Below are 72089 nucleotides of genomic sequence, written 5' to 3'. Positions count from 1 at the left end.
CTTAGCAGCCACACTTTATTGCAAAGGGTTTGCCTCGGGCCTACAGAAACCTTTTCATGGAAACAAAGTGGGCTTTTCTTTTGAAATGTCTGCTGGTATTTTGCATGCAAAACATAATATACCTTACTTTTTGTCAACACGCACTGAACTGGATAACCCGGCCCTTTAAGATGAGTAGCAATTACCCTGGAGATGGACGGGGATGCAGATTTTTATTCATACATCAATAATCAAGGCGACTCAGGTAGTTGGCAAAAGGAAAACAGTTTTAATATCAATTATCTAAAACAGGGAGCACAACGAACATCAACAAATTTGCCCGATCCTCTTACTCAAAGCATTATAGAAAAAACTGAGATTGTATACACAAAACTCGTCATCAGTGACGTTAACCTGGGGGCGTGGCCTGGAGCTCATGGCGAGTGGAAGCTGAGTCGCCGTGCTCCGGCCGAGGCGCCGTATCCTGATCCTTTTGCCTGCCTAAAATTGCATCTGAGACGGAAAGAACCAGTTCCGGGGGAAGGGGAACCGACCCCGGACACGTTACTGTGGTCTTCCCCTGGACTCGGACCTCCAAATCCACGGATTCTTCCCGATAAAGGTCCCCCCCCTGGCGGGACCCAAGATGGCGGCCATCTTTCGAAGCTGATGTCGCAGGAGAACGCCAGCCGCCTTTGCAGCGAAACCGACTTATAAACTGCTGCTGTGACTGAATCGGGGGAGAAGAGCCTCCACCTCCACCCGGGTCCGAACCTCTGCTGCGGGGAGTCAACCGGGAGCTCCCGACCGGGGAGACCGGGCCCGTGCCCTGGACTACGGCACCGAGAGAGGCCGCGCCGACCCCCCGGTGCTAGGAGCACTGCCATCGACAGCAGAAGAAGGTGAAGGTGAGGAGAGCGCTGGGCGAGGGCATAAACCAACTGAACATGTGCCATTGTATATTCCTCCGAGAACTTGATCACTGACTCTGCGCAAACCGGACCACCCTGCTTCCGGAACCATAAGCTCCCCAATCTCGCCCGCCGTCATTCACCTCCACACGACCGAGTGGCGCCTCTCACCATGGCGGCCAGGTACAAGACGAAGGCAAGCACCATGGACACGTATGTGTCCGCTAAAGTAAAAACTCCTCCGCAGCCATGCGCTTCCACTCCCGAACCTCCCCGAGCAAAACCGGCAGACTCTCCCGAAAATCAAGCTCAAGTGCTGGAGGCAATTGCATCACTGCACGCATTTATAGATTCCAGAATCGGGGAGTTCAAATCCGAGCTACAACTCATGCGCCAGGATGCCCGCAACCTGACAGAAAGAGTAACCTCTGCCGAATCAACCATAAGGGAGACGTCGGGAGATACAACGGAGCTGAAAGCTAAGGTGCTGGACTTAGAACGGAAGGTGCTCACACTCGAGGCCAGGGCTGAGGAGGCCGAGGGCCGAGCCAGACGTGCCAACATAAGAATACTGGGGGTACCGGAGGGAAGTGAGGGCCCGAACCCGACGGCGTATATAGAATCCCTGATACAACAGGAGGTGGGCGCTGGAAAGCTGACGCAAGGATTTTCGATTGAAAGGGTGCACAGATCACTACAGAAGAGACCCCCGCCGGGCTCATACCCTCGCCCTATAATTGCTAAAGTTCTCAACTTCCAGGATAGAGAGATCATCCTCCGGCACTCCAGAGAGGAGGGCCCCATTGAACGCGGGAGCTCGAAGATCACGATCTACCCCGATTACACCCCGAAAGTCCAACGGGAGAGGAACTCATTTGTGCCGATTAAAGCCCGACTCAGGCAACTGAACCTGAAGTATATGTTGCTATATCCCTCCAGACTGAAAGTGATCCACAAGGGCAGGGCGTTCTTCTTGGAATCCCCGGCAGCCGCAAACATGTGGCTAGAAGACAACAATCTAGCTGCAGATAAAGACCCTCAACCCACTGAAAATTGAAGAACCCCCCGCGCCTGAGACATCGAAGATGCCGTGACTCATAAACCCAACTCGGACGTAAGGCAAATGACTTAAGAGAAGGTAAAATCACCCAACAGTTAGCAATGATGATGCGGCCCTCGCTCGGCCCACGCCAGGCACAGGGCCCCACCCCCCACGAACAGTACAGGACAGGCCAGTTGCCTGACCGACCTCCCTCGTGCCCGATACCCGGATGGGTCCTGACGGTACGAGAGCGCCTGAGCACCAGCAAGACCTTGTCGTTGCTGGGCGCACCAGTTACAGTTTTGTTAATTGTTTTTGTTCACACCGCAGTCCTCAGAATATCAGCGGAGCGAAAACATGGGACCGGAGGCCCTTGGGGGCGGCGGAAGAGAAAACACCAGAACCCAGAGGGAAAGCCGCACCACCTGGAGACAGGGGCGACAGGGGAGATGAAACCAAGACCCAAGCCCAATGGCACTACAACTTAAGGTGATGACGTGGAATGTGAGGGGCATGGGCACGTACCTGAGAAGGAACCGGATCCACTCCTACCTGCGTAGGAAAAAGGTGTCAATAGCGATGCTTCAAGAAACCCACCTCACGGAAGAATCCACGGCCAAATTATCCGATAGATGGGGAGGTATAGGGAAAGGGGCGCCATACTCCAAATTCGCCAGAGGAGTGTTTACGTGGGTGAGCCCGACTGTGCCCTTCCACCTACTGGGCTATAAAACCGATAAAGAGGGCAGATACCTAATATTATGGGGTACCATTGAAACCACGCCAATCTGCCTGGTGAACTCATACTTTCCGCAACACGGAATACCCTCACACCTCGCAACGCTTAGTGCCAAAATGATTCCTCGGAGAGTGAGTGCTTTCATATGGGGTGGCGACTTCAACTCCATCAGGAACGGTGCTGTGGACAGATCAGACCCCCCCGTCTCTCAAATAGCCCTGCATCCAATGCACTAAACACTGCAATAGAACAGCTCGACCTGGTGGACATCTGGAGGGAACAACACCGCACCGAGAGGTGCTACTCCTATTATTCTGCCCCGCACAAGGTCCACACGAGAATAGACTATCTGGTCATAGATCGTGAGCTGGCTCAACAAGTGGACGACACACTCTACCTAGGCAGAACCATATCCGATCACTCACCGCTGATCATGCAATGGGCCCCTAGAGGACCCAGACCGCCTATCCCGCTATGGAGAATGCCACCCGCAGCACTCACAGACCACGCATTTAGGGAGGAACTTGGCACCAAACTTGAGGAATACCTAGACATTAACACAGGCTCAGTGTCAAGCTGGAGCACACTATGGGAGGCCATGAAGGTTGTAACAAGGGGTGAAGTTATATCAGGTGCCGGTGGTATCCGTAAACACCTGAGACTGGAACTGGAGGAACTGGAGAACAAGATCACCCACCTGGAATCCGAAATCAATATCATGCCGGACGCCGAAATAGAACTGAAGGGCACCCGGGAGGAGTGCCTTTTGGCCTGGAACAGACTGTCCAAATTTGACTACACGACCTACATAGCCAGAGCTCACAAAGAAGCGGATAAGCCCGGTAGAATGTTGGCCTGGCTATGTAAGCGCGAGTTCCGAAGACACCTCCCAACTGAAATAACCGATGAAAGGGGGATAACTCACCGGACGCAGCGAGACATTAACTCAGCTTTTGCAGCCTTCTACTCCAGATTGTACGCCCACGACACCAAAATACCAGTGGACGACATAAAGGCCACACTGGCCGAGATTGAGCTCCCAAGACTGACGGAGGCCCAAAGAGAGTTACTGGACGCGGAAATCACTACAGAGGACGTGACGGACGCGATTAAATCGCTGACCACCTGCAAAACCCCCGGGAGCGGTGGGCTCCCGCCTGAATTTTACAAAGCTTACGAAGCGACCGTTGCTCCGACACTCCACAAGGTGTATATGGAAGCATACGAAAACGGAAACTTACCCAACTCCATGAAAGAGACAATTATCATCCCTATACTCAAACCCAACAAACCCGCCAACAACTGTGAATCATACCGCCCAATTGCCATGCTAAACTACGACTGCAAGATCCTGACCACAATCCTGGCTAAGAGGCTGGCGAGGGTGATTGGAACCCTGATTCATGAGGACCAGAACGGTTTTGTGCCAGGACGCAACATCACCGCGAACCTGAGGAGGCTCCAACACATCATGGCAGAGACCTATGATCGGGACGAGGACCTAGCAGTACTCTCCTTGGATGCCATAAAAGCCTTCGATTCCATCTACTGGGAATGGCTGATCGAAGTGCTAAAAGAATTCGGCTTTGGCGAGAGCTTTGTAAAGTGGGTCGAGGTATTGTATAACACACCGACAGCGAGAGTATAGACTGGTAAGATGTTGTCCGAAGCCTGGCCGATACAGCGGGCACGCGGCAAGGATGCCCGCTATCCCCAATGTTATACATACTGGGCCTGGAGCCAGTGGCTGCCTATTTCAGGACACAACACTTTGACGCGGGCATTGGACTGGGCAGTGATCACGCCATAATATCCATGTATGCGGACGACGTCCTCCTGTACCTGAATAACCCCCAGCTCAATGCACAAGTCGCGTTGGATATCCTCGACAACTATGCCCGATACTCTGGAATAACATTTAGCAAACTAAAGTCGTATGCGTTCCCACTGGCCAGACTCAGGGGTCTGGATAAGCCCGACCTCCCAGATGTCGGGATACAATGGCAACCAGAGCAGTTTAAATACCAGGGAATCGAGGTGTGTCATACCCCAGCGCTCACGCACGAACACAACACGGAAAAAGCAGTAAGAGCCCTCCGCAAATCTATGAACTTCTGGTCGAAGTTACCACTGGCAGTAAGGGGTAGAGCGGCAATAGTCAAGATGATATTTCTCCCCTGTTTCTTATACCACTTCACAAATGTATGCTTCTACATCAGACCCCCCTTCTTCAAAAAACTAGACTCTCTAATCAAGGACTTCATATGGGGGTCGTCCAGACACAAGATCTCCCTGCCCACACTCACGCTCCCGTACAAAGAAGGTGGGATACAACTACCCGATCTGCAAAGGTACTACCTAGCCGCGCAGCTCAGCCACACAACGAAATGGCTCTCTGACGACCTGTCAGCAGAAGTAGGGCTCATGCCACATCCGACTCCCAAGCTGTTCCCTAAAGAAATGCTTTGGAACCCGACGAAACAAACTTCTGGAGTCCCCATGATTGTTACCCTGGGCAGGCAGGTATGGGCCAGAATTGGCTTCCTTCGACAACTGAAACACCCTTACAATCCCAATACTCCCATCCTGGCGGATGTGTGCAAAACTCAGGCAGACTTAGCGACAGCTAGGAAATGGGAGAGAGCCGGAATCTATACATGGGGAGATCTGTTTGAAGACGGCACGTTCAGAGAACTCGAATCGCTACAAGCCAATCAAGGCATCCCGAACACCCAGTTCCTGTGGTACCAACGCCTCAAGCGGACAACAAAGGCACAGTGGCCTGTCTGGCCAGAAGAACCCCCACCGGACCTCCTCCTCCAGGAGATGTACGATTTAGCAGACAGTTGGAAACCGGTCTCCCGCTTGTACACCAAACTAAATGACAGACCCAACCCGAAAAGCGTGTCCCTGAGACAAAAATGGGAATCCTAATTAGGGACCACGCTAACTGACAGTGAATGGGAGCAAATACTACTATACCCCAAAGAGGTGTCGAGGAACATTAGATTTAAACAAGTTCAACTGAACGTGCTATACAGGACATACATGACCCCACTAAGAGTTGCTACCTTCAACAAACATGCACCGCCAAACTGCCCCTGGTGCGGAAATGACAAAGCGGACATGATCCATATGTTTTGGACCTGCACCAAAACAGCGAATTTCTGGTCCATGGTGGAACGTACCTGCACCGAAGCGGGACTCACGAGATATGAGTGGAACCCAAAGGAATGCCTACTGGGAGCCCATCCCAGACTTAGCAAATACAAACACCTGGTCAAACTAATGGACCTAGCCTGCATCCTTGCAAAAAGGTCCATAGCAATGGCATGGAAATCGCCAAGGGGCCCAAGGCACGGACGTTGGCTTAAGGACCTGGAAAAGTGGACGGAGGCAGAGACCAGGGCCTGGCAGGATGGAATCCGCTCAAACGATGATGACTCCAACGACACCCTAGACTCATGGAAGGCCCTGGTGCGCGACATCCAATTTGCCTCCGACCACAAACCCCCCTGAGCTTTCACCCCTACTAGAGACTTGCTTGTGATTTACCCCCAAGAATGGTCAACCTGATAACCAAGCCCCCGTGACCTTGGGTGTGCTGCACACCAGCCCCTCTCCCCCTGCCACAATTACGAACAATATATTGAACTACGAAGACTGTGGTAGTTAATTAGTTAATTTGACTTAGTTTGTTTGTTGTGTTACCGTTTGATGGTTGTGTTGTATTTATATAAATGCCAATAAAATACTTTAAAAAAAAATCAGTGACGTTAACCTATGTGTTTACTAACGTCATCCTACGTAGCAAACTACAAAATCCTATGAGTATGGGTGATTGTCTCTAAGCGAAAATCTAAGTATATGATCCATTCTAGTCTGAAAAGGTGTGAATATGTGATTGGTTACTTAACATCAGGTGGGGCAACGAAGCCCTCCCCTAAAAAATGACCACTATGAATGTCACTAAATGCATGACGCCCCATTGGTTTGCACAACTATTGTACCCCTAATTACGCGGTCCTCTACAGTTGGTTGGCACTCTAACCTCCGTCAGTACTTTTCCACCTACGTCTAGCAGCATGCAGGCTGGCCATCCAGGTGCCAGTGAGCTCGCTTTAACCATTGCTTCCCACCAATTAGCATATCAATCCATCATCACCTCAGTGGTCTACTGTCAATTAGGCTTTGAAGCTCGGCCTTGAGAGTGTTCTTAGCTCTGAGAAATTCAGGGAGTGAAAGCACGCTCTGCCTTCGTGCACAGGTGTGACCATCTTGTTCGTCCAACTTCATCCTTTCATGTGACTGGAGACCATGGAATCGAGCTTCTAGTGCTTTTGAATACAATTTTTTAATAGACCTCTGACATCTTCCTTGTTTTGTTCATGCCTTCTGAACAGAAGTTCTGTTCTTTCACACAATTTGTATCCAATGTCAGTTTACTCCAGTTTGATAAGACCTTGGCTTCTTTGGCTCATCCAGCCTTGTCTGCTGAGATTCACTTTGTAATTCAATTTGCTTTTCAACTGCGACACTCTGGAAATGAGGCTTTCTCTGCCTTCTCGTTAAAGTCCAGCATTGCTATAATGCTTAGTGGAAACATCCATCCTTTATTTGTCCATATGTATGTATATATATATATATATATATATATATATATATATATATATATATATATATATATATATATATATATATATTCACTACAAAAAACTTTGTTAAGGGGTCATTATGGTTAAGTTGCGCTACTAAAAACCCATGAAATTCACTAAAAACAACTTTATAAACGTGACATTATGGTTCAAAGTAAATCCAAAAAGCCCCTGAAATTCGCCAGTTATGATAGGCTAAGCAACCATAACTGCCCGTACCACTGTGCACTGCTAACACTAACACCCAGGACATCAAAGATGAAATCACAAATGTCACCCTCAGGGGTGATCTTGTGCCCTAAGAAGTTCACTCGGGTCTTACACCACTGTGCCTTCTGAAAGAACAGTTTTTCTCTGGATTTCTGCAACTAGGTTAGAACATAGCTGATTTCTGCTATATGTTCCTCCACAGTTGAGCTTGTGATCAAAACATCATCCACATAGGGCAGGTTTCCCCTTTCGCCCAAATATGGCATGGGCTTATGTAAGAAGATGTTGAACTCATTGCTGGAGTTTATGTTTCCAAAGGGGGTTCGGGTCCACAGGTGCTGATGCCCCCACGAAGGTAAAGGCAAGCTTGTACTGGTCTTCCCTACTCACGGTTACTGTCCAGTAACCATTGGTCAGGTCAATGGCGGTGTGCACCTTTGACCCTTGGATCTGGGCCAGTCCCTGATTGATGAAGGGAAGGGGCCATCTCGACATGTGGACCCGTTTGTTCAACTCCCTCAGGTCTGCACATAATCTCCATTGGCCATTTGGTTTGAGTATCCCTAGTACCGGGTTGTTGAAGGTACTGTGGATCGGATGAATTATCCCACAGGATTCTAAGTTCTTAATAATTTTGGTAAGTGATTCCATGGACGTGAGAGGTAACCGGTATTGTTTCACAAATACTGGAGCCATCTCGGGGTCCATGGGAATGGTGGTTGAATGAATGGATGTGCGTCCACAGTCGTATGGGTCCACTGAAAAGATATCTTGGAATTCCAGGAAGACCTGTTTTAGCTTTTGTCTTTGCTCCTCTGTCTCACAAGCATCAGAAAGGTGCATCCTTTTCTCGCCCATCTGCTTGAAACCTGTTAAGACCTCGGGCATGGCAATTTCAGCGGTATCCTCCAGTTGGGTGGAAAGATCTCTTTCGATGGTGTTGACCTGGACAATAATGTTGGGCATCAACAGGAATTCCAATAAAGGTGTCTGCACCTTAAGTGATACATCTAGGGTTGCTATTATCCACCAATATTCGAATTGTGTCATGTTCTAGGTCTGCTAGGGGTGTCAGATTTAAATGTAAACCTTGTTGTTGGAGATGGGATTTTAGATTTATATAGGTGTCCTGATGTTTGAGGTTCTGTCCTCGCTTAATTTTAAGGGGAAGAGTAAATTGTTGCACCTGGCCTGGAATGGTAACTTGAACTTCAACAGCATATTGCAGCAATTGAGTTGACCAGAATGTTTTTCAGTGTTGTCAAAGCCCATGGGGCTACCCCTCTGCCCCCAGTCAAGACCAGGTTTACAAAATTGGTACTCATTTTTAATTTTATAGGGCGGATAGTCTGAGCCCAGAGGACCTCGTTTACACAGCCGGTCAGAGGTGATAACCTCCTCAGGAGATCATTCCCCAGTAAACAACATGTGCCCTCTGGAGTCACAACTATCACCGAATGGTTCAGGCGATGCTATCTAATTTTTATTTCCAGATCTGCAGTCCCCTCGATGGAAACATCATTCCCGTCGAAATTTTGGAGTTGACTGGGAAGTGGTGTGAGGGCAATTTGGTGGCCCTACCCCGTCCTGAGTTAAATTGGTCAATGGCCTTTTTGGACATGAGGGTGGCTTGGGATCCAGTATCCACCAGAGCTGATAATTCACACTGACCCTGCACCTTGACCGGTGCTTAAAATCAGCCTTCCTTCTCCTCCAGCGGGCAAAGAAAGAGTGAGTTATTTGACAGCCAGGTGGTCATTTTCTTAATATTGAACTCTGACACTGTGTGATCTTGGACAATTTTCTGTGTCGGAGTTCAGGAATCTGTAAAGAAAACTTTGCAACTCTCAATGGGAGTTGCTGGGGAATCCTCCTTTGGCTCCTTGGCAATCCACCTTTACCTGGTGACAGTTCTCAGAACCAGTTTGAAGAATGGACACCCTTCTGTTTTAATTCTGTCTGGTATGTCTTTTTGGGGTTGAGAGTTTCTTGTGCTGGGTCAGTCTCCATACTTACCCTGTCTCACTCAGGGTCTTTTGGGACCCATTTTTGTTTGGGAGGGATACCCCAATTTTTGAAAGAGACTGTTTTCTTACCTGAATCCTCCAGGGATTCCTCTCTCTCAAAGAGGATGATCCGGAGTTCCTACACAAAGTGGGTTCTTCTTTGGCCTCTCCTACTTATACTTTGTTCTTTGGGTTCTAACATTTTGGGGATAGAAGAGACACTTCCAGGCTCTAGAGGTTTTTAGGGGTTCTGTCGGGGTGAGAAAGGAAGCTTCCTCTAGGGCTTGCCACCCACCCTCTACCCGGGCCCCCTCCTCAGGAACCTGTGGTTTGTCAGAGGTTTCCTCCCATCATTTCCCCCCCCCCCGCCGAGGCATCATCCATGGGTGTTGGTGAATTCTGAGAAGCAGGCTTAGGTTGAGGGTTGTACTGAGCCCTCAGCATGCACCCCAGATTATCAGTCATTTGCTAGACTTGTCGCTCCAGCTGCAAGTCCTTTTCTTGGGTTGTATGGGGGTCTAAAGTCATACCCCGGCTGCTCCTGAAAAGGGTAACTGTCACTTCTCCCGGAGTAGCTCGGGTTCTGGGAATGTACCCCATAATTTTCTATCCTGAATCTCCCTTCTCCTGGGTCAGGGATCTATTGTCCTTGAACCGGGGAGAGAGAGGATTGTTTTGGAAGTTCTGATTCGGGAGATATCTGGGTAAAAAGTTCAGATTGGGAGGTGGAGTGATACTTCTCTCCTTAGGGAAGTTTGAAGGGAAGTTTTCCAGGGCAGTACCTACCTGATTGGTCCCCCCTCCTTGGGCCGGGGGAGTGTATACATACCCCAGGACCGGTTTTGTATCCTTGTGCCTAGGGCTTATATAGATGGCAGGGTCAGAGGAATCATTGTTCTGGGACCCTGCCTGACTACCATTCAATTGGACCAGTTGGGGGGTCCCTCCTGCCTTCCATTTTGCTTGTTGGCATAAGGGTTACTTTTAGGCCCTTTGTCTCCAGATCCAGTGAAGGGGTTGTTTTTACCTTCGCAGAATCAGGGTTTTAGGTGGTTTGGTTTTTTTTAGGGGTTCACTCTCAGCAGGCTTCTGGGCCTAATAGATCCTGGTGGCCTGTTTGATCACACAATCCAGGGTCCTACGCTCGTGAAAATCACTCACCAATTAAGTCAGGATGTATTTGCGGAGTGCATGGAAATATGTAGTTATGAAATCCCTACTATTTGTGTTCACCCGCCAGGAGGTCTGAGCAGATGCCTGCTTTAACTCCTGTGCAAACTCACTAGGCGCCTGATACTCACCACATTGCTGCCTTATAGATGGACCATTTATAATGCTCCTGCTCCTCCAGTCCTGCAAAGATACTGGAGTACTCACGTGAGAAAGTCCATTTGCAAATGCTATACAATTGAGATCATTCCTGATCTGCAATGATGCCATTATCTGCTCATAAAGGTCGAGGTGCTCCCATGCGGAATACTTGCCATTCTTATGGTATGCGGTCAGGAAGCTCTTTATGGCCTTGATTTCTCTTATTGTTTTTTTCACAAAACTCTTGCTCTCTTTTGCTGTCATTTTCTCCTTCTGCACCGGAGTACATTCACCTTCTGACTCAAAACTGCTACTGGTACTCCCTTCCCTGTCGTCTATGTGCTCCCTATCTCTATGAGACTGGGAATATCTCCCAGAACCACACGGTCTGGACTCCTCTCACCTGGGCAAAAGTTAACTCTCAGGGTCACGTTCCCTGTGGTTACTTTTAGGCCCAGGATAGAACCCAGTTTCCTCATCCCTCGCTCCAGGCAGTCTGAGGAATTCCTCCCCTTCGCCTGATTATACAGAGGTTTTTATAGTGCACCTCTGGGGCTCAAGTTTTGAATATTCTTCTCCAGCGAGGCGAGCTAGGTGGTCTCTTTGTATCCTCATCTTCTGCAAGTCTAACTCCCTGATCTTGTCATCATATGAGTTTTGCGAGTCAGAATTACTCACAAGATTCCCTTTGGCCTCCCAGGACACACTGGTCTGGCAACCTTCCCTTCTGTGTGGTAGAGATGAATTCTCATCAATATCAAACAGGGACTGGCCTTCTGGATCAGTTTGGCTAGGCCTGGGTAAGTCTAACTGCCTCATGTCACCCTGTTCTTGATAGGTGGCATGCATGAGGTTCGTTCCCATTTGTACATGCGAGGTTGTAAATGACTGGCATTAGGCCCCTGCTGGGAGAGGCGCCTCACCTCAATCAGTGAGCCTTTCCCCATATCCTGATTGGCCAGAGTTCCTCAAGGTCTATTTATAATGTTCAATTTCCTTGGTGAGGCTCTAACACCTGTATCTCTCTTTCCTTATTTCCTGTTGTTAGTCAGAGAGCTAGCTTTTAATTCTAACTCTAAGGCATGATTAGTGTCAAGCACCCTGCTCTGAGCTATCAAATGATCTTCTGTTTACTCCTCCTCATGCTGAAGTGATTAATTCTCCCTCTGTGAGTCGTGTATGCTGCTGGTATATTCAAGGCACTTTTTCCCTCAGGAGAGTAATCTCTTTCTCTTGCTCATCCCTACAATTCACTGCCTCTAATACTTCCATTTCTATTTGTCTCAATCGCTCCACTAGCTCATTCCTTTCTTCTCTAATTCTGGTCAGTTCCTGAGGGCCTGGCTGTTCCTTCTCTGCATCCACTTTCAGCCTGAATGCATATTGGTCTCTGACCAGTTGTAAATTACGTTGTTTCAGAATTTTTACATTCTGCCGCATTTCATCAAACTCTTTTTGTGAATCCATCTCTTTAATGATGGACTGGCTATGTTCCCTTTCCAATTCCCTAATTTCTTGTTTGAGGGCCACAATGTCATCTAACAACCATCTATTATAAATATTCTGATAATGTACCTTATGTTGCAGTGTGCTCACATTTTTCACATACTCTTTATCTGCATATTGCAGAGCAGAAAACAGTGTTTTACTCTCTGCAATCTCTTGCTGCTGGATTTGTAACTCATTTTTTAGTTTTTCCATGAGTCTTTCTTGTTTTAGCTCAAAAACATGGTTCTGCTGTACTTGATCATCCAACTGTTTAATTTCTTTCTGAGCCTGTTTCCTGGCATCAGTCTGCTTCATCAAATCAGCCTCAGTCTTTTGCACTCGCTCTTGCACTAACTGCAAGTGGAAGTATAAATGAGCTGTGAGCTGAGCCATTTGACTCAGTTCTTCACGAGCGTTTTGGGTCATATAAAATGCCACTAATGCTTTGTGCAATATTCTACCTTCACACCCATGTCAGTGCTCATCCAGGAGACATGTTGCACATTAGAGTTTGCCAGCTCCCGGCTTCGCCCCCACTCCATTCTCCTTGAATGAAAAGCTTAGCCAGAAGGTGTTACCTGGCATCACACATTCCTATGATAGTCGTTTTAAAATGGCTTTTTGCAACTTTTTCTCTACGCCAGGGCAGAAATACCCCTGATTCAGCTTGATTTCCCCACACAAATCAATTCTTACACAATCTTATTTTTTCACCTATACACCTCCCTGGTACTCAGGGGCCAAGTCGTCATGGTACTTTGACACACCAAAGATGACTTTCCCTCCACCTTAATTCAATTGCATCAAAATGAATAGTCTGTCATAGTGCACTTGTCATGAGTGAGAAATAGCCTGCCAAATCCCAGACCGGAGTCTCCAATTGGTAGCGGTTTATTGAGAGGCGACCCTCGACACAGGGAGTTCCCCCATCCCGAAAGCTAAGTGTCACACAATAAACAGTTAATGTTGGTTATTTTTATTCAGCCCTATCACCAATTCATCTATTACCCCTTTGATCCCTCCCCCTGAGCTACCAATTAGCCAAGAACCAGGCCCGTGTACAGGAAAAATATATTTATATTTATCTGAATTAGGTGTTTGAAAAGAACACAAATCACAATTCTTTACTTTTTATAAATTTCACTTCAAGAAATAATTACTGCCGGTCAGTAAACACAATTTTACAATGTAGTGCTGTGCTATTTCAATTTTCCCTGCACGCTTAAAAGGCTAGCATTTTGGTTTTCAGATTTGGACAAATGCCTATGGCAATTATGATTTCACCCACACCTTTGGTTTAAAATAAACACAGGGTGATTTAGCGGTTTGTTTCTAAGATCCCCCTATTTTGGTCTGGGTTGGGGAAGTCTGACAGACAAATTAGGATGATTGAAGAATTTTAGATTTCAGACCCCTGTCTACTAAAAGGCCTATGTTGGCAAAGGTTAGACAAAAAGATTGGACTGATTAAAGAACAAAGACACCACTCTTCCTTAAAGAAATCAGGGTCAACAGGACAAAAAGGATTACCCAATTAAATGAAAGGCTATAGTGTTTCAGTAATCACTGGGAAGTGAGCTTTGTTAAAGGAATGGTTCGGTCAAAAATGTTTATTGTCCCTACGGGTCGGCCATGTGTTTTTAAGCTTAAGTCGCACGATTTTAGAAAAATTTCCTATGGACCTTACCCGAGTTTTCATCCATTAAACACACGCGAAAACAGGCACCAGGGCGCTGCCATTTTGTGATAATCCTATCACTTGCCCCATCGCCCTGGCTGACCTGTTTTTGCGGCACTAAATCATATCCCCCACCCCTGAGCCTGTCATCAGCAGACGCGTACTGCCCATTTCACAACGCCAAAGCACGTCTCGTGTCAACAATCGCTGCGCTTGAGCTAATGACGTGTCGCCATGGAAATGGCAGGAAGCCTCTTTACTCAATAAGTATAAACAGACCGTTTCACAACACACAGCAGCAGATTTTCGATTCCATTCCTCTCTCTTTGTTACTTTGAGTATTCTGTGATTCGTTTCTGTGCTCTGGTCAGCTACCTTTGCCGCTTGTAGCCCGTGTGAACACCTGTACCATCGCTATAAATTATTTTAGTTTGTTTACCACACAATGGCTACAATAATGCCCTACATGTACGAGCCAGAGTATACCGAGGAGGAACTACTGGAAAGGGAAACACGCGAAAACAATGGGGCTTCGGACGGCAGTTGGCAGGACAAATCAATGGATGAAGACACTGGACCTAGTCGCATGGACGGTGTTTCCACCTGGTGCACATGCAATCAGTGCGAGCTAATGCCAACCGAGGAGGAGAACTGCTGCTGCTGTGAAAACTCAGGATGCGTGGCCCTCATCTCGGAAGGCGAGCCACGACATCAATGCATCACCGAGCTGCCAGACTTCAGGGCAGCCTGCCTCACACAGTCCGTGTTGAGGATAATGATGGTGCTTATGCACGAACTTCGCGCAACTGTTCGTCCTCGTAATCCGTAACGAGTAAGTATACTCTGCTTGTCATGCCACTCCTATTTCATGGTCTTCTACTATATCCAAAATTACATATACATATCATGTTAACGCATGAAAGTCGTTCAATAGTGTGCAGTCTCTAGATAGCATTTGTCCAAGCAGAATGCCATTAGTTATAAGAATTGTCATTGACAACAAACATTTAATAAACTTATCTTGTTCATTTAAAAACAGTTTGTATCATTCGTTTTCACAGGTGGTACCGGCTGGTGGCCTATCGTTCCTTTACATGGTGGCTTCACGGGAGGCTTGGACACCGCGTTCGAAGAGTAATACCCGCTTGTGCCGTTCATGCCATAAGAGAAACTTTCCCGAGTGACAGCGGTCTGTACAGGGGATTTTCCCTCGCTGTGCTGCAACCTGACCTGTACAATGTGTAAAGTCTTGTATTTTTGTGCCATTAAAATAAGATACAAAATAAAACACCACATATATTTCAACAATGGTTGTTTCGATTTTTTAAATTAATTAAGTGTGTCTCCATTCAAGGATGGACGTCAGACATCTGTGCTCCGAATGGGCGAAGGTCAGGTCGCTATGAAGCGGGGTGGTCACTATCTAAGATAACATAATATATTCTCAATAATGCATGCACTAAATAACACTTGTCAAAAGTCTTTCAGTAGGTTATGTCTCTATAAAAGTCACACATATATCTATACTATCAATTAACACATTGGTTGAAGTGTGGGTCTGTGCTCACAAGAATCTCCGGTATGTGTCATTTGTTATTGATAGGCAACGATATACTGTAGTAGGGGTCTAATGTTAGTTGGGGATCTGTTAGGTGGGCATCATGGCGTGGTCAGTGGTCTGGCACATGAAGAGAATACCTTGCAGGGACACAGGGTCAGAATGGCAGTAAGTTTCCACTGGCGAGGGTGCGTGGGCAAGGACACGTTTGTGGAGATGAACGAGCTATGTGCTTAGTTCAGGCTGGTTCACATGCAGGACAGTGATCTCAGAGGAAGATTGATGTGTTACATTTATTAGCTGTTGTAAATACCTCCGGAGTTTTCCAGTCCGAGTGGGAACGAGGGTGGGGGCCATGTGCTCTGCGCGCTGTACTATCGCAGTGAGGCCTGGTCATCAAGATGGAGTCGAAAGGGGGTACAAAAATGGATGCCCCGTGTCCTGCTCAGTGGTCCCATCTACGCGAATGTCAACCAAAGTTAACATCACATAAGGTCAAGGGGCGAACCCACTACTGGAGGCACTTGGTCCGAGTTTCTACTGAGAAGTAAAGGATGAGAGGGGCCTGATGGCCCCTCGCTCCCACACACTTGCCTGCACGCCCACCGGCCCATCCATCCACCCCCCTCCCCTATCAAAGGCATTTTGCACCCGTGGATGAGCGCTGCCATGGTGTGCTGTCAGGGGCGATAACGGCCCCGGTGCCAAACACCATGTACACTTCAAAAGGTATCCCACACCAAAGGGACAATCGCTCACATGGCCTCCTCAGACCCTGTGTCTCCAGGCAGGCCTCCCCTGAGGCAGGCCGCCCCCTTGCAATCCACATAAGTGTGTCTCCATTCAGCAGTCTTCCTGCGCCTTGTCTGCACGCCCACCGGCCCATCCATCCACCTCCCCTCCCCTATCAAAGGCATTTCGCACCCGTGGATGAGCGCTGCCATGGTGTGCTGTCAGGGGCGATAACGGCCAAGGTGCCAAACACCATGTACACTTCAAATGTATCCCACGCCAAAGGGGCAATCACTCACATGGCCTCCTCAGACCCCGTGTCTCCAGGCAGGCCTCCCATGAGGCAGGCCGCCCCCCTGCAATCCACATAAGTGTGTCTCCATTCAGCAGTCTTCCTGTGCCTTGTCTGCACGCCCACCGGCCCATCCATCCACCCCCCCTCCCCTATCAAAGGCATTTTGCACCCGTGGATGAGCGCTGCCATGGTGTGCTATCAGAGGGGATAACGGCCAAGGTGCCAAACACCATGTACACTTCAAAAGGTATCCCACGCCAAAGGGGCAATCGCTCACATGGCCTCCTCAGACCCCATGTCTCCAGGCAGGCCTCCCCTGACGCTGGCCGCCCCCCTGCAAACCACATAATACCACGACATACACACGTCATTCATTCACAAACACACCCCTGTTTCTAATACTTTATAAACCACTTGATATGTCTCATGAGAACATATTAGTGCTTTGCAAGTCAACTCCTGAACGTTCTACCTGAGAAGCACTGAGATCTATGCTAATCTGCTCGTCGTCGCGCCATCTGTGACCGCTTCGAGCAAACTCGTCAGTGTGCTACCTGTGGCCATCTACCTGTTCTCCTGCAACATACTGCTCGGCCTGCTGAATCCAACTGTTTGTTGGTCAAGGTAAGGCCATGTATCCTAGTCATATTTTGGTCATTTTTAAATTTCTATCTATTTGCGATTAGGGTACCCAATAGTGGTATGTTCATTTGGCTCATTGCTATTGACTTGAGTTTCAATTTTTATGCTATCGATAAATCTATTTATTTTCATCTGTGTCAATTGTCATCGAATTGCATCCTTCGGGGGTCCAGTCTATAATGTAAGCATGTTTCCTTCTCGTGCAAGACAGAACATCCAAGGGACGGGTCACATGTTCAGAGTTTAGTCACATCATTTACAAATTTCTGCAACTTATGCAAACACTAAGCCGCACATGATGAACTGGTGTAGTTCCGGCGAGTAAAACAAACTTTGCATTGAACATTGTATGGTTCATTTACTTTTGTATCACATTTTTATTCATCAAGATTGTTTAATAATGTCGATATTTACTTTTCAGAATTTTCAACAATGCCTGCCTGTTCGATTAGCGGTTGCCCTTCGAAGACCCAAGCTAAATCTGAAGGCACTACAATGCATGTATTACCAAAAACTGTTGATCAAATAAGAGAATGGGTCAGACATTGCGGATATCCACTGCATGAGCTTGAAAGTAGAGTCCAACAAGTCTTTGAGGACAAGAGGGGTGATCGATACTGCATCTGCAGCCGGCACTTTCCCTCGAACATGTACCCCACATCTTGGGTAACAAAGAAGAGTAAACGGCGAACGACACGAAAATTGCTCACAAACCCTATTCCCACTCTATTTGTCCACATTCCGCCACTGGTGAGTCAAGTGTCCGTTTTTAGCTTTAGGCCTTGGGGTAGTGTGTAGGTAGCCGAATGGATTCATTGATATTTTAGGGGTTGTTTCCAATTTGTACTACTTTCGACACTGATATGAGTGTATAGCTTTTTGAATAATGACATTTATCAATATATTATTTTTAGATTTCATAACCCACAAACGAAATCTATATATGGGCACAGGGAACTGTGGTATATTGCGCATTTTCAAATGCATTACTCAAGTATTCTGTCTCCTTACATGGCAATTTTAAATATTGGCATTTCATTATCAAACAATAATTTATCTTTACAACTGCTTGACTATCCCTTGAATCTGAAGCAAGAACATTCTACTTCCGTGACGTGCTCGCAGTTATCAACCACTTCTAGCACGTATCAGGTAATCTTACTTGGCTATTCCGCTACAGACTTGTTTTATGCATGTCAAGTAATAGTTTTTATGTATCGTGTGATTAGTTTACCAATTGTTTGGTTAGTGCTTTCCAATTGATATACACCTTGGTTGTCGTCCCCTGGTGTTTGTTTTCAGTTATAATTAGTGTTATCCATACTAATGCAAGTACTGTCTTTCAGGGAGATGCTGAAGCGTCCACCACATTGGCAACAGCCCTAGATGTTCTTCAGAAGCACGAGGTATGGATACTGACAACTCCATCGACCGTGATCATCAGGACTGGAACACTTGTCGTTTGTTCTACACCATGTTTCATTTGTGGTTAGCCATTGATATGTACCTGTGCAGTCGACCCCAAGTGTGTGTTATGTTTTCAATATTGTAATCCTTACTAATGCAAATACTATGTTTCAGGCAGTTGTTGAAGCGTCAACCCCCGCACTTGATGCGGAGCCTGACATTCAAGTAGTTCCAGGGGAAGTGGAAGTGGGACCATGCGGATACGAATCGGCGCAACAGCTTTTGGAAGTGCGCACTACATTTACAACATCCCTGGGAGATGCTGAAGCGTCCACCACATTGACAACAGCCCTAGATATTCTTCAGCAGCACGAGGTATGGATACTGACGGCTCCATCGAGCGTGATTATATAACGTGATTCCATTTGCTATACTTTCTTCCCTATTAACGCAAGTACTGTGTTTCAGGGACACGATGGAGCTTCCACTACAATCACAACATCCCATTTAGATGATGCAGATGTAAAGAAATCGGAGAAATAAGTCGATTAAATTGGATCATATTTAAATATTCCTTGATTCTTTTAGACAAAGCATCATTTGTGGTTATCTCTTTATATGTACCTGTGCCGTCGACCCCAAGTGTGTGTATGTTTACAATATTGAAAACCATACTAACGCAAGTACTGTGTTTCAGGGAGTTGCTGATGCATCCTCTCCAATACAATCATTCATGGCAGTCCATGCAGAGCCAGAGGTATGGATACTGACAGTTCCATCGAACTAGGTCATCAGAGCTCGAATACTTGTCATTTGATTGTTCTACACAATGTTTAAATCGTGTTTAGCTATTGAGATGTACCTGTGTGTTCGTCCTCACGTGTGTTTTATGCTAACAATATTGTGATACATAGTAATGAAAGTACTGTGTTTCAGGGAGTCGATGGAGTATCAATCTGTGCTGTCTATGCGGATACAGAAAATATACAGGCCGATTCATGGAATAATTAGCGCGGCGCAAGTGGCCAAAAACGTGCAATTCGCAGTGGAATAGCGAAAATCGCAGTGCAAGTGCGAAAATCGCACGAAAAGCAGCGCACATCGATTCATGGAAGGCCGTGCGCGAGAAAACCATCGGATGTGCGCTAAAAAAGTAAGCGGCGCACGTTGGCGCACAGGCCATCTAACGGCGTGCGCCAGGTCACAGCGAAAATCGCACAGGCCACAGCGAAAATCGCACATAGCACGGTGCACACAACAAAAGTAGGCGGAACACGGGGCGTAACACTCGGAATGGGGAACAACTTGCCAAAATGTGGGCGTCACGGGGGAAGTACAGGGTGCAAGTGCGCGGAACGCCCACACGCTCGCCTACAACACGTATTCATGGAATCGAATAGGGCAAAAAAGCGCACGGTCAAACCAGCGCACAGGCACAAACACGACCGCCACAAGAAAGCAGGCGGTAGCGTCTCAGCGCCTGTAATAAATGTGCGCCAAAAGGTGCGCCAACAAATAGCACCTATATACAGCCATGATGAATGTCCTATACTTTGGCCCTCCAGGACAAATGACGTGCAAAGGGGTACCCACAAACACGGACACCCGCTGACTGAAAAATAACGTGTGCGTGTATTCCGGGGTGCGCGGGAACTTTCACACGCGATTTGGCTGGGTATGTGGATCAAAGGGGTGCGCGGGAAGTCCCACACGGGATTTGGCTGGGTATGTGGATCTCAGGGGTGCGCGGGAAGTCCCACACGTGATTTGGCAGGGTACGTGGATTACAGGGTTGCGCGGGAAGTTCCACACGTGATTTGGCCGGGTACGTGCGCAGGAATTTACACACGCGACTTGGCTGGGTACGTGGATCTCAGGGGTGCGCGGGAAGTCTCACACGCGATTTGGCAGGGTACGTGGAATTCAGGGGTGCGCGGGAAGTTCCACACGCAATTTGGCCGGGTACATGCGCGGGAATTTACACACACGACTTGGCTGGGTACGTGGATCTCAGGGGTGCGCGGGAAGTCCCACACGCGATTTGGCAGGGCACATGGATTTCAGGGGTGCGCGGGAAGTTCCACACGCGATTTGACCGGGTACGTGCGCGGGAATTTACACACGCGATTTGGCTGGGTACGTGTATTTCAGGGGTACGCGGGAAATTCTACACGTGATTTGGCTGTGTGCTCCCAGGTATTCCCTGTACACCCTCCACGGCCCCTGCAGGCAGCCGACACCACAGGGGACTACCCTGCACACCTGCTCATGTCACCCAGCACCCCCACCCCCCAGCCACCATGGGCATCCCCCACCAGGCCCCCACTCATGTCTCCCACCACCCCCACCCCCCAGCAGTGCAGGGGCAGCCTCCACCAGGCCCCCACTTATGCCCCTATCACCCCCACCCCCCAGCCACCATGGGCATCCCCCACCAGGCCCCCACTCATGTCTCCCACCACCCCCACACCCAGCAGTGCAGGGGCAGCACCACCAGGCCCCCACTCATGTCCAACTCATGTCTCCCACCACCCCCAACCCCCACCAGTGCAGGGGCAGCACCACCAGGCCCCCACTCATGTCCAACTCATGCCTCCCACCACCCCCACCCCCCCAGCCACCATGGGCATCCCCCACCAGGCCCCCACTCATGTCTCCCACCACCCCCACCCCTCAGCAGTGCAGGGGCAGCACCACCAGGCCCCCACCCATGTCTCCCACCACCCCCACCCACCAGCCACCATGGGCAGCCCCCACCAGGCCCCCACTCATGTCTCCCACCACCCCCACCCCCCAGCAGTGCAGGGGCAGCACCACCAGGCCCCCACTCATGTCCAACTCATGTCTCCCACCACCCCCACCCCCCCAGCCACGATGGGCATCCCCCACCAGGCCCCCACTCATGTCTCCCACCACCCCCACCCCCCAGCATCCAGGGGCACCCTCCACCAGGCCCCCACTCATGTCTCCCACCACCCCCACCCCCCAGCCACCATGGGCATCCCCCACCAGGCCACCACCCATGTCTCCCACCACCCCCACCCCCCCAGCCACCATGGGCAGCCCCCACCAGGCCCCCACTCATGTCTCCCACCACCCCCACCCCCCAGCAGTGCAGGGGCAGCACCATCAGGCCCCCACTCATGTCCAACTCATGTCTCCCACCACCCCCACCCCCCCAGCCACCATGGGCGTCCCCCACCAGGCCCCCACTCATGTCTACCACCCACCCCCACCCATCAGCCACCATGGGCAGCCCCCACCAGGCCCCCATCCTTGTCTCCCACCACCCCCACCCCCCCATCAGTGTGGGGCACCCTCCACCAGGCCACCACCCATGTCTCCCACCACCCCCACCCCCCAGCCACCAGGGGCAGCCTCCACCAGGCCCCCACTCATGTCTCCCACCATCCCCACCCCCCAGCAGTGCAGGGGCAGCACCACCAGGCCCCCACTCATGTCCAACTCATGTCTCCCACCACCCCCACCCCCCCAGCCACCATGGGCATCCCCCACCAGGCCCCCACTCATGTCTCCCACCACCCCCACCCCCCACCAGTGCAGGGGCAGCACCACCAGGCCCCCACCCATGTCTCCCACCACCCCCACCCCCCAGCCACCATGGGGAGCCCCCACCAGGCCCCCACTCATGTCTCCCACCACCCCACCTCCACCCCCCAGCAGTGCAGGGGCAGCACCACCAGGCCCCCACTCATGTCCAACTCATATCTCCCACCACCCCCACCCCCCAGCCACCATGGGCATCCCCCACCAGGCCCCCACTCATGTCTCCCACCACCCCCACCCCCCAGCAGTGCAGGGGCACCCTCCACCAGGCCCCCAATCATGTCCAACTCATGTCTCCCACCACCCCCACCTCCCCAGCCACCATGGGCAGCCCCCACCAGGCCCCCACTCATGTCTCCCACCACCCCCACCCCCCAGCATCCAGGGGCACCCTCCACCAGGCCCCCACTCATGTCTCCCACCACCCCCACCCCCCAGCCACCAGGGGCATCCCCCACCAGGCCACCACCCATGTCTCCCACCACCCCCACCCCCCAGCCACCATGGGCAGCCCCCACCAGGTCCCCACTCATGTCTCCCACCACCCCCACCCCCCAGCCACCATGGGCAGCCCCCACCAGGCCCCCACTCATGTCTCCCACCACCCCCACCCCCCAGCAGTGCAGGGGCAGCACCACCAGGCCCCCACTCATGTCCAACTCATGTCTCCCACCACCCCCACCCCCCCGCCACCATGGCCATCCCCCACCAGGCCCCCACTCATGTCTCCCACCACCCCCACCCCCCGGCAGTGCAGGGGCAGCACCACCAGGCCCCCACTCATGTCCAACTTATGTCTCCCACCACCCCCACCTCCCCAGCCACCATGGGCATCCCCCACCAGGCCCCCACTCATGTCTCCCACCACCCCCACCCCCCAGCAGTGCAGGGGCAGCACCACCAGGCCCCCACTCATGTCCAACTCATGTCTCCCACCACCCCCACCTCCCCAGCCACCATGGGCAGCCCCCACCAGGCCCCCACTCATGTCTCCCACCACCCCCACCCCCCAGCATCCAGGGGCACCCTCCACCAGGCCCCCATTCATGTCTCCCACCACCCCCACCCCCCAGCCACCAGGGGCATCCCCCACCAGGCCACCACCCATGTCTCCCACCACCCCCACCCCCCCAGCCACCATGGGCAGCCCCCACCAGGCCCCCACTCATGTCTCCCACCACCCCCACCCCCCAGCCACCATGGGCAGCCCCCACCAGGCCCCCACTCATGTCTCCCACCACCCCACCCCCCAGCAGTGCAGGGGCAGCACCACCAGGCCCCCACTCATGTCCAACTCATGTCTCCCACCACCCCCACCTCCCCAGCCACCATGGGCATCCCCCACCAGGCCCCACTCATGTCTCCCACCCACCCCAGCCCCCAGCCACCATGGGCAGCCCCCACCAGGCCCCCACTCATGTCTCCCACCCACCCCCCAGCCACCATGGGCAGCCCCCACCAGGCCACCACCCATGTCTCCCACCACCCCCACCCCCCCAGCCACCATGGGCAGCCCCCACCAGGCCCCCACTCATGTCTCCCACCACCCCCACCCCCCAGCAGTGCAGGGGCAGCACCATCAGGCCCCCACTCATGTCCAACTCATGTCTCCCACCACCCCCACTCCCCCCCAGCCACCATGGGCAGGCATCCCCCACCAGGCCCCCACTCATGTCTACCACCCACCCCCACCCACCAGCCACCATGGGCAGCCCCCACCAGGCCCCCACTCATGTCTCCCACCACCCCCACCCCCCATCAGTGTGGGGCACCCTCCACCAGGCCACCACCCATGTCTCCCACCACCCCCACCCCCCAGCCACCAGGGGCAGCCTCCACCAGGCCCCCACTCATGTCTCCCACCATCCCCACCCCCCAGCAGTGCAGGGGCAGCACCACCAGGCCCCCACTCATGTCCAACTCATGTCTCCCACCACCCCCACCCCCCCAGCCACCATGGGCATCCCCCACCAGGCCCCCACTCATGTCTCCCACCACCCCCACCCCCCACCAGTGCAGGGGCAGCACCACCAGGCCCCCACCCATGTCTCCCACCACCCCCACCCCCCAGCCACCATGGACAGCCCCCACCAGGCCCCCACTCACCCACTCATGTCTACCACCACCCCACCCCCACCCCCCAGCAGTGCAGGGGCAGCACCACCAGGCCCCCACTCATGTCCAACTCATGTCTCCCACCACCCCCACCCCCCAGCCACCATGGGCATCTGTAACGCTCACCTGATTCCCGTAGAGGCGCCGGTCTTGACTGGGCGTATACCGTATCTGCAAAGGTAATGTGTAAAACACGGCTGGCTCTTTGGTCTGGACCTCTGTGCACTGTATGTCTGACTTGAAGGGTAAGATGTCTGCAGATAGAAAATATGGGATTAAGGAACTGGGTTATTGAATGTCTCTCTCTTCTTCCCTTTCTCTTCTCCTGTAGAACCCCAAAGGTTAACGCTCTCACCTTAGGTAAGTGAACGCCGTGCTCTCCATCTGCCTCGGGGCAGGGTGCTGTAACCAGTTTCTTCACTGGATAAGGGGAGCAGGCCTCTTGACTTCAGAGGACTGCTGTCCGTCGTTTACTGCACGAACTGTAAGTTTCGAGTAATTCTAATGTCTTTAAAGTCTTTAGTAATGATGTTTCTTGTTTTGCAGGGTTCCGGCGATGGCGGATGACGGGCTGAAGTGAGTTGAAGATGGAGCCCGTGTGATGAATAGAAGCACCTGGAAGCACGTAAGTAAGCGCTTGTTGCCTGCTTCACGATGCGCTCTAACTGTCTTTTTATTTTGCAGGTACAAGTTCGGAGCGGCTGCAGGGTGCCGGAATACCCACTGGGTTAGATGTGGAAAGGAGTAATGGCACGTGAGTATTAAAGTTCCCCAATGTCTTTAAACGCACCTTGTTTTGTCTTTCAGATGCGGGATGCAGCGCCGAAGGCCTCCGGAGCGTGCGAAGAGTTGGTAAGCTTTTGTCTTTCAGATGCCGGAATGCAGCGCGAGGCGTTGGTGACAGCCGATGGACCAGGTAAGTGAAGAGCTGTCACTGAAGACCGTAATGCTAACCTGTTCTTTCTTGTCTTTATAGGTGTTGCTGAAGACTGGATTCAGGATGGTAAGCCTTTTTCCTTAGGCCCAGGATCAGATGCAGAAGACACGATGAGTGTTCTGCTGCAGAGGATGCAGAATAACGCAAAGCAAGATTCATCCATCGGGTGTGGTTTAAATAGCCTTCTGTAGTGCTTAGGTGTCTCCTTCCACAGCCACGCCTAGGTAAGAAAAGATTCCTGCTTTCCAGAAGAGTTCCAGTGTTCTGAATCTAGGGAGTGGCTCCTGCCCCACCCAACAGGAAAAGTAGTTCCAAACTGAAGAGGATCAGAGGCTCAACTGGCAGGCAAGTAAGCAGCATGGTCTGCTGCAGGTAAGTCCACCCAAGCATTATGAGCCCGGCGCTTCCAGCGCTGGGACTGGGCATATTTATGAGCCTGGTGCCACTGGCGCCAGGACTGGGTCCAAAAGGTCCCAATTGGGACTGGTTGGCACTCGGAACCTGGGTTATGGATCTGCTTCCAAGGGAGTTGGGAAAACCCTGACCTTTTGGAAGCAGAGATCATGACAGCATCCCCCACCAGGCCCCCACTCATGTCTCCCACCACCCCCACCCCCCAGCAGTGCAGGGGCAGCACCACCAGGCCCCCACTCATGTCCAACTCATGTCTCCCACCACCCCCACCTCCCCAGCCACCATGGGCATCCCCACCAGGCCCCCACTCATGTCTCCCACCACCCCCACCCCCCAGCCACCAGGGGCATCCCCCACCAGGCCACCACCCATGTCTCCCACCACCCCCACCCCCCCAGCCACCATGGGCAGCCCCCACCAGGTCCCCGCTCATGTCTCCCACCACCCCCACCCCCCAGCCACCATGGGCAGCCCCCACCAGGCCCCCACTCATGTCTCCCACCACCCCCACCCCCCAGCAGTGCAGGGGCAGCACCACCAGGCCCCCACTCATGTCCAACTCATGTCTCCCACCACCCCCACCCCCCAGCCACCATGGCCATCCCCCACCAGGCCCCCACTCATGTCTCCCACCACCTCCACCCCCCAGCAGTGCAGGGGCAGCACCACCAGGCCCCCACTCATGTCCAACTTATGTCTCCCACCACCCCCACCTCCCCAGCCACCATGGGCATCCCCCACCAGGCCCCCACTCATGTCTCCCACCACCCCCAACCCCCAGCAGTGCAGGGGCAGCACCACCAGGCCCCCACTCATGTCCAACTCATGTCTCCCACCACCCCCACCTCCCCAGCCACCATGGGCAGCCCCCACCAGGCCCCCACTCATGTCTCCCACCACCCCCACCCCCCAGCATCCAGGGGCACCCTCCACCAGGCCCCCATTCATGTCTCCCACCACCCCACCCCCCAGCCACCAGGGGCATCCACCACCAGGCCACCACCCATGTCTCCCACCACCCCCACCCCCCCAGCCACCATGGGCAGCCCCCACCAGGCCCCCACTCATGTCTCCCACCACCCCCACCCCCCAGCCACCATGGGCAGCCCCCACCAGGCCCCCACTCATGTCTCCCACCACCCCCACCCCCCAGCAGTGCAGGGGCAGCACCACCAGGCCCCCACTCATGTCCAACTCATGTCTCCCACCACCCCCACCTCCCCAGCCACCATGGGCATCCCCCACCAGGCCCCCACTCATGTCTCCCACCCACCCCCAGCCCCCAGCCACCATGGGCAGCCCCCACCAGGCCCCCACTCATGTCTCCCACCCACCCCCCAGCCACCATGGGCAGCCCCCACCAGGCCCCCACTCATGTCTCCCACCACCCCCACCCCCCAGCCACCATGGGCATCCCCCACCAGGCCCCCATTCATGTCTCCCACCACCCCCACCCCCCCCAGTCACCATGGGCAGCCCCCACCAGGCCCCCACTCATGTCTCCCACCACCCCCACCCCCCAGCATCCAGGGGCACCCTCCACCAGGCCCCCACTCATGTCTCCCACCACCCCCACCCCCCCAGCCTCCATGGGCATCCCCCACCAGGCCACCACCCATGTTTCCCACCACCCCCACCCCCCCCAGCCACCATGGGCAGCCCCCACCAGGCCCCCACTCATGTCTCCCACCAACCCCACCCCCCAGCAGTGCAGGGGCAGCACCATCAGGCCCCCACTCATGTCCAACTCATGTCTCCCACTACCCCCACCCCCCTAGCCACCATGGGCATCCCCCACCAGGCCCCCACTCATGTCTCCCACCACCCCCACCCCCCAGCAGTGCAGGGGCAGCACCACCAGGCCCCCACCCATGTCTACCACCACCCCCACCCCCCAGCCACCATGGGCATCCCCCACCAGGCCCCCACTTATGTCTCCCACCCACCCCCACCCCCCAGCATCCAGGGGCACCCTCCACCAGGCCCCCACTCATGTCCCCCTGCACCCAGGTCCTCACAATCCCCAATCATGTGCGTTATGGTCAGCCTCCACAGCCAAAAGGCCCTACCAAGTAACCCATTCACCCACATGGAAATGGAAATTACATGTTACACCCCCAATGTTCATAAAGCAAATGAACCCATGTCCGTCACACACAATGGTTGCAAATGAATGGGAAAACACCCAACATGACATGCATGAAACCAATGAGATGATACCACACAGTGAAGTATGAAAACAAAATTGTATTAAAAAAAATTGAATGCAAATGAAATGAAACAAACTACAATGGCAATGAAAAAAAGATAAGCTGCATGTCCGTCCAAAAAAATCAAAACTACAAATCCAAATCCAAAAAAATGTTGTTCAAAGTCACATTAAAAATAAAATCAATCCGAGAGAGAAAAATAAATGCAAAGACCATTGCTCCATGGAGAATAAATAAAAAATAAAAAAATAAAACAATCCAATGAAGAACTATGTACAAAACATCCAAGGGTCCATGAGCACAACTGAACAAAGGAAACCTACAAAATACCCTAACTAAAATCCAACTATATACAAAAAGTGGAGCAGTGTCCGTCGACTCCAAATCATAAGAAGAAACAAAGGAAACCTAAAACTAAAGAACTATATACAAAGGCGGCGGGCAAGTCCAGCGGCTCACTCCGTGGTGTTCCGGGCCAGGGCATCATCAAACTCCTCGTCTATGTCCCGGAGGCGGTCCTGTTCCATGGCCCCGAGGGTCCGCAGGGACGACGCCATCTGCTCCTCCAACCCCCTGCGGATTGCCTCGAGGCACTCGGCCCGCCTCAGGGCCCTCCGCATGGAGTTCTCCGCCCTGACCATCGTGAGCGGTGCCTCTTCTGCCCGCCGCCGCTCCGCACCTATCTGCTGGCCCAACCGCAGCCACAAGGAAGACACTTCCTGTCCTGGGTCCTCCTGCCCTCCGGCCGATGCCTGCCCCTCCGATGTTGATGGCCCCGAGCCATGATGCCTCCCACGTTGACTCTGCTGCTGCCTCCGACGCAACTGCCTCTGCCAGCACGACAGCATCCAGGCTGATGGAATCCACCGACGCGTCGTGCACGTGCCCTGCCTGATGATGCCGGCACATCCTCCATCTGCTGGGGTACAGTTGCTGTGGTGTCCACCCCTGCTGGACCTCCGACTCCCGACTGTGGCAGGGATGGGATCCCCACCGAGCTGGCTGCATTGGTCAGGGCAGGTCCACAGGGGGCCCTGGTGGCATCTGGGCCGGAAGACGGCAAGGAGAACGACCGGCGTATAGCATTCACAGAGGAGGAGAGGGCCGCCAGATTGGCCGACACATGCAGTAAACCCCCGAACATGGAAGATCCCAATTGGGCCACGTCGGCACGGTGCTCTTCGTGATGATGTGCGTGCTCCTCCCGGGAAGCACGCACGTCATCACGAATTGCACCCGCGCGCATTGCGACCCCAATCAGGACCTTCTCCATACGGACACAGGTCCCCTCGTCCGCAGGTGGAGGGGAGTCAGGTGACATGGACATCCCCTCTACCTGAGGACGGGCCTGGGACGGGGCATCCCTGCTGGTGCATGGTGGTGTACTCACAGGGTCAGGGACAGCGACATGCACAGGCCCCTCCACGGTGACCTGTGCTGCCTCCTGCCCCTGCCCCTGGACTGCACCACTTGCACCAGCAGGGATGCCCCCACCAGGCCCCATGTGTGCCTCAGTGGCGGCCTCCTCCTCCTCTGTGGAAACCACCAACCTGGATGGCTCCTCACCGTCTTCCGCCGTAGCAGGCCCCTGTGGGGGCTCACCCACCCCTTCCGCTGCAGCCGTGGGGGCATCCCCGCTGCCTTGCTCCACAGCGCCGTCTCCGCCCTCTTCTTCACTAGCCGCTGCGTAGAGGGAGACATAGAACACAAGCATCAGGGTACTGTTCAATGGTCCCCTAGACAGGAAGCAATAGCAGATGAGTACCGCTGTCAAAGTACACTTCCATCATGTCCCTCCACAACACATGGGTCAGTCCAGGCAAAACACACACAGTAACAGGCATGGTGCATGCCATGGACATTTCCATACATGTCCAATGGACTCTTGAAACATACAATGATATGGAACTCACATGCATCATGGGTCATGCCTATCACATGCACACACTTCACCTCAGTCACATCCATCTGGCCCCATACACCCCAAACACAGCGGATACAAGGGTAACTAGGCTGCATCAGTGAATCTGTGCATTGTCACACACATGTGTCATGCATCCATGGTATTCACAAGTCACAGACACGCAGGTCAGGCACACAGACATGGCTACCATATATGTACCTGGCATCAGCACCCATCCCTCACCCCCACCCATGTCCAGGAACAGAGACTGGCATGCTCTCATGTGTAAAATCTGCATAGGGCTCCCCATTTCGCATTTAAACACATGCATTAACCATGTGGTTCACACATCACTGGTCGCACATGCATTACCATGATGTCCCTGCACACATACATGCATACATGGCCTATGTCACACATACAGGCAAGTATCAGACAACCAGCACACCGCAACATGCCCTGTCTCACACAGCAATGCTTGGACACTTACCGCTCAACTCCAGACGGGTCTCCCTCTCAAGGATCTGGGCGTGGAGCGCTGGGTGTACGCGTTCCAGGACCCTCATCTGGATGGAACTCATGCGGCCCCGGCCCCCCTCCACGAGGCGTCGGGCCTTCACGAGGGTCCTGGACCTCAAGTCCTCCCAGCGCTTCTTGATCTTCTGGACGTCGCGGGTTGCCACCCCCTCCGCATTGATGGCAACCACACAGTCGGCCCAGATCCTCTCCCGTCCTTCCTTGCTGGCGCGGGACGATCCAAAGAGGGCATCATACTGCCCCAGGACATGCTCCACCAGGACACCAACTTCGGTGGCAGTGAAGCTGGTGCCCCTCTGCCCCTCTGGCCTGGGGTTGCCACTGGTGCCAGATGTGGAAGTGCCCGACATGGCAACCCCAGAGGCAGGAGTGGGTGGGCAACTGGGTCCTGGGGCTGGGCTGTGGAGCGATGTTATCCGAGTCGGGAGTCTTCTGTTCCAGCAGGGGTGGACACAGCAACTGGACCCCTGCTGATGGCTGATGTGCAGGCACCAAATGGCAGGGCACGGTGGCAGCAGGCAGGCAGGCAGGCAGGCAGCAGCAGCAGATGGCACGTGGGAGGCTGCTCGGGGCACTGGGGGGCAGTAATTCGGCCTTCTGGGCAGGAGCGTGGTCTTTCGTGTGTTTTCGCGTGGCCAGCTTGATACGGAGTGATTTGGCACGTGAAAATGCTGCACGTCAGCGTGAAATTCGAGGAAAGGCCCTTAGCGCGTAAGCGCGTCAGCACGCATACGCGATTCTATTGGACCAAAGGCCCTCAGCGCATAAGCGCGTCTGTGACGTGACCCGCACGGGTGTTTCCCTCATAGCACGTGATGACGGAGCACACGTGGAAAGACTGCACGTCAGAGTGTCATTGCGTGTAATTGGACAAAAGTGCGCATACACGCGATTGGCCTATGTACGTGTATTTCAGGGGTGCGCGGGCACTTACACACGTGAGTATATCAGCGCACGTGTATACCGGGGTGCGTGGGAATTTCCACACGCTATTGGCCTGGGTACTGGATTTCAGGGGTGCGCGGGAAGTTTCACACGCGAGTACATCAGCGCACGTGTATACCGGGGTGCGCAGGAATTTCCACACGCTATTGGCCTGGGTACTGGATTTCAGGGGTGCGCGGGAAGTTTCACACGCGAGTACATCAGCGCACGTGTATACCGGGGTGCGCGGGAATTTCCACACGCTATTGGCCTGGGTACTGGATTTCAGGGGTGCGCGGGAAGTTTCACACGCTCGCCTACAACACGCGCAAAGAAACACGTACGCCAGTAGGAGGCAGGCATACGTCGACCCGCGACGCATAAATTTGCGCGCAAAAAAAAATAACAAGCTCAGACGCCAGGATGAATATACCGTTCCTAGCAGCAGTGGCCGTGGGCTACCAAAGGAGGAGGAGGAGGATAGTCAGGGCCAGAATATTCACACCCAGAACCAGCCTTTTCGGGATGCCTGATGACCAGGTGTATGGGAGGTACAGGTTTCCACCACACATAATACTGGACCTGGTGAGTGAGTGGGAGGATGACCTCACATCACCCACCCTGTGCTCCCAAGCACTCAGCCCCCTGGAGAAGGTCCTCAATGTACTGCACTTCTTAGCCACTGGATCATTTCAGCGGACAAGTGCCGTAGTGGGTGGGGCGTCACAGGCCACGCAGTCACGCTGCCTACACCAGGTCTTGAACATCATCACTGCACGCCCATCAGTCCGCAGGCACATATACCTGCCCAGAACACCTGCAGAAAGGCATGCTGCCGCCCTGGATTTTTACGGTGTGGCACGATTCCCCAAAGTGCTAGGTGCCATCGACTGCACCCATGTGGCTCTACGTCCCCCCAGGGCATCTGAGCACATCTATAGGAACCGCAAGCACTGGCATTCCATCAACGTGCAGGTAGTATGTAATGCCAAGGGAATCATCATCTCAGTATATGACAACTATCCCGGGTCCACCCACGACAGCTTCATTTACCGAATGTCCACCCTAAGTCGGGACCTAGAAGCTGGGCGGCATGGCGATACATGGCTGCTTGGTGAGTATGAATGCCACTGCACATGCATGCATGTCAGATACTGAGCAAGGTCACAACCCCACCAATGATACCAATCACTACCTCCACAGGGGACAGTGCCTACCCTCTCAGCCCCCACATGATGACGCCAATTCGGAACCCCACCACGCCACCCGAGGTAAGATATAACACAGCCCACATTGCAACCCGGGGCATAGTGGAGCGCACATTCGGAGTGCTTAAGTCACTCTTTCGCTCCCTTGACCGTTCTGGCGGGCAGCTGTTATACGCTCCCCCAGTAGTGTGCAGGATCATAGTGGCAGCATGTGTCCTGCACAACGTTGCAACACGCCGGGGCCTGGCCGTGGACATGGTGGTGGCCCCACATCCCCAACCACATGCACGGCCGCTGCGCGTGGGAGGGGAAAGGGCACGGGGGGAGGCAGCCCGTACACAGCTAGTGGCTAATTACTTCACATAGAAATCACACCCCTGTGGAGTGCACACTGCCCTGGCACATACCATCTGACAATCAATGATGACTCAACCTGACACTGATCCTGAATGTCTGGAGAATCAACCGTCAAAACCATATCAGCCTGAGATTGTTCACCTGGAAGTGTTACAATGTGTGCATCCCTACCTACACAGACACCACCAATGCAGTTTCGTGAAAAAACACATTCATGCAGCTAAAATGAATACCCACTTGCAAAATGCAACATGAGGACAGTGCCATGTCACCCAACCCATCCCCAGCACCGCCACACCACACACCGTGCCATGTCATGCTATGTGCAGGTAAACAAAGTAATCCCCACAACATGACACAAGTGTCACAATGTACAGTGTCCCTAATTGAAACTCGCGACACCTGAAATGCTCACAGTAATGCAGGACCAACAACACACTTGAGCAGGTATTTAGCAATAACACTTATCAGCTACTGACCCTCAAAACTACCATTAACATGACATTACGAATGTAAGGAATTAGTAGTCTCACCACCTGGAAATGCCTGCACTCCCACCACTTCCAACTGTACAGTGTTGCCACGATGTAGAGTTGTAGGTGCACTTCTGCCAACATGGACCCCATCTCCAAAGTAGAGGGCCTTGTGTAGACATGAGAAAAGGACCTGCAAATTAGGAGGTAGACACGGATGATGAGTTACACATCAATGCAACATGCAGTGTACAACACAACAGCAATATGCACTAGGAATGTATACACAGTATTGACTAGACTATCCACACATGTAGTGGGAATCCAATGTCCCCATGTACGTCAATGTCACTTGGGCACACCCTTTGCAAGCCCATGGAAACGGGAAGCACAAGGGGTGTGTGTGACAAAAACCCAAGCATCTGAACCAAATACATGACAAGCCTGCATGTGCCCAGCCACAATGCAGCGTATGCCCACAGGAGCCACAGAAGGCAACACATTGTCCCAAAAAAAATAAAAATAAAGATTAAAAAAAAAAAATCAAAAATGGCCATTAATGGGCCCGGGGGGGTTGGGGAGGCCACCCAGGAGGTCCGAGGACATGGTGCACACCAAAACCCACCTGTGTGGATCTTGCGAAAAAAAAACACCTCCATGGGCTCATGGCCCACACGGCTACCCTATTGTGGGAGTATCACTGCTGTCGCTATTATCACCCTGTGCAGCTGCATCCGGAGGTGGCTGCACTATGGGAGGCAGCCCACGCAAAGCCCTAGTCTGTTCCTCCATGGCTGCAAGCATGCGGGTGTGGTAGGTCTTGTTCTGGAGGATGAGTGTGCGGAGGTCCCCATGCAACAACTCACGGGATGCCCGGACCTCCGCCCTAGTTGCCTGCATCTCAGCTGAGAGCGTACGGGTGAGACGCTCCAGCTGCTGTTCTGTCCTTCGGTTTGTTGAAGCCTCAAGCTCAACAAGAGTCGTCCTGAGGTGAAGGAGCTCCAGCCTCAGGGCTTCCCTGTGGCCTTGGGACTCTATGGAGATGGCTTCCTGCAGAGTCGCCAGTGCCGCCCGCCTGTCCCTGTTGGACGCCAACATGTCTTCCCTGTGTGACTGGCAGATGGAGTCGGTTGCCTGCTGTAGTCGCTCCATCAGCCTTTCGGGGGGGACAATAGAAGTGGCCACCCTATCCATGGCCTGAGCCATCATCTCTGATGATGCTGCCTGTTGGGTTGCCATACCGTAAATGGATTGCTCCCATGCGGTATTGCCAGGTGGCGTACAGCCACCACGTCGGCGGGCACCACACCTGTCTGGGGCAAGGCGAACTGCGCCTTGCTGTGCCGGCACTGCCAGAGGCTGCAGGACTGCATTCCCCCTCTGATCTGCTGGCCCAGGAACAGGATCAGATGTCGCGGAGTGTGACCCTGCATCCGTAACCACCAAAGGCGTAGCTGCCAACACTGACATCCCCATTGAGGGTTCTGACCCTGGTGCAGGTGGGTGGGACAGAACAGAATCCCTCCCAGGAACACTCACCTGCGACGGCACGTAGGTCTCATCATCCGAATCAACACCTGAGTACAGCTCGGGGGAGGTGCAGCCAGAGACACCCCTTGAGAGCACGACCTGCAGCAGTTGTGGGTTCTCACCCACCACCACACCACGTCCCTCACTGGTGGTCGGTCGGCCCTCGGACCCCTCCTGGGTCTGCACCATCTCCACAACCCCAGCAGTATCAGGTGCGTCTTCCCCTGCAAAGACATAAAAGCAAACAAATGGAAACAGGCATTAGCACCATGGCACACAATGAGGGCTGAGAAGCAACAGAACCAGTACTTGATTGACACATGTCCCACATGACTAAAACCCTCCCATGCATGCACCCTCACTGCGTATGAAGGGCAGGCAAATGGCACACACTGATGACACCAAGATGGAAGATGAACACATTTTCTGCATGCTGCCTGGCAGTGGCATCACACATTGGCCTGTGATTGCCAGGTGAAATACACATGCCATCACACAGATGGCATGTACCATTGCTATTGAGTCAAGATGGAGAGGAGGGCAGCACTTATTCATTCAGTCCAGTTCCCTCATGTAATAGCTTTTCTAATTCAAACAGGTCTGATTTTTCACCTGGAGCTGCCAGTCCAAAATGGTCCGATTGCACAGGGACATGTGTGAACAAATGATATCCAGGTAACAAAGTCACTCCACTTTACCATAGCCATGTCAGACATGTGACTAGAGGACTGAGAAATGCCTAGTAAAAGTGGTGGAATGCAAACAATCTGCCTGAATGAACAGAGAAAAATAAGCAACAATGTTGTGGCAAGGTGACACTTCAAGGGCAACTGGCGTGCTGTTGGGCTAGATGTCTACTGTTGGCAGAAGGGATACTGCTATGGCCAAATGCTGCTGCGCAGAATGTATTGCATGAAGCACATGGGTGACCCAAACGACTCAGGCGCACACACCCTCACCTGGCACACAAACAGAAGCCCTCACACACACACCATGCACATGGATGACACACACATGCATGTGCACTCACCGGACAATGCCTCATAATCAGGCAGATCTCCCACGCCTTGGATCTGTTCCTCCGTGACGTAGGTCCCAGCGACTGACTCATGTGGAGTGAGTTCCATGTCTTCTACTGGAGACCCACCTCCAGCCACTAGAGTTGCGGCATGACTTGAGGCCAGCTTATTCTTTGCCCTGCGCTTTAGGTCATTCCAGCGCTTATAGCAATCATCGGCTGTGCGCCTCACGATTCCAAGGGCACTTACGATGTCCGCAACGGTCTGCCAGTGTGCCTGGCGTTGTGCAGGTGTGGTCTTGGATCCTGCAACAATGACCATCTCGTTATCATGTGCGGACACATACTCGACAAGTGCATTCAGTTCGGCATCCGTGAAGCTGGGCTTCCTCGACGGGCCGGACTGTGTAGCCGTGTCTGGGGCATCAGCCTGTGCCGGACGAGCACTCTTCCTCTTCCGCTTGGAAGGTGGTGGTGATCCTGAGTGTCCTGCACCGCTCTGGACACTAGGGGCAGGAGCCCTGGTGGACTCTGTATCAGGAGTGTGGGATTGCACACTCAGCATGGGAGTTGGTGCAGGCATTGGCTCAAGTGTAATGGTGTCAGGGGGAATGTCAGCAGGATGGACTAGGACCGACACTGTCCTGGCTGGGTGTGTGAGAGCTGGGGTGGATGGAGCCGCAGCTGCCCCTGCAGCCTCTCCACCCTGCCTACTTGGGGCAGCAGATGACCTTGCTGCCCTTGATCCACGTGGCCTGATGACATCAACGTGCACCAGCGCACGTGTCATAGGCCTGCTGACCTGGAAGTCAGCCATGGAGTCAGCCAGGTCTGGTGCCCCAATGGGCTGGTCCAACAAGGGCTGAGCATGGATGGTGTCAGCCACATCAGCCTCAACCAGGGGGGGGGATTATGGGTGCCCTTGACTGGTCCTCCACACATGGGGGTACAGGGTCACCCTGCAAGTAACGACCACGTCCCGTACCGGATCCACCACGGCCACCACTTGTGGCTCTTCCACCTTTGCCACCCTTACGGATTCCTCGCCTCCCAACCATGGCACTGATGTTAATGTGCGTATGGGAGTGGCTGTAAACTATTGTCCTGGGCAATTGGGGGTCAAAGGGGTTGGGTACCAGATGGTAATTGTACCCTAGTGCCCTAGCAAGGCTGAATGTGACCCCTGGGGAAAGATGACGGGTCACGCAACGCACAGGAAGCCCAAAAAAGGGAGATGACGTGCACGCAACCCCTCCTAGAACACGTGTGCGGAAAAAAAAACCTGCACTACGCTGTGGCACCCAGTAACACAAGAATGAACGTATGCGTGTCACACGCAGCCTAGAATGACCTCTGAAGGGGTAGGCTACACACGGGGCAAGCACAGATGTTAGATACGTGCGTGACTCACCGTCTGCCAGGAAAAAGAGCGTGAAAAAGAAGCGCGTTTGGTTGGCAACACCCCCGCCAAAAGAAGAATTGTACGCTGTCTGAGGGGACAGGACAACAGTAGAAGGGAACACTGTTTGAGGGAACAGGCCCAGGAAAACCAGAAAAAGAGAAAAAAGAGAAAAAGCTGTCAGAGGTAACAGGGAGTACGAACTTGAAACGCCGTGAAGTAAATCGCGTGTGAACCGACAAGAAGTACAGATTTCACCCACTCGCTCTCCACGAAAAGCACGTACAAGGAAATGGTGTTTTACACATACCTTTTATGCAGGCCCACACGTCCAGCGTCACTTCCGCGTGTACGCGCTAGGGCCATTTCCACCAATTACACGCTTTGTCACTTCCGCGTGTACGCGCTATTTCCACCAATTACACGCTTTGTCACTTCCGCGTGTACGCGCTATTTCCACCATTTACACGCTTTGTCACTTCCGCGTGTACGCGCTCTTTCCACCAATTACACGCTTTGTCACTTCCGCGTGTACGCGCTATTTCCACCAATTACACGCTTTGCCACTCGGACGTGTCTTTCATTTTTTTAACACACAACATTTCAAACGTGTGCCATATTCAACGTGCAGTGACTTCATAGACCCGCATACGCTGGTGGCCTTTGGGCCAATGAATGTACAGACGTGTCCTGACGCGCTTACGCGCTAAGGGCCTTTCCTCGAATTACACGCAGACGTGCTGGATTTTCACGTGCAAAATCACTCCGTATCAAGCTGGCCACGCGTTCACACACGGAAGACCACGCTCCTGCCCAGAAGGCCGAATTACTGCCCCCCAGAGCCCTGAGCACGCTCCCACCTGCCATCTGCTGCTGCCTGACTGCCTGCTGCCCACGTGCCCTGCCATTTGCTGCCTGCACATCAGCCAGGGGTGCTGTTGCTGTGACCACCCCTGCTGGAACCGAAGACTCCCGACTGCTTTTCCATCGCCCCACAGCCCAGCCCCAGGACCCAGTTGCCCACTCACTCCTGCCTCTGGAGTTGCCATGTCGGCCACTGCAACATCTGGCACCAGTGGCAACCCCCGGCCAAGGAGGCAGAGGGGCACCAGCTTCACTGCCACCGAAGTTGGTGTCCTGGTGGAGCATGTCCTGGGGCAGTATAATGCCCTCTTTGGAAGGTTGCGCGCCGACAAGGAAGGACGGACTCGGATCTGGATGGACATCGTGACTGCCATCAACGCGGAGGAGGTGGCAGTCCGCGACTACGAACGTGTCAGGAAGCGCTGGGAGGACTTCAGGTCCAGGACCCTCAACAAGGCCCGGCGCCTCCTGAAGGCAGCGGATGCTAAGGGGCGCCGGGGCCACTTGTCGGAAGATCAGATGAGGGTCCTGGAACGCATATCCCCAGCGCTCCACGTCCAGGTCCTTGAGAGGCAGACCCGTCTGGAGTCGAGCAGTAAGTGTACATGCATACTGATTGTAAGCTGTGCGTGTGGTGTGCCAGGAGTGTGCAGGTTGAACATGTATTTTTATGTGGGCAAGTAGGGGGGGTGTACAGGGCCGTGAGGGTGACACATGCGAGGGGTCTCATGTGTGACACATGGATGGTGCTTGTGTGTGTGGGCTTGCATGGCACAGGATGTGGAGGAATGATTGTCAGGTGTGACATGGATGTCGATCGGAACACTGCGACAGTTGGTGGAGGTGTACACATGCATGCAAGTTTGGTGGTGTGTGTGCATGTGTAGTGTACTCCCTATGTTGCATGTGATGTGTGCATGACCTTTGGCTGCTCATGCTGTTGTATGTGAATGGATGGTGCTGGCTGTTGCAATATGCCTGTGGTATGGCTCATGTGTGCAAGTTGAAATGACATGTGTGTTGGGGATTGTGATGCCATGTCTGAGGTTTACCAATGCCACTCATGTATGACTGTCATGTGTGTATGAGTCCATTGGGCAGTGCCCTGATGCCTGTGTTTTCTTTCTCCCTGTCTGCAGCGTCAACTGATGAAGAGGGCGGAGAAGGTGCTGTGTAGCACAGCGGCAGGGGACGCACCACCAGCCGGAGACGCAAGGCCCGGATCCCCTCCCAGGTTCTGATCTCGTCGGGGAGTGAGGAGTCTGGTGCCGTGTCCCAGGCTGCAGCTGCCGAGGGGAGGTCCAAGAGGTGGAGGTTGGAGTTGGACTCCTCGGCAGCAGAAGGGGCAGCTGGGACCCCACAGGGCCCAACGGAGGAAGATGGCACGGAGTCATCCAGGTTGGTGGGGGGTTTGGAGGAGGAGGAGGCTGTGCAAGCGACAGAGGCGGGGTCTGGAGGTGGGGATTCCACTGGTGCTAGTGGTGCAGTGCAGGATCTGGGACAGGAGGCAGCACAGGCCGCCGCGGAGGTGCCTGTGTGCAATCCTGTCCCTGCTCCTGTCACTGCATCATCTTGCACCAGCGGGGATGCCTACCTCCAGACCCGTTCTCAGGGAGGGGATTGGCTTACAACACCTGGCCTTCCTCTCCCTGCGGATGTGGCTATCCTGCACCAGGTTGAGCCTGTCCAGGGTGGGGTGGCGTTGTGTCAACCGGCCATGCGAGCTGACCTGCAGTCTTTTCATGATGAGTCTGCACGTCATCTTGCATGGCTCTTTTACTGTGTTGACCCACTGGGACAGCTCTCCAGGGCTGGATTCCTCCGTTTCCTGGACCTTGTTCTGACCCCCTCCTCCACGGAACCCCCTATGCCCCAGTCGTCCTCCATGCCATCTTCCCACCCATGTGTCACCTGGGTGCCCTGTGGAGCTGCCTCCGACCGTGCGGCCAGGCTGGTGGACAACAGATCCCTGCCACAGTCGGGAGTCGGACGTCCAGCAGGGGTGGCCACATCAACGACTGCACCCCAGCTGGAGGAGGATGTGCAGGCACCATCGGACAGGGCACATGGACAGCAGCAGCTGCAGCAGCAGGAGGCTGTAGGTGGGAGCCACGATAGCTCGGGGCCTTCAACATCGGAGGGGCAGGCATCGGCCAGAGGGCAGGAGGACCCTGGACGGGAAGTGTCTTCCGTGTGGCAGCCGTTGGGCCACGCCATAGATGCGGAGCGGCAGCGGGTGGAAGAGGCGCGGCTCACGATAGTCAGGGCGGAGAACTCCATGCGGAGGGCCCTGAGGCGGGCCGAGTGCCTCGAGGCAATCTGCAGGGAGTTGGAGGTGAACATGTCGGCGTCCCTGCGGACCCTCGGGGCCATGGAACAGGACCGCCTCCGGGACATAGACGAGGAGTTCGATGATGCCCTGGCCCGGAACACCACTAAGTGAGCCACTGGACTGGCCCGCCGCCATTGTATATAGTTATTTAGTGATAGGTTTCCTTTATAGTTAATTTTTATTTGGAGTCGACGGACACTGCTCCACCTTTTGTATATATTTCCATTTTAGATAGGTTTTTTGGTAGGTTTCATTTCTTCTGTTGGGATGATGGACCCTGAATACTTTGTACATAGTTGGACTTTGGATTTGGATATTTTTTTTACTATGGATATTTTTTTCCATGGAGCAATGCTTTTCATTTTCTTTTTTCCCTTCATTTCCTTTTTATGGATTTGAAATTTGGAAGAAATTTTTTAGGATTATCATTTATTGATTTTAATTTGAAAAGGGACAGCCAGCTTAATTTTGTTTTTTTTTTACTTGTGTATTTTGTTTCATTTTGATTGCCATTACTGTTGTTATTAATACATTATTTGGATTTTTTAATTCTTCAATGTGTGGTTTCATCTCATTGTTTTCATGCATGTCATGATATGGGTTTTCAGGTTCACTTGCAACCATTGTGTGTGTGTGAGACACATGTGTTGATTTACATTGTTTCCATTGGAGTAGTACCATGGGTGCATGTAATACTTGGTTGTGTCTTTGGGCTGTGGTGGCTGGCCATGAGGCCCATGCTTGAGGATTGTCAGGGCCTGTGGGCAGGGGGACATGGGTGGGAGCCTGGTGGGGGCTGCCGATGGTGGCTGGGGGGTGGGGGTGGTGGGAGACATGAGTGGGGGCCTGGTGGAGGCTGCCCATGGTGGCTGGGGGGTGGTGGTGGTGGGAGAAATGGGTGGGGGCCTGGTGGGGGATGCCCTTGCACTGCTGGGGGGGGTGGGGGTGGTGAGAGACATGAGTTGGACATGAGTGGGGGCCTGGTGGTGCTGCCCCTGCACTGCTGGGGGGTGGGGGTGGTGGGAGACATGAGTGGGGGCCTGGTGGAGGCTGCCCATGGTGGCTGGGGGGTGGGGGTGGTGGGAGACATGGGTGGGGGCCTGGTGGAGGCTGCCCCTGCACTGCTGGGGGGGTGGGGGTGGTGGGAGACATGGGTGGGGGCCTGGTGGGGGATGCCCCTGCACTGCTGGGGGGGTGGGGGTGGTGGGAGACATGAGTGGGGGCCTGGTGGAGGCTGCCCATTGTGGCTGGGGGGTGGGGGTGGTGGGAGACATGGGTGGGGGCCTGGTGGGGGATGCCCATGGTGGCTGGGGGGTGGGGGTGGTTCCAGACATGGGTGGGGGCCTGGTGGGGGCTGCCCATGGTGGCTGGGGGTGGGGGTTGTGGGAGACATGGGTGGTGGCCTGGTGGGGGATGCCCCTGCACTGCTGGGGGGGGTGGGGGGGGGTGGGAGACATGAGTGGGGGCCTGGTGGAGGCTGCCCATGGTGGCTGGGGGGTGGGGGTGGGGGTGGTGGGAGACATGGGTGGGGGCCTGGTGGGGGATGCCCATGGTGGCTGGGGGGTGGGGGTGGTGGGAGACATGAGTGGGGGCCTGGTGGAGGCTGCTCATGGTGGCTGGGGGGTGGGGGTGGTGGGAGACATGGGTGGGGGCCTGGTGGAGGCTGCCCCTGCACTGCTGGGGGGGTGGGGGTGGAGGGAGACATGAGTGGGGGCCTGGTGGGGGCTGCCCATGGTGGCTGGGGGGGTGGGGGTGGTGGGAGACATGAGTGGGGGCCTGGTGGGGGATGCCCATGGTGGCTGGGGGGTGGGGGTGGTGGGAGACATGAGTTGGACATGAGTGGGGGCCTGGTGGTGCTGCCCCTGCACTGCTGGGGGTGGGGGGGTGGGAGACATGAGTGGGGGCCTGGTGGAGGCTGCCCATGGTGGCTGGGGGGGTGGGGGTGGTGGGAGACATGAGTGGGGGCGTGGTGGAGGCTGCCCATGGTGGCTGGGGGGTGGGGGGGTGGGAGACATGGGTGGGGGCCTGGTGGGGGATGCCCATGGTGGCTGGGGGGTGGGGGTGGTGGCAGACATGAGTGGGGGCCTGGTGGAGGCTGCCCATGGTGGCTGGGGGGTGGGGGTGGTGGGAGACATGGGTGGGGGCCTGGTGGAGGCTGCCCCTGCAGTGCTGGGGGGTTGGGGGTGGTGGGAGACATGAGTGGGGGCCTGGTGGAGGCTGCCCATGGTGGCTGGGGGGTGGGGGTGGTGGGAGACATGGGTGGTGGCCTGGTGGGGGATGCCCCTGCACTGCTGGGGGGTGGGGGTGGTGGTGGGAGACATGAGTGGGGGCCTGGTGGAGGCTGCCCATGGTGGCTGGGGGGTGGGGGTGGTGGGAGACATGGGTGGGGGCCTGGTGGGGGATGCCCCTGCACTGCTGGGGGATGGGGGTGGTGGTGGGAGACATGAGTGGGGGCCTGGTGGAGGCTGCCCATGGTGGCTGGGGGGTGGGGGTGGTGGGAGACATGAGTGGGGGCCTGGTGGGGGCTGCCCATGGTGGCTGGGGGGTGGGGGTGGGGGTGGGTGGGAGACATGAGTGGGGGCCTGGTGGGGGATGCCCATGGTGGCTGGGGGGTGGGGGTGGTGGGAGACATGAGTGGGGGCCTGGTGGAGGCTGCCCATGGTGGCTGGGGGGTGGGGGTGGTGGGAGACATGGGTGATGGCCTGGTGGGGGATGCCCCTGCAATGCTGGGGGGGTGGGGGTGGTGGGAGACATGAGTGGGGGCCTGGTGGAGGCTGCCCATGGTGGCTGGGGGGTGGGGGTGGTGGGAGACATGAGTGGGGGCCTGGTGGGGGATGCCCATGGTGGCTGGGGGGGTGGGGGTGGTGGGAGACATGAGTTGGACTTGGGTGGGGGCCTGGTGGTGCTGCCCCTGCACTGCTGGGGGGTGGGGGTGGTGGGAGACATGAGTGGGGGCCTGGTGGAGGCTGCCCATGGTGGCTGGGGGGTGGGGGTGGTGGGAGACATGGGTGGGGGCCTGGTGGAGGCTGCCCCTGCACTGCTGGGGGGGTGAGGGGGGTGGGAGACATGAGTGGGGGCCTGGTGGAGGCTGCCCATGGTGGCTGGGGGGTGGGGGTGGTGGGAGACATGGGTGGGGGCCTGGTGAGGGATGCCCCTGCACTGCTGGGGGGGTGGGGGTGATGGGAGACATGAGTGGGGGCCTGGTGGAGGCTGCCCATGGTGGCTGGGGGGTGGGGGTGGTGGGAGACATGGGTGGGGGCCTGGTGGGGGATGCCCATGGTGGCTGGGGGGTGGGGGTGGTGGGAGACATGGGTGGGGGCCTGGTGGAGGGTGCCCCACACTGCTGGGGGGGGGTGGTGGTAGACATGAGCAGGTGTGCAGGGTAGTCCCCTGTTTTGTGGGCTGCCTGCAGGGGCCGTGGAGGGTGTACAGGGTACACCTGTGAGGATCCACCCAGCCTAATCGCGTGTGATTATTCCCGCGCACCCCTGTAATACACGTACCCAGCCAAATCGCATGTGATAATTCCTGCGCACCCCTGTAATACACGTACCCAGCCAAATCGCGTGTGATTATTCCCGCGCACCTCTGTAATACACGTACCCTGGCTAATCGCGTGTACAACTTCACGCGTACCCCTGTCATACACGTACCCAGCCAAATCGCGTGTGAAAATTCCCATGTACCCCTGTAATACACGTACCCTGGCTAATCGCGTGTTTAACTTCATGAGTACCCCTGTCATACACGTACCCTGGCTAATCGCATGTAAAACTTCCTGCGTACCCCTGATATGCACGTTACCCGCTTTGCGTTCCTTGTTTGGCAGCCCTATCAACTGGTCCAGGGTTAGCACAGCCCTTTTCGATGATTTAGCGATTTTGATGGCTTTTCCTTGCGCGAGGGCGTTCTTGGGGGCGTTACTGGCGCTGCTGCAGGGGCGCTGCGATACTCTGCGCCACGGCTGGTTTGGGAGCCTAAAATCCATGAATACGCTGTGCGCGGAAATCGGTTTTGGCGCATGCGCCTGGCGCAGACAATCGCACGCGGACACTCTGCGCCTGCCGCTTGCGACACTTTTCTGCAAAATTCTATGAATTACCCTGATAGTCGTTGCAGCGCAACAGGCAGGGAAGAGATGCGGAAACGAATCAGAGCTACAGCGTGCAGATGTTGAAGGTCGAGTCAAAAAAGTTGCAAAGAAAAGAAACAAAAATAAGGTTAGTTACAATCAGTTCATAACTTTAGAATTTTTTTTGTGCTGGGGACTATTTTATGTTTTTTTCCAGTCAATTGTACTATACTTTATCTTGTGTTTTAAACTGAACATCCCTTTTGTAATCTGTCCTCTAGTTACCCGTGGGTGTACGAACTATACATACACAGACAGTGAAGCGAATGAGAGATGTTGCTTGCCAGACCATTTACACTATGGAGGAACTATTAATTGAGACGCCGCGTGTTGAGACTAGAGATGCTCATGTCCAACGGCCAGAACATGAAATGAATGTGTCCGGAGAATCCAGTAAAGTTGTAATGGACCATTGCTACAGTGCGACTGCAACACCACAAGAAGATGATACTGAATGTATTGCAGATAGCTCTGAAGTAGTCGCAGAGCAATTCACACAATCTACACCCGCCAAAAAATTGCCACCAAAAAAGCTGTCGACATTGTTGTGTTCTCCCATCAATGTTGAAGTAACAGATGTTGAAATGACAGAGAATGAACCAGCAGCAGCATTCACCGACGCATCAGAACCTGATATCGGCGATATTTCTTTCAATGTTGCTGATATGTCCTCAACGATGCAGTCCGAAACAAGTGTGATGCCGGATGACAGTCTAATGAAAGAGGGCAAATACATAGTATTCCACAGTTGTTTGATGGATATTATAAGTATGCTGAAATGTGGGCATTCCGTCAGAGGGAAAGTATGTCGGAAGCCATTGATTCATGTGACTCGTCAAAAACAAGGCAGTAACGTCACAATACATGCCGCCTGTAGATTAAATCATACGTTCTCATGGTATGCACAACCAATGCTGGGGAAACTGCCAGCAGGCAATCTACTGTGTGCAGCTGCATCACTTTTTAGTGGCTCCAGTTTTAGAAAGTTAAAGTCTTTCTTTCCGTTTGTGGGACTCCATTTCATTTCTAAAACGCAGTACTACAGATACCAACGTGATTATCTATTTCCGGCCATTAGTGATACTTGGAAAATTGAACAATTGTCTCTAGCAAGTACATTCGAAGGCAAACGATTCAGGCTAGCCGGCGATGGACAGTGCGACAACCCTGGATTTTCTGCCAAGTACTGCACCTACCACTTTCAGGACATGGATAGTAAGAAAATTGTGAGTTCGGTGGTCGTGCAGGTGTCCCAATGTAAATCCTCAGTGGCCATGGAGAAACTAGGATTTATAAAATCAGTGGAATATCTACAATCGAGGGGAATGCACATCGACCTCATAACCATGGACAGACACGTTTCAATTGGCAAGACAATGAGAGAGCAGTTCCCACATATTAAACATCAATTTGATGTATGGCATCTTGCTAAATCAATCAATAAGAAAATCTCGGCTGCAGGGAAAAAAAAGGTTTGGAAAGTATTTCACAGTGGTCCCAGTCTATCAGCAACCATCTTTGGTGGAGCTCCAAAACTTGTGAAGGGTCATTGGAAATCCTACTTGAAAAATGGCGGTCACTGATGCACCACTGTACCAACATTCACCGCTGGACAGAAAAACTACATTTCCACCAATGTGAACATGGCCTTTTGTCCCCAGAGGAGGCACGGAAGAAGAAGTGGTTGGTTCCATCTTCACCCACACACAAAGCCATTGAGAAGATTGTGTTTGATAAAACTCTATCAAGAGATTTGAGGGGGCTGACAGAATTATGTCACACAGGAGGTTTGGAAGTGTTCCACAATATGTGCCTAAAGTATAGGCCAAAGCGCTTGCATTTCAGCATGCAGGGCATGAAATATAGGACTCTACTTGCGGTCTTGGACCATAACGAGAATGTGTGCCGTGAACAATCTAGAACTACAAGTAATGTAGGGATGCTTCGCTACACTACGGCCTTTGCAAAAAGAAGTAAGCAATGGGTGATCAAACCAGTCTATGAGGAAATGGAGTTCGACTTTGTTAAAGGCCTTATTTTTGCTGTACTCGAGAAGCACAGATATGGAATTTTGAGCGTTTCTGTGCAGAACACTGATGCATTGCCACCAAACATTGCCACTGTGCCATGTCCACCCAAAGAAGAACTTGTTGAGAAGTACAAATCCCGGTTTAAATCATTATAATCTGATTGTCTTTTTGTAAAAAAAATGTTATTGTACAGTGTACATACAAAGTATGCAAACCCTAACCCCTACCTTCACCATCCTGGGTAGCGAACAACCTGTGTGTCTCTCTCTATTCACCTCATATCGCTGACCTTGTCAATATGTGTATGTATATATTTTTGTTGATGTAACTAAGTTTCGCAATCTCATGTAAATGCTGCGCACTGTTAACCGAGGGGAGGCTTGCGCATAGCAAATAATAAAACAAACAAACAATAAATCTCACTTTCAACTCGACTCCTCGGGTACTTTATACCTTCCCTGACCTTCCCTCAAAAAGTCAATATCCCCATAGTTATGGTTCTGTAGGGATGCAAAGCTCGCGCACAACAAGGACAAAATTGGGGGCCTTAGAATGCGCCAAGCGAGCCGTTGCAGATGGGAGAGAAGCCAGTTCGCATTTGCACATTGAGGCCCAGTACATAGATGGATTCGAAAATTCAAGTTCTCACAGATGGCTTTACTACGGGATGTTGCAAAGTAAGAATGTAAGCTCATTTCGAGTGAAGGTCAGCGCCTTTGATTTTCAGCTCGCGGCCTGAAGAGGCCCACAACTCGCACTGGCAGTATAAGGTTCTTTTGTTTTTTGACCTTGAGAGACAGGGACCATGCCGAAAGGACTTCATTTGAAGGAGGTGGGCAATAACGTAAGAGACGATAAGGCAGAAAATCCGGAAACTAGACCGAGTTCCATGTTAGTACAGTATATGAAAAATCGTTGATACGAGCACAGTGGGATTTACGGACTGCATTACGCAGAGACACAATGCAAATTGCAAATATAATGTAAGTAACTCTTTAGACGCTATTATACCGGAATGAAGAATTAATGAATGGATGAATGAATGAATGAATGAATGAATGAATGAATGAAGAGCAAGTAAAACGTTTGTGGGATTGTCTTTGTACCGGGCACATGGGCATGCAGGTCCACGTTCCACACGCATGTAGAGAAACAGTCGTTTCTCATTGTGTGTTAACCTCGACTTATTTCGTTAGTTTTCGCATTGATTTTAGAGCCAAACATTCTCCATTGCACTATCCTTGCAAGCGAATAGTTTCTGATCGGCCGTAATAAATAAAATGAATAATAGTAATAAAGATCGGCTGGTGAGACTATTTATAATTTTTATGTTTTCAAAACAGGTATATCCTACCCTACTGCTACTGCCACCAGTTTCAGACCCCGGCAGATGGTTTTTTCTACCGCCAGCTGCAGCTTCTCATAAACAACTGCACCACTTTGACGATCTTATGGACGATCGCCAAGGGCCCATATGCCCTTACGCGGTACTAGCGGCTAGAAGCAACATATCAACCTTTACGCTGGCCTAGTGCCTAGTTGATGGAACAGCCTTGTGGTTCACCGTGCGACCAAAGTGCTTCTTTTAATGAAAACCAACACCCTGTGTACCATAAAGGAACAGCGCGTGACTCACGATAAAATGGAACAGCATTTGCGGATAGAGAGAAAAGAAAAAAAATCACATTCCGATTTAATATGCCAATTGATGAATATTCTATAAACATTTAATGTCAAATAAATGTATTTCACCAAATGTACCGTGTTGCTGTTTGATTTTAAAGTACAGTTTCATATTCTGAATTGTGGCGCGCTGTGTTGTGAGTTGATCTGTGTTGGTTTCCGGGTTCTGTGTGAAGTCGCGTAGAAGACGACTGGGCGCATTTGCCTACGCAGCACAGTAACGTCACGGAGAGAGGCGGGGAATATGAATGTTTTGATAATGTCAGGCTCAGGGGCCGGGGATATGATTTAGTGCCGAAAAAGCAGGTCAGCCAGGGTGATGGGGCAAGTGATAGGATTATCACAAAATGGCAGCGCCCTGGTGCCTGTTTTCGCATGCGTTTAGTGGACAAAAACGCGGGTAAGGTCCATAGGAAGTTTTTCTAAAATCGTGCGACTTAAGCTTAAAAACACATGGCCGACCCGTAGGGACAATAAAAATGTTGACCGAACCATTCCTTTAATTTCAAATTTTAACAAACATCACCATGTTGTGTTCTGCGAAAGGGAATCAGTTAAATTAATATTTTTAGTTAAATAGGCTAAGTATCTACACCATTCCCCCAACCCCCTCCACATCCACCCAGTAGAAAGGAAAATGATTTAAGGCCAGCAGATTTCACCACCTTTTGGTTAGAAAGGGCTCAAGTCTACTTAAATTGAAAACCTCTTTTTAAAGTTCAGGACAGCTGCATGTCAAGACCCTCTGGAAATAGGCAGGGTTTGGTCACACCACTCTCAATGATGGCCTCCTGCTCTCCACCATAGTACCCAGTCAGCTTTTAGACATTCTTAGAAATAGACTGCTCCACCCAGGGGCACTCTCAGCAATCTTCTCTGGTGTTTCCTTGTAGTTGACATATGGTATGTTTAAGCAGCTCTCCCCTGTGGTACATTTCAGCAGCTCTGTCCCTTCCTCATAGTGCATCCCACTTTATATAGCAGCGATGACACCATCACGTTTACAATCTTGGGCGAGTACCCTGCAAGAGTTTGCACAAATAGTATGGGACAGTTACCCTTCTCTCTCCTCCCATCTCCCGCCTCTCTCTACAGATTGGTTTAAGAGTCTGGAGCAGAACTATGGCAGCTTCATTTGCAATCCCCATTTGTTCTCATGTCAGGTTTTGGCAAAAATCTAGTTATGTGGCAAAACTTCATAATTTTACTCGCAACTGCCATAGCATATATATAAATTCCGATTCAGCTAATCATGGGGAATTAAATAAGACGATAACCAGGTCTGCACCATTTTGCATGGGCGTGTGGTAATTTTCTGATGTTTTCACAAAAAGCCTAACCATTAGGAACATGCAATTTATTCCCAATATTCCTAATATCACCCTCCACCCAGTCACCAACTCCCGAATTTGCAATCTTTTCAGATCAGCCAGAAACCCATTTTAGATGGCCATTAGAGTTCCCCGAGTCATAGGTGGATTAATTTTTTATCACCAAAATCGGCTGGAAAATACCCATAAAAAGACACATACATGTGATCAGTACGACTTATGGTTGCTGAGAAAAAGTCTTATGTTATAATAGTCCTCTTAAATGAATAGTAAATCTTCATGTTGGACAAATGGCCACTCCCCTGCCTCCAGGCCATTTGTTCTCACTGGGCCAGTCTGTAACAAGAGTTTTTTTTATTATTCTCTTTGTGTTTGAAGCTTGCTCTTTGAAGTTAGAGTTTCAGCCTCCCTTAATTGTTGCCCCCGTTTTCACACCTCCTTCTTAAATTTTGGTTGTGCATCAGCCAAAGGAAATTATCTCTGCACCCAGCCTTTTCAAAGACACCAAGTCTAGGGAAAGTCTTTCGTCAACACCTCTAGGCAGCCACACTTTATTGCAATTGTTAAATATCTGGAGGGATGTAAAGAAGGCTTTCCGTGGGAGGAGTCCTTTGTGACATTTGTCTCACAGCATGCACAGGGTTTGCCTCGGGCTGACAGAAACCTTTTCACAGAACGAAAGTGGGCTATTTTTCAAATGTTTGCTGGTATTTTAAATGCAAAACAATATGATATGATATGATGTGATAGTTTATTTGTATCATGCTTGTACACAAGTGTTTCAGAGCGCGACAAGACAAGGGAGGGGAACAGGGGAGAACACAACAACGATCTTACTAGGCCCAGTGACATTGAGAAAGCGCATGTGCATGGGAAAAGGAAAGGGCAAAAGTGCATGGAAGGGGAGAGTGGAAAGTGCAGAGCACAGGAGAACAGATGAATAATAATAAATACAAATTAATAGATAATGGAGGCAATAAACACTGATAGTGCAGCCTGCATGTGGCAAGTGCTGTGTTTACGGCAGCAGAACTGAGTAAGTCTGATGAGTGCAGAAAAAGAAGAAAAGGGGGAGGGGGGACTGTATGGGTACAGATGCAGTCCCCAGTGCAAGTAGTGGCCAGGAGGCAGTGCGGAGGGGTGGCAGGGTGAGCAGGTACCTGGGTCCAGGGGACAGAGGGTGGCCGGTGCAGAGTGCCAAGAGATAGCAGATCAGCAGATGAGAGGGGGAGCAAAGGCAGAAGCAAAGAGGAAGGTCTTGAGGTGCTTCCGGAACCAGAGATGTTCTCCTCACGTTTTAGAGTGGCAGGGAGGCTGTTCCAGAGGGAGGCCCCAGCCGAAGACAGAGATCGACCCCTAGCTCGTTTCTTAGAAAAACGACTGACCGTGAGGGAGTTAGAGGTAGAGGAGCGAACAGCTCGAGAGGGGAGGTATTTGCAGAGGAATAGCTGAAGGTATTTTGGACCCAGGCCCCAGAAAGCCTTGTGTACAATGCCGAGGGTTTTGAATTTAATCCTTGCATCCACTGGGAGCCAATGGAGAGATTTCAAAGCTGCAGAGATACGATCCCATGGCTTGAGGCCAAGGACACGTCTCGCAGTCCTGTTCTGGATTAGTTGCAGATGGCGGAGAGTAGAGGCAGGTAGATTTAGAAAGAGAATATACCTTAGTTTTTGTCACCATGCACCATGTCTTTTTCCTGAACTTTTTATGTTAGCAGGGGTTCATTTTTCACATTTAAACTACTTTAACTTGCAAACACACATGCAAAGCCATTTTTGTGGCAGTGTTTAAAAATCCTGTTTTTCATGTGAAAGGGACCTTTGAATTTCTTCTTCCTTTGTGGATTAAATTGCTGCTTTTCCTTTGGTAGTGACAGGTAGGCCTTTTTCACATGGCCCTTCAGTTTTAACTTGCAAATACACATGCAAAGCCGTTTTTTTGTCAGTGTTTAAAAATCCTGTTTTTCATGTGGAAGGGGCCCTTCAATTTATTCTTCGTTTGTGAATAAACAATGCTGCTTTTCCTTTGTAAATGACAGGTAAGCCTTTTTCACATGGACCTTAAGTTTGGGGCCTTTGATTATACCCCACAGGACTCTACTAGGGTGGAGATCCTGTTGATTGGTCCCATATCACTGATCAATCATGGCCTGCTGGAGGAAGGAGGGAGCAGGCGAGGAAGGTGTCAATGTAGAGTTATGTTGGTTGAGAGAAGATAAGTGGATGATATCATGGTCAGTTTAGAACAATGAACACTGCACTTAGCCTCGTGCAACCATCAGATGGGCTTTGATATGAGCAGCTGCTGAAGCCTGCAGAGAAGAGTGATAATAAACAACACAGTGGGAGGTATGGAATAGGCTCTGGCCACAGAACTGGGTTGTGCTCCAAGCTGATGCCTTTCTTTCATTGAGCAAAATCATAAATAACTTTTAAATTCAACAAAATAGGCATTCCTCTAGCAGGACCATATTAATGAAGAGCTGGTGGCCTATCTGTCAAGAAAGGAGCAGCTATGTTGTTTACAAGACCACAGGATAGGAAGCTCAAGTGTCCAAAGGGAATTTTTCCAGTCTCTAGACTCCCCAACCCAACTATGATCGTTGAACTATGATTGTCCCTCCGTGATGCTAAAGGACAAGGAAACGATGACACATATCTCTATATTCATCATGCTTTTCCAATGTTTCCCAGGCAACAGGGATGTTTGGCCTTTGTTATAAGTGCCGCAAAGTACATTACTCAGAATGAATAGGGGAGGCTTTGTAGGGCTATTTCCTTTAGCAGTCCTCACTTACACTTGGTTCCTGTACTCTAGCTTTACGCATTTTGGACCACAGTACCGAATCACACACAAAATGCAGTAGGAATTTAACTAAATCAGTGTGCGCTAATGTATAGACAATTTGTTTAAAGGATATCACCAAGTTATTATGGAGTGTATCCCCATCCCTATTCTTACCGTGTTTAACCCTCTGAAGAGCTCACATTAGTGGATTCACCCTCATACAGGGGCCACCCACGTATGGCTCTTGGAAAGTGAATTCTTGACAACCTCTTGCCTAGTCCTCACTTTTGGCTTTCACCATTCCTTATTTTACATGGCAATTCCTTGTCTCTCTTATGTCTGAGAACTGGCTTGGCAGTACCAGGTAATATCCCTGGGTTTTGCAGCGGTGCTTAAAGAGCACTACCTGGCAATTCTGACCTACCCAATTCAAGGGCTATGTCTTGGGGCCATCACAAAGGCATACCTTCTCTAATCACATTACTGTCATCACTGGGAAAGTCTTTTTTCTTGATTTTGTGATCAGTAGTTCATTTTCATCCACTGACTACCACTACACTCTCACCCCTATTGACACTATTATTTTAACCCAACCACAACACACTAATATTTACCAGACGTGCGTGTTTTGTTATGTCTCTTCACTATTCCTCTGCATCCTGCCCTTTCTCCTCTGCCAATTTTTTGCCTCCCTCGTATGATCTGGTTTCCCCTTGGCGGGGGCACAATACACCACCTTCTCGGTCAAGATACAGAGCCATTAGGCGACTACGGTATTGATTGGTGGAGCAAATAAGCTCAGTAACATAATGTAACACACCAGTGTCCATTCGTGCGACATGCCGAATTGATTGTTGGTCTTGAGTATGTGATCTTAACCTGAAGCATCATTTAGAGGTCCATAGTCCACACGTAGGGCAGATTAGTTCCTTTGGATCATTGCAGTCCTTTCCTATATGACTCCTCCAATGCCCCCACGGGGCCTGGCTGTCCCTTCTGCCTATCGCTCCTCTCACTTGTCTTGCTTGGCTCTTCCTCTCCGGGCTTTGCAATAAGTCTGAGCTCATTCCTGATAAACGCACTTATTTATTACAAAGGAGTGCATGGCCCTGGTAGCCAGCAATTAGTAGCAACATGTCTACTGAGCCCATTGTTGGGGAGCTTTTGACACTACTTGTATAACCTGCAGTAAGATGATATGCAGTTGTAAATAAACACTCTGCTATTGTAAATTTGTAACCACAATTTCATTTTGTGAACCATATTCTAGCAATTATAAAGATTTTAAAATATCATTTAAAATAGCGATGTCCAAGGAAGAAGTACACAGCTACATTGTATGTGGTTTATTGACAGTGGAAAGATTTACATGCAGGCATTATTAAGAACATTAAGTAAATTTTAAAAAATACAGTATTCTATTCAACATGCACACATTACTCTATGGTTCATCCTTCCATTATAAATACAAAACTGCTTCGGAAATGGCGCCTGGTTTTACCCAGAGCTGGATGTGCACGCTCTAGTGGCTCCTTTGACATAATTCAAATAAATACACTTTTGCTGCGAGCATCATGTCAAAGCAAAGGCACTTTGAAGTGGTGTAAATGTGGAACTCTGTTACTAAATGTGGCCCTCCCCCACTCTATCGCAGAACTTATGTACATCCGGCCCTGTGAGCTGCACCTCCCCCACCCCCATTTCTACAGTGGAACTTCCTATTTCAATGCAGGGATTACATTCAAAACTACGCACTGGCTGCCATCTTTCACAAATAGGCATTTCAGCAGAGGGTATTTGCTTTTCAAATGTCAAATAAAAGACTGGGACGTAGCCTTTTGGCCACCAGTGACAAATTGTGCAAAACCACCTTTTTCTTTAAAGAAAACTGATGTCACATGTGATAGTGATTTCTCACCCACACCACCTCGGTACACGGAACAATATGTCAATCAGTGAGCAGAATGTCTTGGGTAAGCAACCTGGACATGGACTGTCAGGGGAGTAGACATGGTAGGGCCTAAGCAGGCAAGGCCCGCCCAAAATCTGTAAATGCCCACTCATCAGCGCTGTGTGGGCACTTACAGATGTTAATGTCACTGTTGTGGGCCCAACTACATTAGATTCTTGTTAGACAATCCTGGCTAGCCTCTGGTGTGCTTTCTCCTCTGCGGTGCACGGCTTCCTTAGGGGACCATTAGCAACTATTTCCCTTTGTGGATACTATTTCTTCCTGTTATGATGTCATGGCAGTGGATTATGGGATTCACGAGCAACTGCCGTGGCAACATGGAAAAGAGATGCCGCATATTCTCTGCCAGGGACTCTTCCCTTTTCGGGTTGCTGTGGAGTGAGGCGAGAGGGAACATGGAATGTGCTCTGTGATGCCATTATGCCGTCCCTCTACACTCCCTGCAAAGCTGGTCCCTTCGGCCCTCACGTGGGATGGAAAATAACTAAAGGTGGGTCACACACGACAATACATTACAGATGGGTCGCTTTCAACTATTGCTTTAATTCAATCGCTAAGCTTGGCTCTCGGCTATTGGACGTCACTGGGAACCCCTTTGGTGGACTATATCCTCTTAGCTGCTAGCTACACACCTGCTATTTTATATTTAATGCCTGGTGAATTTGATCTGACTCCAAATCAACGTCTCTAGCGTATTTTCAGCGTGAAGCCCATCTTTATGTTCAGAACAAAATGATTTTCGCCTCAATCAATTTCCCTATTATACTGTTCTTTGGCATTGCGCCTTTCTCTTTTGAATATTCTATTTTTCTCTTCTGTCCATGCAAGATGTTTGTAGAAAAATACCGAAATTGCACGGTGATTCTCACTGTGCGTAGAGATATGACAGCAGCCAATCGTCATTTATCTCAAGTGCAAGGGTGCTTTTCTCTATCATTTGCTTACTTGTACTTGTTACCATGTGCACGAAGTTGAAGGTTGTATTAGTGAGTGGATGATCAGAGAGAGTGGGATAGATGGAAGAGAAAGTGGGAGAGTGAGAGTAGAACAGGAGGATAGAAAAATCAGGGAAACAAGAGAAAGGGAGTAATTGAAAGGGAGAAACTGAATGGCGACAAAACAGAGGTTTTGGTTGTTAGGACCCCTGACTCTCTCTCCTTCTGGACGGCTGAATTCTGGCCTAGCTCCTTGGGCCCTTTTCCTATGCCGGCCCACTCAGTAAAAAATCTAGGGGTAAAAATCTCTGCATCCCTCTCTATGGAGAATAAGGTGGCATCTGTCTGTAGTACTTGTCACTTTCAGCTTAAAATCTTGCGAAAAGTTCTCCCGTACATTCCGGCTAAATTTCAGGCTCCAGGTGTAGCTGCTCTTGTGCTTAGTGCGGTTGATTACTGCAATTCGCTCTATCTGAGTCAACCGCGCTATTTTATGAACCGACTTCAGCTTCTTCAGAATGCTGCTGATAGATCTATTCTCCACCCTCATATGTCCCCTTTGCTTCAACAGCTTCATTGGCTCCCGGTCGAGAAGTGTGTTCTTTTTAAGTCCCTTTGCATCGTCCATCGTGCCTTCTATAAAACAGGGACGGGATGTCTTCAGGAAAAATGTCCTCTTTATGTTCCATCTCGTTTTTCCTGTTCTCAATCTGCCTTTCTTATTTCTGTCCCTCGGTTTCGATTGTCTCGTGTGGGTGGGCGTGCCTTTTCAGTTTCTGCTGCAAAGGCATGGAATGCTCTCCCCCTTTCCATGCAAGCTACTTCAGATCACTTGGCCTTTCACCGTTCTCGCAAAACCTTTCTGTTCTAGGTCGCGACTCAGTTGTGTTTGCCGGTCCAGCGCCAGGATGCCCTCGGGCGTACATGCGCTCTATGAGTACTAATAACATAACATAACATTGAAGGAGAGGCTGAAACAAAGTGTTTAATATTTGGCGCTTAAACCATTCATTCCTCTTTTGAGAATCCTCAGTATGTGTTGGTCAGGACACCCCTAGAAAATCCCCAGAGGGAGTCAGACAGGGAAGGTTTTTGCCTTTAAGCCCTCACCATAGCTAAAACATTAGACAGTAAGTGTTACCTATCGCAAGAATCCAACCTGGGGAAAAGGGACACCTGGGTTAGGGGGGCAGGGCGCCCACAGGAGAGGAGACAAGGACCGCCCTTGGTGTACCACAGTTCAACTTGCTTCAGTCACATCCTCATATTATTGGCCAAATTGAAACTAAATACCTGTGAACTCGTTTCCGTCGTTTGGGTATTTTTACGGCCATATGTAACACATATTAAGGTAGGATAAGATTTTAGCTTCCTTTAGCATCAGAATGAAATCATTGATACTCAGCAAAGGGTAACTGTCTGTGAACACTTTGTGGCTATGCAGATTGAGCCACTCCAGTGACTCACTTGGCACAATCGTTCCTTCTTGCATCATTTTCTGTAACTGATTCTGAAGTGTGCCCTGGCTGTGCTACAAACTGGAGCAACTTTGTGCTTTACTGGGATTTCCACAGGTCTCAGCTGTATGTGGTGCACGTAGTATTTAGCACACCCAAGTGAATAAGAAAACTTCTTTGAATGATTTAGGGTTAAATGCTATTGATCTTTTCATTCTAGAGCTAATACCTGTTCTGTTGCATTGTAGTCTAGCTTAATGTCCAATGTGGTCTGGCAGGGGTGTTGCTAGGTCTGGAAAAGACAGGGGGCTACACTACACTATTGTCAGGATTGTTGGGACTCAGGGCTAGCTAGCATTCTGGTTGTAGACTATGAGATTCTATCCAGGGCTACAACCAAAAGACCCGGGGCTATAGCCCCCTAAACACCCTCTAACGACGCCTCTGCGGTCTGGTCATCCCAGCCCTACACTACAAGCTTCAATGTGTACTCTTATCCATGCTTTTCTTCTTTTGAATTCACACTTTATCATAAAAGGTGTACACTGGGGATTTGAGGGATTTTCCTTAGCTCTCTTGCTGTATTCTTCTCCCGTCCCACCAACTCAATATACGTGCTTATTACTCTTGTCTCTTTGCTGTCTGCCTTGATGTTGCAGTGTCATTTGTCTGTCCTGCATTTTATTGCATGCACTGTCAATCCAGTACGTTCCTCTTCTTCAGAAGACACGTCATATACTCTGGATTCCTTTGTGGTGAAAGAAGTTATTTTGCTGCTCCAAATGTGGCACACTTTTGTAAAGTTCCCACTTTTTCCAGTTACCCCATTCCTTCCCCTTCGCGGGACGCTGTCTTTGGCCAAGTCCCTGGAACTTCTTCACGGGTGGCATCACATTGGTTCTTTTCTCCTCTCCATATATTGTTCATTTTTAAATGTTGCTTTTATTAAAGGTTAGACAAAAAGTACACCTCTGTTACAGACAAGGTGACGCACAACACATTGCGATTACACAAATTAATATGATACAACTTTCTTAACAAAATGTACCTTCCATTTGAAATTGTGTTCAATAAGTAATTAATCTAAGAACTCCATTAAGTAAAAATTTACAAAATAAATAAACAAAATATTCATCCTAAAATCCTGCAATCAGAAAAGGAAATACACAAGGCATGTATACCAACCCATATGGCATTAATCAAGTAACTCAGACAAGCACTTTGGGCCTGATCACGAGTTGGGCGGTATCCCGGCTGGGATTCTTCCCAACTTTATTAGCGTTAGCTGCCACCCGTCCGGCGGTATTACTGCCGGATCACAGTTTGGGCTCTAACTGTTAGTCCCCATTCCCCATTGGTCCGTTGGACCTAGGAATATTATGAAAATGTGGCACCAGATACTTGGTCAACATGATGCCGTAATATTTGGTTTGGTCACTGGATTGGGGCCTAAGATCCAGCCAGAATAAGCTTCTCCACTGTGTATATTGGACACTTGACAGGATGTATAAAAGAAATATGTGTGACAGTAATCATTGCTGGAGATGCAAGTGAGAAAGGGACACGTTGACCCTCTCCATGCATTCTTTATCATCCTCATACTGTCTTTTTTCATCATATCTTTGACTTATTTTCAGTGCACGCACCTCATTGACAGGTGGGGCTCCCACCATTTCCTTGTGTCTGTGAGAAACCTAACGGTGTTCTCATCTGTAGATCCAGTGGATCCTTTGTTCAGGTGGCCAGGGGATGGCCATTGTGCTTGGACCCGACTCTGGGGGTGGACGAGCGAGGGAGGATCATCTGAGCAAGTGATCCTTGGGGACTGTGGAAGGAACGCCCTTTGGGTGAGACATGGAATCCCCCCTCGCCGACACAACCCCTACTTGACATCCTCTCAGCTTTTATGGGATATTGCCAGCAAAGTCTCCTCCTACCCCAGCACTTTCCTGTAAGGAACAGAAGGAGAAAACAGCCGGGGAAATTAAAACCGCCCCTAATTATCGATGCAATTGTTATCGCTCCTTTCTTAAAAACACGAGGATATGATATAAACATGAGAGGACCCCTTTTCCTGCAACACTACATCTCCGGCCTTTTCCTGACAGCAATCTATTCAACTTCCCTTTCCTTTCTATGGGGAACTACAACTGCCACAATTCAATTTCCCTACTGGACTGCCACAGGACTGAGAAGAGGAGGAGTACGGCTAGAAATATTACCATTGGGTATCTAAGAAATTGGAACCAGGTTAAGGGCTCTAATACTCGAATCTTCCCTTCATGATTATCGTAACACAATTGGATTCAGGTAACTTCTATTAACATATTACTTTTGTTTCGGAGTTGATCCATATTCTAGTATTGCCATTTTTGTATTCCTTCAAGATTCTGTGCAATGTGTTTTTTTTTTGTTGTTTTCCAGGTAAACATTACATTTTATTTCGGTTTCTTGGAATGCAACTATTTAAAACAAAGATGGTAATCAAGTGTTTTTCGACGAAGATACAATATATAAGTCGAAAAAACTGGATTTTAATTCACGTGTGTTCTTTCACGGAATATTTAAGAACAAAGTTTCGGAGTATTGGACCAATGTTGATCAAAAAGCAACAGCTCCTATTCCTTGGGATTCAGAGAACTATATCTTTTTGTAGGTTCCGTTCCTCAGAGTTTTCTGTGTAGTACTAGATCCCTCCTAATATTTGTTAGGAATGGGATTAAATTATGGCCTGGCTCAGGGATTTCACTAATCCGTATTTGTACAGTCAGGACACACAAACAGCTGACCGGTTTCAGTGGTGAACAAGTTGGTAGAACCACTTTCTTCAGGGCTAGGGGAGACCACACCGATTTATGTGTGGTCAGATTGCTTCTTAAGGTCGAGATAAATCTAGAATTGTCAATAGGAGGCCACCCTGTATGTTGAGAGAACGGAACATGGGGTAAAGATGGGAAGACAAAGGCAAGCTTCCGTTAGAAACACATACGCATGGTACCATCACAATTGGAATACCAAAGTTGGTTCTGAGTCTTACCCATTGAGAGGTGAGAACTCCCATGTAGAATGGTCCTTAATTGACACACGCATGATTATTGCAGACTATTTGTTCAATGTCGTGTACGCTTTCATGCATTCCTTCGGAACCTGCAGACAAAGCATAGTATCTATAAGTTACCGGGAAAGAACATATTTCGGGAATTTGAACAACATGCCCTCTGGCATGTGATATAATTTCAACACAATTAAAAGCTAGCTCAATAATTAAAGGTCGACTCTGAGGGTTCGGCCTGAGAGAGCACCTCAAACGAAAGGGGGGTGGGGAGGTGGTGCCCAAAACATGACTATGAAACAATATATATTATGCCTCTAGAGGTGCAGGAATACTGCAAATGGCAACTCTCAGTGGCCCACTAAGAATGAATGTGGCCTCCTATTGCGGATAGTTTAGGCCGTAAGCACCATTGGGGAAAACCTCAGGGCTCTGATCCTGCAAACCATTCAGTTCAGGACCAAAGCCCAATACAAAGAAACAAAAGCAAAAGCAAAGTCAAAAATAAACACGCACCTATTAAGAGGTGCATAAACAAAGCCGTTCGCTCTTGCAGTAGGAGCTGTTCCATCTACGCTTCCAAAAGGCAACTTTTTGTTGCATTTCGCGCTTACCTCTGGGTTTGTGAGGTAGGGTCTCCCCTCGTCTCGCTGCCCGGTAAACGACGGTTCGGGTCTAGGTGTCCCTGCAGGGTACATGTCTATTTAGACTCACGGTCACGTGACGGGTGATGTTTCGGCCGTGGTGCCGTGACATTCAGGGACACTGAGGAGGGAGTAGCGGAATCAGAACAGCTACTGCAGAAGGGGAGGGGGCAGATATGTTGGTGTGGTATTGGGATACAGGACACAGTGTGTAATCTAGCCCATACCACATTTTTCGGCGTGTCTCAAACATTAAAGTTAGTTCGTTTTCTCGGACACCGGTGGCGTCTCGTGTGTTACTAATCTGCTGCCGCATATAAAAATGTATAATAATAATAATAATATTGAATACTAGTACCCATTATAATTAATACAAAATGACTAAAACATAAAACATGACCTGATATCATCTAGGAAGAGAATGTCGGGCTGTAGTGTATAAGCATATAAGCATATAAGCATCAGAAACTGAGGGGCAGGATGAAGAAAGATCCGAGGTGAGTCCTAAGGTGTATCTCCATGCCTCGAGGGGTCGTATATTGGGTGGCACCAGATGGCGAGGCAACGTAAAAATGCTCTATGGAACCATGATGTCATTGCATTGGTTTGCCAGGGAGACTAACGCCGGGGGCATTTTTTGAAGACATGCTAGGCTGTGGGAAATAGGTTTACCCCTACATGGCAGATAAAGAATGGCAAATCTTGTATGAATAGGTCCACAGAAAAATTGTACAAAGATCCATATTGAGGCTGTTAAGATATAGGTGCAACGAGAGTGAAGGAAAGTGAAAGAAAGACAGAAACATGTTACATTTTCAAAATGCACAAATGGCTCAAAACATTTGCAAGAACAGTTACAAAGTTGCAAGAGTTTGCCAACACATGGATTCATTCAGGCCTTTCACGTCTGTTCTGAGTCTATATATCCACATGTGTTCACGTCTGAATAGTAGATTGTGGATATTGCCTCCTCTCGTTGGAATCTTCACCTTCTCAAGGATTGTCGACTGGATTTCTGTCAGGCTGTGTTTCTTTTCTAAGAAATGTTTGACCATCAGTGCTGCAATTTTCTTGGTCCGTATACAGGAGCGGTGCTCTGCCAGCCTTACTCTAATAGGGCGAGTAGTCATACCCACAAATCTCAGGGCACACGGGCATGTAATAAGATAGATGACATTCCCAGTGTTACAATTGTTCGTAATATTTTGCGTCCATGGGTAGCGCCATCCAATGTTTATGGTCTTCGTTCTTGTAGTCCCGGGGCAGGCAATACATGACCCACATGGGGCATGGCAAAAACAAAGAGGTGATGGCTGGAAGGTTTAGAATGAATCTTAATCACTGGCATTGCTCTGGGCAACCCTGCAGACCATCGTTCCTTGCCTGCCAAGCCATTACAGAAGGGGAAAGACCACAAGCAAATCAGGCTTGGTCCCACCCCAAAAGGGGTAGTCCAGTCCGAACTGCTAGGTCACATCTCTTCTGCACGAGACCACAAGCATCCCCAACAACACTGGTGTAACAGGGGCACCCGCAGCCCCCGCGGTGTGGGGGGCCCTGCTATCACATGTCCTGGGGGGGGGCCCCACTTGAAAAAAATGAAAAAAAATATTTTTTTCAAAATCTTTTTTTTTTAAATTTCTTTTTTAAATCACTTTGCCTTCATAAATAAATTATTTCTGTAACAGAAATAATGTCTTTAAGAAGTCAGAGTGACTTCAAAAAGAAACAATGAGCCTCATTACAAGTTTGGCTGTAGCCTTGCCGGTAAAACCGCCAGGCTGCCGCCAAACTTGCGCTTTTTTCCAGCATCCGCGAATGGGCAATTACCGGTTCATTACGGCCCTGCCGGACCTGGTAATTGGCCATTTGAGGGCGGCGGAAAAAAATACTCCCCATTCCCATTTGATCCCCAGAGGGTTCAATGGGAATGAGGAGATGGGATGCACCGGCACCATTCATAATGGTGCTGGTGCAACCGACATGCTCTGCTCACGGGTGCCGGTACGTCCGCCAGGTCAGACCTGGCGGGCGGGAAGGCACCCTCGAGCAGAACTCATAGTTTGCCGGTCTGGTAACAACAGTACCGGCAAGCTTACCGGTACCGTTGTTACCAGACCGGCAAATTTATACTGAGGCCCAATTTCTTTTTGAAGTAATAGGGCTCCCCTCAACCCCATGACGTGTGTCTGTGAGTATATGGTGAAAGGGTGCACACAAATGCATGGGTGACTGGGTGTACGTGTGTGCGTGTACAGTGAAAGAGTGCACACTTAAATGTAAGGATGGCTGGAGTGCATGCGCATATATGGTGAATGGTGTTTGTGCTTGTGCTCAGGGGCGCAACAAAACCTACATTTCAGGGGGCTGATGCTTCAAATGTTGGGGGAGGCGCTAACTTCACGGGCGGTGGGGGAGGCAAACTTTTTTGTGTGGGGGCATCTAACTTCTTTACGCATTTTAATGAGACTATTCTAGTGCAGCTTCAATGTTACTAGCAGTTAACTCTCTCCTTTAAGTGTGAAAGCACTCACTTATGAACTGTTGTGAGAATGAATGGTCTACTGTTCCCTTTCTACACTTCCAATCACTTCCCTGCCATGAAAGTGCTAAACACACATCACAATTTCAATTGCCTAAAAGATTTGGCATTTGAATGCAGGTACTAACAGTGAAATGCTTTACGTTAGTAACTGCTTGGCCCTTGTTAACCCAGGTGCCGTTTAACATCGGTGTCCTGTTCTGTCCGGTAACTGCTCTGAAGGTCAGCCAGGTTGAGTCAACATAGCCCAAAATTACTGGGGGCGAGTGCTGCAGCCCAGTCAACTGAATATTGTTAAGACCCTACTTGGGTTTAATGCCTTAATTACTTATTGGTAATCGTCATTACTCCTAGCCCTATTCTTCCTTGTCCATGCAATTGTGTATGAGGCAGTACTTGCCTCATACACAAGCACTGGGATGAGGTAGAGGTACATGGAGGTAATGCCTGACTTAGCTACCTGTATCTTCATTACTCCTAATCCCACTCTTTCTCATCCCAGTACTTACCTATGAGGCCAGGAGCCTCAAACGTAAGCTCTAGGACAAGGAGAAGGGACGTTAAGGTAATTCTGGGCCAAGGAGCTGATTTTGGAGGTTGGGGTAGGGCATGGGAGGGAGAGGGCATGTGTGGTAGGTGGGATTGTGCAATACATCATAATGGTTCTCCATGTCCAGGCTAAGCAGGCATGATATGTGGTATTAGTGGCTAGAGGGGCATTTTGGTGCAGCCAGTCTAGTTATTCCTCAATTTGGTGACATTTTTTTAACTGCGCATTTCTGATAAAGCAGTCCTGCTAAGTGTAATTACCTGGCTAGACTGGCATTTGGGTGCTGCCAGTCTAGCCATTTCTTACTGCAGCATTGTATATTTTTTTGCGCATCTGTGATAAAATGATATGATAGAAGTCTATTATAACGTGCCTGTACACAAGTGATTCTTGGCGCGACAAGCAATTGAGTGAAGATAGAGGGAGTGACAAGACAAATGATCTTACTAGGCCTTGTGTCATTCAAACCGTGCAAGTGTGAGAATGAGAAATACAAGGGCAAAGGGGGGAGAGTGCAAGGAAGAAGGGCGCGGAAAACAGGGCTGTAATGCTCTGAGTAAGTGCAGCCAGGACAGTGCAGCTCTGGGTAGTGCAAGGAGAACAAGGGACTGTAGGGTTACAGTTACAGTCCCTAAGTGCATGGTAGGCCATTGGCAGTGCAAGGGTGACTGATCAAGAAAGAGCCTGGACTCAGTGAGACTCTGAGGGTAGCCAAGCAACCAGTTGGTACAGCAGACAGGTAGGTCAGGTAGGTCAGCAGGGGAGGGAGAGAACAAAAGCAGAGGAGAAGAGGAAAGCTTTGAGCTGCTTCCGGACATCAGGTGGTCCGCTAAAGTTTGAGAGGGGCAGGGAGGCCATTCCAGAGGGAGGCATCTGCAGAGGAGAGGGATCTACCACCCCCACTCTCTGCCTGAAGAAGCATCTAGCCCTTAGAGAGTCGGAGGTAGCCGGTGGAAGGGCTAGAGAAAAAAAGTATTTTGGAAGAGAGCATTGGTTGTAGTGTGGGCCCGACCCCAGAAAGCCGTGTGGACAATGCAAAGAGCCTTGAACTTTATTCTTGCAACCACCGAGAGCCAGTGGAGAGATTTCAGGGCTGTAGAGATATGATCCCTGTGGCCAAGGACAAGTCTCGCTGTCCTGTTCTGGATAAGTTTCAGAGGGCGGAGAGTAGAGGAAGGCAGCTTGAGAAAGAGGCTGTTGCAGTAGTCCAGCCTAGAGAGAAATAGGGCTCCAGAGACAGTGAGCTTCTGGGGGAAAGTGAGAAAGGGAAGAGTCCCTTTGAGGAGGAGCAGCTGGTAGGTAGTGGGACCTCTTGGCGATGTCCGAGATGCAAGGAGAGAAAGAGAGAGTAGAGTCGAAGATGACACAAAAGGTTTTTTGCCTCGCAGGAAGGCGAAGGAAGAGGGCCCAAGGTGGGTGGCCAGAGTGAGAGAGGGAAAGCAGGGGCAGGGGTCCCAATGAGAAGGATCTCCATCTTAATGGCACTAATGTCGATATCGCTGGAGGTCCACAAACCCTGAGTCACGGATAGACAGTCAGGAATGAGCAAGAGATGAGAGGAGCCTGAAGGAAAGCTGAGTGCCATTCGCATAACACTGCCCTGTGGAATGCCACAGGAAGAGAGAGAGAGGTGATGGAAAAAAAGGGACCAAGTTGGACCTGGGAGGGGCAGTCCAAGAGGAAGGAGGTCAGCCACTCCAGACCCTGATCCATGATGCCCAGGTTCTCACGTAGTCGATTGATCAAGATGGCGTGGTTGACTGTGTCGAAAGTCGAGGAAAGATCACGGAGGATTAGGACAGAAGGAATGCTGGAATCAAGGTTAGAGAGCAGACCATCACAGGTATTCAGGAGAGATGTTTCCGTGCCTCTGGCAGCTCTGGAGCTAGATTTATGGTCATGGAGACAACCAACATATAAAACGTGGAGAGTAAGCTGGGAGATGGCCAGCTTTTTCCAAGAGTTTTCCCAGGAAAGGTGTGATGGAGATTGGGCGATAGTTTGCCGGACAGGTAGGATCGGCAGACTGCTTCTTGAGGAGTGGGTGCACAAGGGAGTGCTTAAGGGGAGAGGGGAATGTTACAGTGGTGAAAGAGTGATTACAGAAATAGGCCATGGTGCGAGGGTGTCAATATGGCCCTTCATGGTTCTGGAGGAGCAGGGGAGCACCTGTTTGGACGACACTTTCATGGATCAGACTTGTCTAGAAACCTTGTCAGGTGTTGTCAGAGAGAAAGAGGAGAAAGGAGGAGGAGAGGTAGAGATGGCCAAAGGGGGCCGAGAGAGGAAGAGGGAGAGGAAGAGGAGATAGTGGACAGGATGTCCTGAGTTTTAGCTGAGAAGTGAGAGGCCAAGCCATACAGAGGGCCTGGGAGGGAACCGGAGAGGTGGAGAACGCAACAGGATTGACCAGTTCCATGAAGATTTTAAAGAGTTTGGCCGTGTTGTTCGAGAAAGCAGAGACCCGGGCTTCAATGTGTGCTTTCTTCTTGATGAGTGTTATCGCTTCGACTGGCATTTTTGTGCATCCAGTCTAGGTCTTTATAAATGTGGCCTGGCATGCTTTACTGTAATTTCATAACACGTCTACACAGGTGTACATTGTGCAGCCAGTGGGACATGTTTTCAATGTGGCATGGCATTTTTAACAGCAAAGCATTAATGTTCCTGTGCACCGTTGGTGACTTGCATATATTGGATTGGTGTTACCCTACAAAACAATTGCAAACACTCTGGCTTTTTGGCCAATTATTCTCGGAAAGTGTGCTTTATATTGCATTAAAACACATATTTATATCTTTCTCCTAGTACAGTGTGCGGCATATCCTTCAGCAGCACGTTCATGCGTATTGTGCAAGCGTGATAATCTAGGCCGGCCCACAGTGTGGCACGACCGTGATTTGTTGCCGAGATGGGGTGGCCCCCTCAGCATGGCTCGCAGGGGGGCCCCCACATTTTGTGTTACGCCACTGGTATTGTGCTCTCAAGTGTGATATGATTATTCTCCAACTCACCGTGTGTCGGTGTGTGATCTGTCTATCGCTCACGCATACATTCGTTTTGATCTTGTTAAACCTCACTGCATATTCCAAACTGTCAGGGACTTGTGTCCCTCTTTAAACCGAAGTGCCCAGCAAAGGCGGGAGCATGATTAGCCCTGAGTATGGACTGATGCCCACCACTCACACTCAGTCACCTAAACACACGAAAATGCTTGCTTTTCATGTCATTTATGTTGGGTGCTTCATCTCCAGTTGCTGCTGACATCACCGTCCGGGCAGGCGAAAGAGTAACATTTCAGGATAAAAGAAATGTGACAGGAATTTGCACTTTACTGCATTTTGTGAATGACACTGCATGAATGCTCACACACATCACAGACTGCGTGCTGTAATTAATTCGTATTCCAACGGCAATGGAATCCTTTTATTTGCGTGGATTGTGATGTGTCTGGCTTTGCCATATCTGGGTCATCTTGCTTTGCCCATTTGGCTTGCAGTCTGCTTCTCTCTGCATTCCCTTACTCCCCACAGCCCCGCTTCCTGCACCTCAATTTACACTGAGGCCTACGCTCTCTGCTTCACACATCATTCTCAGCTCCCCATTTACCCCGCCCACTGCTTTCCCTTTGCTTGCTCCTTATTGGTAGTGGCTTCACACTACACTCCATTCCCTCCCCCGTCGTTGTCTATCCGTCCCCTGAACCCCTCCGCCTGGGATGTACTTGAGGGGCTACCTAAGAGATCCCTGTTCTCCGGGTTTGCGGGTGTGTGACTAGCGTTTCTCTATCTCCTGGATGCCACTTAGAGGGGCTGCAGTGATGTCTCTTGGATTTCTAATGAGCCATCTGCTGGGTATCTGGGACCCACCAGAACATCGATTGGGGTGCAGGCTCTACCACCCTAGCAGAGGGTCCAGGAAGGGCCTGACTGCTAGGGATATTGTAGCTAAGCAATTGATGCAATGGATGTCATTCAGGGGTCACAGGCAGTGCCTTAAGTGGCACTACAAATGAGCCGGGGCTCATTAAGGGGGCGTGGACTAACGGCAGGGTCGCCTGCTGGCCCATTAGGCCACGCCCCCTTGCCGAGCCCCGGCTCAATGGGCTACAGGCACCCCTACGCTGCAGTCTTTTGTTGAGATCAGCACCTCTCCCCATGAGGGAGAGGTGCTGATCTCTACATTTATTTTCTATAGGCTTCCCTGGCAGGGGATAGCGCCTCACCTATTCAGCCTTAATGGTGGCGCTGGCCCTCGCCAGCTGGCGAGTTGCAGCGTCACCATTAAGGCTGAACGGGTGAGGCCCCTGGAAGGTGAGGCCTTTTTCCTAAATACTGAAACTCCCGCAAATCCACGGGAGCTTTAGTATTTAGAAAGCAGGGCCTCTGCTTCCAGCGGCCTCACGTTTTCTCCATAATGGTGGCGCCAGCCCACAGGGATCTCTTGCTTGAAGGGATGCCTTGCAGGTGCAGCGCCACCATTATGGCTGTTGCGAAGTAACCTCCCTGGGAGCATGGTAGCTCCCAAGATGTTGTCATGGGTCAAGTGGCAGTAGCCATGTGACCAACATAATAAAAGTACTGAGCCGTTTCCGGCTCGGCAGTCTGACCACCAACTGGCTCCAGCGTCGTTCCTTGGAGCACCATGCTGGTGCTGCGCTGCATGCGCTGGGCCCAAGGACGGGGCCCATTTTCAGGACGGTGCCCCTGCCGGGCAACGCTGTCCAGACGGTGCCCCTGCCGGGCAACACCGTCCCTGTGGGTCCCCCTAACCATGTGAGGTGGGTTGGGGAGGTGACCCTGGCCTGGGTGCCCTCAGAGCCAGGGTCGCTGGGTGCCGGGTGCCCCCGGCCACCTTTGTCGCTCCGGTGGTCCGGAGCGGGTGGGGTGACCTCTCACCCTTGTGTCCGTGGCGTGATCGCCGCACTTGTGAGTCCCGTCGGGTGCCTCCCGACATGAGTGTAAGCGACTTCAATTCAACACTACAGCTAAGTCAATGCCTAGTCTGGGACGCTGATGGAAGCCCTTATTGATGTATTTTTATGTCCAGTTCATTTACTCTGGATGACAACCCTTATATAACACCCCTCTCTCAGAATCCCCCCGACCCCGCTGAGCCAAGAAGTAGGTTTGTTTTGCAAATTTAAAAGGTTTATTTGAAAATTAAACAATATATATCTATCACACTTTTATAGTAAATTAATATTTGATAGCACACTTGTGAGGATGATAGTGATCAACAATGGATAATGTTACAGTGGTACACTCTTTTTGATGGATTAGAAGTGATATAGAGAGGATGAAGTAGCTGAGAATGCTTTTATGGCTTCAAGAACAATGCAATGATGAATGAAAATGCAGTACAGAAAATAAACTTGATATGACTTCAACAAAAGACAATGTAATCACTTTTCTTTGACAATTCACCCCCATTTATGCAAGGTAATGAGATGAAAAGGAGAAAAGCACACAGTTCTCAGGAATGCAATCAAATATAATTCAGTTCCCCCCTAGCAAGCTTAGATGAAAACAGGTAGGAGTTTGGAACACAGGCAATATACTTTGATGTGGTATGCAAAGAAGTGAAAAATATGCGAAAAATGCTTTTAATTCCCTATAGGAGGTTCAGGGTAGGTGATAGATACTTTGAATCAGTTCAGGCCAGCCCTATCAATGTTTCAGGGATGGTTATTAGGTTGAAAACAGATTTCAGGGATGGAAGCAAAGACAAATATATTTACACGTGGCTGAAATTAAGCAAAATGTCAAATCGCGGCAAATTTAGTCACGTGTGTCGAGCGCAATTACGGAGGCACTATAAGGATCTAGGCTCGTTGGAAAGCTTAGAATCTTAGCTTTAAGATGACAGTTAAAACTCGCTCCTAGCACAAACGGTTCCGGAGATACGGCCGATTTAGTAAAGGTAGTTTTTCAGATTTGAAATTTTAAAGCTCAGAATGACAGATGACAGTTTTCAGTTTTAAAAATGACAGAATGACACGATTTTAGGAGGCAGTTCTAATAGGCTAAAATAGTTTGGATTAGATTATTTTAAACTAAGAGATTGGTTTTGGCACAGTCCTGACTGGGTACTCACACTATAATTTAGACAGGAATGCGGCTTTGTCACCGATCGGGTCAGGATTGGCTGGACTTCTGCTAGCAGTTCTTCACAGCGATCTGGTCTCTGGTTCTCTCTGGTTCCGGATACAGCACTGCTTTCTGGATACTGCTACAGGTTCTTGCAAAAGTTCTTGGCAAAGAATTCAAACAGCTCGCCCGGCTGTTGAATAGTTTGGTTGGTTTTGAGGCCTGCTGAAGAGGATTCAGCTTGTGAATTCAGGACTCTCTTTTACAAATTCTGGAGTTAATTTCTGGTCTCTGGAGATTGATGGATTTGAAGTCTGGATCTCTGGAGATTGATGGATTTGAAGTCTGGATCTCTGGATGTGAAGTCTGAAGTCTCCCGGCAAAGCGTCCCGCAAGAAAGTGGAAATTGAATGTCTCTACTTGGGTTTCAATGTTCCTTTTATGTGTTTTGAAAATGGGTGTGTGCCTGGGCCTAGCTAAGCCTGCCCCTCTCACTTATCATTGGCCAAGCTTTCCTCTCTCCCTTGATTGGGGGAAAGAAATGGAGTGTCAGAGTGATGCTGTAGGTTTTATGGTCAGAGGAACCTCCCTTTGTCAAATTGCACACAATCTATTTCTGACCCAAATACATATTTATCTATGTACCATTTTTCTAATATTATAGGTCCAGTTAACATATTTTCTGTAGCACCAAACCATCCGATCCCTGTCTTTGTACGATGTCATGTCCACTTATGACAGAATTCTCCCCTTTTCATCCAGATAACGACCTCTAAACCTTTCCAGATTTTACACAAATGTGCACCAGGGATATGGGTTTCAGATGATAAAGTGTCAGATTTTTAACATGCATACATTTGGAGTAACAACCTTTTTTTCCGCTACTATCCCCAAGAACATACCACAGAGTCCTAACACCTCTTAAAATGTGCACAGAAAAATCATGAGAATGATAATGTTATTTATATAATGTTGACAAGTCCACACTATGAATTATCCATCTTTTTAAAATCATGCTCTGGCCCCAAAGGGGTGTGGTTTTCCAAAGCACATGGTGGAATTTCTGGTTTATCCACTTCCCCCAAGCTCAGCTGGCTCTCACAGGCACTGCCCCCCCAGTTTCTCCCAAGAGGAAGCCATTTTACGACCCCCCCAATATAACATTTGCCTGAGTCCAGGACAGGGCTTTGTTCAACTTCCTACAGTCCCCAGGTACCACTCCCCTAATCCAATCATAGAGGTGGCATCTCCTTTTGGCAGGGGCAGCAGAATGAAGCCAGGCCTGGGAAGAGTTGTTGAGCCAGTTCAACTCCTGTCGGGGGTAGTTGTCAGGCAGAATTCAGCTAAATGTCACTTTAGTTCCCCGTTTTCTACATTCAAATCCAACTTACAATTTTTGCACATGCAGCTAGAATGCTGATTCTAAGTTCAAAACTATGACATTTAAACAATTGCAACCTATGTGACACTCACAAGTAGGTCACTCATTTATTATAAACATTTCGATTTTAGTGGCTTTAAACCCAAATTCACTTAAGCTGCTGGCATCCCCAGCTGTTTTTTATATATACATTAAATAATTACTTCCTTCAAGTCATTTCAGAATATAGTTTTACATTGTATCCACCTCTTAGCAAGTCTTTCCTTGGCCTGGTTTGGATTCGTTTGTTCAGTTTTACACAAAAGTCTGGTGGTTTTAAAACGCCGGCTTTCTGATAGTGGTGAGCACCAGTATTGCATCCATTTTTGACATTAAGAAAATGAATTCCCCACAGTTCTGGGTTGCTTTTGGCAATCAGCATTGCCATTCACAATGGTTTCGGGCTACTTTGTGTGTAGCCCAATGTTGGTTTTAGGCAGTGACCTCCTGTGCTCACAACATAGGCAAAAATGGGTGGCAGCCTATTCTTCATGTTTTCCCTGTGCACTCTCTGGGGAGTTCTGGCCATCATGATGTTTTCAATGCCAGTACTGCAAAGTTTTATGGTAGGGCTTGGATGCATGGGTAAAAACATCCCACAAGCCCCCCCGCTTGCGATGTCCATTCTGATCTTTCACTGATGGAACTCGCAAGATCTGGGATGTTCGCCTCATCTTCTTCCAAATCCGTAGATGGCACAGTTCAGCATCTTTTCCTCCCTCCAGTCGATCAATCAGTTCTCCTTGCTGGTCCTGATGGGAGGATTGGGCGGTACCCCAGGCCCCTCGGATCTTCGCTCCCGGTCCCCAGGTCACCTTCCGTGGTCAGTCTCCATGGTTTCATCTCTCCTAGGATGATAAAGCAAAAGTGGCAATACCTATTCGTAGACATTTCTCCACCACTATTAATGGTGGGGTGGCATATACATTTTATACATCAGGATACATTTTTCAGTCTTATTTTAAAACAAGATATAACATGAAACATTTTTTTTCCAATCATAATATTTTAGAGACTATAT

The sequence above is a fragment of the Ambystoma mexicanum genome, chromosome 4p (assembly GCF_040938575.1).
Source record: "Ambystoma mexicanum isolate Mex_15411 chromosome 4p, UKY_AmexF1_1, whole genome shotgun sequence".
In the NCBI taxonomy this organism is placed as follows: domain Eukaryota; kingdom Metazoa; phylum Chordata; class Amphibia; order Caudata; family Ambystomatidae; genus Ambystoma; species Ambystoma mexicanum.
This window is presented reverse-complemented; position numbering follows the sequence as displayed.